Source organism: Capsicum annuum, chromosome 3 (genome assembly GCF_002878395.1).
Source record: "Capsicum annuum cultivar UCD-10X-F1 chromosome 3, UCD10Xv1.1, whole genome shotgun sequence".
Taxonomy (NCBI): domain Eukaryota; kingdom Viridiplantae; phylum Streptophyta; class Magnoliopsida; order Solanales; family Solanaceae; genus Capsicum; species Capsicum annuum.
Genome location: NC_061113.1, coordinates 146,357,577 through 146,429,665, shown reverse-complemented (window position 1 = coordinate 146,429,665; position 72,089 = coordinate 146,357,577). Strand labels below are relative to the sequence as shown.

Below are 72,089 nucleotides of genomic sequence, written 5' to 3'. Positions count from 1 at the left end.
CCCAAAGTGTTTTAGGGATGTGGGGCCTTAAGTGGGAAATATCCAGAGTACCCTCAACTAAAAATTATAGAAAGGCCGTCCTTGGTTACGAGCCGACCCATCAACACGTCACCACATCATACAACTCGTAGTCATGAGTCATATCCTAAACAGTGAGTTAAACAACCATACACTGTCCATCTTACAACTCCATGATCCCACTCGTCACCTGACCATACGATTCATATGGTCTAGTCGTACCCAAGATAGAACTTAAAGGGACTAGACACTGGACAACCTACGACTCAACCGTTCCACTCATAACATGATCTTATAACTTATAGTGAGTTACTCATACTCAGAGCAAAACTTAGCCAATTACACACTGGTTTGGTTACAACTTAGGTCTCTAGACTCGTAACTACACCATACGACTCATGTGATAAGTCGTCAATAAGGCAATGGGCTCAAAGCTTAAGGAATTTTCAAGGACCAAAATCTGGGGCCCTTAGGATCATTCGTCCTCGAATGATGGTACAATAGACCCCAAGCATCTCTAATCCTACCTTTAAGACAGAAAACAAAATACCAAGGAAATTTTCAATCTTCCTTTAAAATAGACAAAAAACAAAGATGTTAAGAATACACACATACCTTAAGCATGAATTTTCAAAATAGGGAATAGGAATGGATACTTGGAGTTTATGTCCTTCTTGGCTTCCCAAGTGGTTTCCTTAAACGTTTGGTTCCTCCATAGAACCTTTACCGAAGCCACGTCCTTCATTCACAACAGACGAACTTGCCGATCTAAGATGCTCACCGGGACTTCCTCATAGGACAAAGAATCTGAAATACCAATGTTATCTAAGGGAACAACTAACAAAGGATAACCCACACATTTTTGCGACATGGAATACCAGATGAATGAAACTCATGCTAGAGGGCAAATCCAACTCATATGCAACATTACCAACCCTTCTTAAAACCAAGTACGGTCCAACATATTGGGGACTGAGCTTCCTCTTATTTACAAACCGCATTACTCCATTCATGGGAGACACCATCAAGAACACCCAATCTTCAACCTCAAATTTCAAGTCTCTTCGCCTTACGTTTACATATGACTTTTGGCAGCTTTGGGCGGTTTCAAGACTATCCCGGATCACCTTCACCTTCTATATAGCTTGGTGAACCAAATTCGGGCCAAACATCTCTGCCTCACCAACCTCAAACCACCCAATAGGAGATCTGAACCTCCTACGGTACTGTAACGCCCCGAAACCTGGTCTCGAGATGCCACACGATGCTCAATACTACGAGTAGCCTCAAGCAACCCTGTAAGCCTGCTATTAAGTCTATAACTCACATTAAGGATAACAGGTCAAGCATCAATACTGAAATATATCATAGCTGTTTGAGATCAACTGAATATATTGTCTGGATAACAAATGCAGAAAGTCTGAAAATAATAGCTAGTAGTCTGACAAGCCTCTACTACTAAGGAACTAGAGAGCCATTGGGACAGACCCCCAACTGACTCGGACTAAACTAAAAACAATAAATCAAATCCTATGAAAGTTGGAAATCTAGATAAATAGGCCCTCTAACCATGAGGACTCACCAACTGTAGGGGTGTAGATAGAGATGTCTGAAATCACTCACGCTGTTGAGACTAAGCACCTGAACCTATATTATGAGAAAATGTAGTGCATAGACATATATGTGGATCAGTACTTTGAGGATGTACTGAGTATATGGGGGTGAATGCACAGTAAATCAATATCTTAACATTATAAAAATCCATAGAATATGTATGTTGTGTGTAATGACTCACATGGTTGGAATAATTGAAAGCTAAAAATCATAGGTCATGAACAATTAAACATACTATATAAAACTGGTGAGCCATCAGCTTTAAAGTCTAAAAGTTGTACTTGTTTACTGTTTTCAAATCATGCAGCAAATTGTAGAAATGACTCATTTTTATCATCTAAAAACTGAAAGCTAAGATCTAATAACTGATGTGCTATTCAAGATAATATCTGAGTAAAATTGTGAGACTTTACACCTAGTTCCTAAAATCTTTTTGGTTATTATTTTCTATTAGGGAGGTTCTTCTAACCAACATAAACAATGTGAACTACCATGGAGTCCAACGTCTTATTCCCCTAAGGAGAAAACCTCACGTTGGGGAGGGGTGTCATACTCTTGCCAAAGAGTATGACCTGAGCTAATTAACAAAATCTATAATTGTCATCCATATAGAAATAGGAATACTGAATCTGTACCTACGTTAGCTCGTAGTTCTTGGAAAGTAGGATGCGCTGAACCCATACTTCCCACTCGGTGCTAAATACTACTCCCTTAATTATATTCTTATTCTGTAGGAAAATCCACTTTAAGAGTCATAATGTTTCATATTGAAAGGTAACTGTGCATCTATTCATTCAAAACTAAATTTAAGCTGTAAAGTGAATTCCATATTTTAGCTCACGATCAAAAAATCAAATCTTTATTCAAAGTTGTCTATAAACGTATCATGGGATGCTAAAAAAACATAATCATTCTTGAAATAGCAATATTCACCTAGGGCTTGATAACCCATGCTTCAAATTAATGTCAAAACATCATAATGTTCATGCTTGATAATGTAAATATTCATAATTCAACTCAAAATCTGAAAAATATAATCATACGCATCAATTTATGAAAGTAGACATGTAATTCAGCATCAAAAACACTTAAAACATCATAATCTTCAAATAGCAATAAATGGGTATGAACCCTAAATCGAAGTTCACGTAAAATCATATAAATTTGTAATTTAAAACTAGTTTTGAGCACAAGGATGGAAGATTTATCCTTGTTCAAAACCCCACATACCTCAATTGATGAACTAGATGAAGAAGCTTGATTTTGGGATCCTATTTGTGCTCTTGAAGATTGATTCTTGGAATTCTTAAATTGGGAACCTTGAATTTTGAACTATTTTGAAAAGAGAATGGTGGAATTTTGGGGATTCTTAAAGTTGAATGTTGAAGCCTAGGGTTTTTAATTGAGAGGGATTTGATGACCAATGAGCATATTTTGCTCAATATTATTATTAATCTTCTGTTTACACAATTTTGGCGGCTTGGTGAAAGACAAAATTTCCCTTGAGATTTAAATCCCGCAACTGGAACACCGATTAAGGCCTCACCGTGATGCGGTGAGTGGGACATTGCGATACGCACCGGATGTGGTGGAATCACGGTGACTCATTGGATTGTGATAATTGCTGTTTTGGGATTCACCGCGATGCGGTACAATCACAGTGACCCTCTGAAAATTGACAAATGTCGATGTGTCCTCCACCGCGATGCGGTGGACTCCTCATCGTGATACTCACCGCGATACGTCCTAATTGCGGTGATCTACTATTTTTCCAATTCGAATGAGATCCAATCCTCGTCCAAAAATTCCAAAACTTACCCGAGACATGCTATTTTAACCTATGAATATAATTTAACTCAAAAATCATTATCTCGAAGCCCGGAGGATCAACTTAGGAATTTTTGAAGTTTAAAAGGAGTCAAAATGACTAAGTCCCTCAACTCTTAACTTTATTTTTTTTCAGATTCTAAGTGCTACAAGTACGTACTAAGGGTTGGACTGAGCTAGAAATATTTGAGGTATTACAATATCTCCCCCTTGGAAATATTCGTCCTCAAATGAGGATAACAAAACTGAGACGCTGAAAACTAAGGCTATAACTGGCATGCACAACTGAAAGCATGACTAAAGTGATTTGCAAATGCAAGAACTAGAGAATGAATGGCTATATAAAGCTGAAACTTGGAATGAAAAGAGGTAATTTGAGGAAACTTGTTAGCTTGAACTGAATCTGAATCTGCAGCAAAAAGATGGGGGTACTTGGTTCACATATCTTCTTCTGCTTCCTAAGTGGCAACGGATTGATTCTGCCAAAGAATCTTGACCAAGGGAACTTCTTTGTTCCTTAGTCTATGAATCTGGCGATCAAGGATTTCGACTGGAATCTCTTCATAGGAGAGGCTATCATGAACATCTGTGCTTTCTAAGAGTACCACAACTGCTGGATTACCAATACACTTATTTAACAAGGACACATGGAACACGGGGTGAGCGGAGGACAAATTTGTAGGTAGCTCAAGCTCATATGCCACCTTCCCAACACGGCTTAATATTCTGAAAGGGCCAATATAGTGGGGACTAAGCTTCCCTTTTTTGCCAAATCTCTTCACCCCTTTCATAGGTGAAACTTTCAAATAAACTAAATCACTAACTTCAAACTCAAGATCTCTTCTCCTCACATCCACATAAGATTTCTGAAGACTCTGAGCTGTTTTCAACCTCTCTCAAATCAACTGGACTTTTTTCGTAGTTTCTAACACCACATCTGTCCCTAACAATGCAGCCTTACCTACTTTGAACCAACCGATAGGTGATATACATCTCCTTCATAAAGAGCCTCAAACGGGGCCATCTGAATGCTACCATGATAACAGTTACTGTAGGCAAATTTAATCAGCGGCAAATGCTCATCCCAATTACCCTTAAATTCAAGAACACATGCCCTCAATATATCTTCTAGAGTCTTAATGGTCCTATCTCTCTGACCATCTGTCGAGGATGAAAAGTTAAACTAGGGTGAACTTAAATACCAAGACCCCTCTGAAAGGCTTTCTAAAGTGAGAGGTAAACTAAGTACCCCTATTTGAAATGATAGACGATGGAACTCCATCCAATCTAACCAACTCTCTAATATACAACTTAGCATAATCTTCAAGTGAGTAGGACATATGAACTGGTAAGAAATAGGTTGATTTAGTCAACCTATCTACTATAACCCAAATCAAATCATGTTGACGTCGCAAATGAGGTAACCCTGTTACGAAATCCATGTTCACCTCTTCCAACTTCCAAGTAGAAATACTGAACTCTTGCAAAGTTCCACCAGGTATTTGGTGCTCCACCTTAACCTGTTGATAAACTGAACACTTAGCTACAAACTCTACAATATCTTTCTTCATACCACTCCACCAAAAGATTTGTCGCAAATCTCGGTACATCTTAGTAGCACCATGGTGAATGGAGTATAACGCACACCATACACTTCAATCATAATCCATTGTCTCTAATCATCAACAAATGACACATACAATCTACTTTAGTATCTCAACACGCCATCTTCCCCTTGGGAGAAAACCTCCACCTTCTGATTTCTAACTGGCACTTTTAACTTAACTAGGATGGGATCCTGATCTTATTTTTCCTTTACCTCTAAGACTAAGGGAGAGTTTGCACTCCTCGACACCCAAACGCTACCCTTAGCCGAATCAACCAAATGAAAACCCAACCTAGCCAATCGATGAACTTTTCGGACTAACTCCTTCTTATCACTCTCCACATGAGAACCACTACCTATAGACAGTCTACTAAGGGCGTTTTCCATAACATTGGCCTTGGTCGGATGATACAAAATACTCATGTCATAATCTTTCAATAATTCTACCCTCCTTCTCTGATAGAGATTCAACTCTTTCTGCGTAAACGCATACTGCAAACTTTTGTGGTTTGTAAACACATCAACATGCACCCTATAAAGGTAGTGCCTCCAAAGTTTCAAAGCAAAGACAACAGTAGCTAACTCAAGATCATGAGTAAGATAGTTTTTTTCGTAAGGCTTAAGCTGTCTGGAGGCATAGGCTATGACCTTACCTCTCTGCATCAAAACATAACCCAAACAAACTTTAGAGGCATCACAATAAACAACGCATCTATCTGTACCATCAGGTGATGCAAAGACTGGGGCTAAAGTGAGTCGAGTCTTCAACTCCTGAAAACTCTTCCCATAAGAATCTGACCACTGAAACTTAACTTTCTTCTGGCTCAGTCTGATCATAGGAGATGCAATGGACAAAAACCCCTCAAAAAATCGTCTGTAATAGCCAGCTAAACCCAAGAAACTTCTGATATCTGATGGAGAAATGGGTCTAGGCAAGTTTTGCACGGCTTCAGTCTTTTAGGGATCAACTCTAATATCATCATTGGAAATAATATGACCAAGGAAAGCTACTGACCTTAGCCAAAATTCACACTTGTTGAATTTGGTAAACAATTGGTGATCTCTAAGAGTTTACAACACGATTCTAAGATAGTATGCATTATCATCCTCACTACAGGAATAGACAAGGATATCATCGATAAAAACTATGACAAATATATCAAGATACTGTTTGAACACATGGTTCATCAAGTCCATGATGGCTGCTTGGGCATTTGTTAGCCTAAAAGACATGACTAGAAATTCAAAATGACCATAACAGGTTCTGAAAGCTGTCTTTGGGATGTCACATTCCCTTACTCGAAGCTGATGATAGCTGATACACATTCGTAAAGAACCATCTTTCTTACGCACAAATAGGATAGAAGCACCCCATGGAGAAATACTGGGCCTTATGAAACCCTTATCTAAGAGTTTTTTGAGTTGCTCTTTCAAATCTTTAAGCTCGGCAGGAGCCATATGATATGGAAAAATGGAGATGGGATGAGTATCATGAAGAAAATCAATTCTAAATTCTATTTTCCTATCGGGAGGTACCCCTGGAAAATCTTCAAGAAACACATCAGGAAATTCATTGATTACAAGAACTGACTGAATTGTGGGAGTCTCAGACTTAGTATCGTTGACTCAAACTAGATGATAGATACATCCTTTAGATATCAATCTTCTAGCCTTAAGATAATTTATGAAATGATTCTTGAGAGACACTGAATTGTCTTCCCACTCAAAGACTGGATCATTAGGAAACTGAAACTTCACCACTCAGGTGCGATAATCTATGGATGCATAATAAGAATGAAGCCAATCCATACCAAGAATAAGGTCAAATCCAACCATGTCTAATTCTATCAAATATGCTAACATGATCTTATAAAGGATAGTAATGGGACACTTTCTATAGATCTATTTGGCAGTAACTGACTTACCCACTAGAGTAGAAACCAAGAAGGGCTCAGGGATCCTTTCAGGACCTATTTAAAAATTAACTGCAACTAGTGGGGTCACATAAGAGAAACTCAACCCAGTGTCCAACAACACATAAATATCAGGATGAAAGACACGAAGCATACCAGTAAAAACATCTGGGGAGCTTTCCTGCTTCTAATGAGATGGTAAAGCATAGAATCAATTCTGGCACTGATCATCACCGGTACTGGATGATGTGCCCTGAGGAGGGGTTGGGCAAGCTATGGGAGCTGGTTTACTAGTAGCCTGAGTCTGGGAACAAACATCCCTACTTACTTGCTTAGTATACGGGCACTTATTGATACCATGGCCTAACTTACCACATCTAAATCAACCCTTCTGACCCAACAAACACTCACCAGGATGATTCTTACCACATCTAGCATATGAAGGATAACTAGGCCTTTCACCCACACTATTTTGAGATCTAGACATAGAAGTTTACCCCACTATTCCTGCTTAGTTCTGGGTGCGGGGGAACTAACTGAAAATAGCGCTAGAAAGGTGGACGACTCTAAAACTGCAAATGATTTCCTCCCATAAATCTTGATTGACTATACTCAAACTGCCCAGTTCTAGCCTTCTTATTTCCTTTATCTCTTCCCTTCAACTTTTCTGCCTTAATCTGTTGGGCATGAGTCATCAATCTAGCACGATCCATATCTCCAATAAGCATGCCAGTCCTACACTCATTGACTACCAATCCAGACACTCCAGTAATAAACTTACTCATACTAGTTCTAGTGTCAGCTATCAACTCAAGAGCATACTTAGATAACTGGTTGATCTTAAGGCAGTACTCCTTCACTGTCATTGAGCCCTGCCTCAAGCTCATAAACTTCTCAATCTTGGATTCCCACAACTCATATAGAACCTATCTAGAAAAGCATCCTAAAACACCTTCCAACTCATGGGAGCTGTATTCTCACCCCTACCTTTCTTCCATATAACAACCCAATCATAAGCAATATCTTTCAACCTATAAGAAGCCAATTCTACACTTTTCTATTCAGTAACATGCATAACTTTGGTGATCTTTTTCACTTCATCAAGATACAACTATGGGTCCTCACCTACCTTTGACCTAAAGAATTTGGGCGGATTCATCCTTATGAAGTCACGAAGTCTGGCTACAGCTAAATCACCTTTTTGCTAATGTGGAATTGTAGCCTAATTATTGGCTTGAACATTACCGATCATAGCTTAGGCTAATGCCTGAAAGGAAGCCAAAAATTTGACATGAGACACATTCTCATTTAAGGGATCAACAGGTTGGGTTGGCTGGTTATCATTCCTACGGGCATTAGCTCTGCGAGGAGGTATATTCTGTCATGAAAAAGCATGAGTCAATAGCAGATAGAGACAACTGTAACATGATGGATTATGAAAAAAAAAGATGATTTTCCTAAAATGTCCCATAGTCTCTTGCTCATAGATGTGGTGCGCTTTACACCCATGATCAAGACTCTACATAACGCGGCTTTTCTGACTCTTTAGGACTCTCTAAACCTTAGGCTCTGATACCAAGTTTGAAATGCCTAAAAACTACGAGTAGCCTCAAGCTAACCCTATAAGCCTGCTACTAAGTCTATAACTCATATTAAGATAAACTGGTCAAGCATCACTACTAAAATATGTCATAGCTATCTGAGATCAACTGAATATACTGTCTAGATAACAAATGTGAAAAGTTTGAAAATAATAGCTAGTAGTCCGACAAGTCTTTACTACTAAGGAACTAGAGAGCCATTGGGACAGACCCCCAACTGACTCATACTAAACTAAAAATAATAAATCAAATCCTATGAAAGCTAGAAATCTAAATAAATAGGCCCTCGAACCATGAGGACTCACCAACTGTAGGGGTGTAGATAGAGATGCCCGAAGTCACTCACGCTGCTGAGACTAAGCACCTGAACCTACATCATGAGACTATGTAACACATAGACATATATATGGATCAGTACTTTGAGTATGTACTGAGTACATGGGAGTGAATGCACAGTAAATCAATATCTTAGCATTATAAAAATTTATAGAATATGTACGTTGTGTGTAATGACTCACATGGTTGGAATTACAGAAAGCTAAAAATCATAAATCATGAATAATTAAATATACTGTATAAAACTGGTGAGCCATCACCTTTAAAGTCTAAAAATTGTATTTGTATACAGTTTTTAAATAATGCAGCTAAGTGTAGAAAGGACTCACTTTTATCATCTAAAAACTGAAAGCTAAAATCTAATAACTGGTGTGCTATGCAAGATAATATTTGAGTTAAATTGTGAACCTTTACACCTAGTTTCTAAAAGCTTTTCTGTTATTATTTTCTGATAGGGAGGTTCTTCTAACCAAACATAAACCATGTGAGCTATCATGGAGTCCAACATTTTGTTTCCCTTAAGGGAAAACCTCATGTTGGGGAGAGGTGTCATACTCTTACCAAGGAGTATAACCTGAGCTAAGTGATCACATCTGTAACTGTCATCGATATAGAAATGGAGATACTAAATCTGTAGCTATGTTGGCTCGTAGTTTTAGAAAAGTAGGATGCCCTAAACCCATACTTTCCACTCGGTGCTAAATACTACTCCCTTTATTATATGCTCATTTTAGTGGAAAATCCACTTTAAGATTCATAATATTTCATATTAAAAGCTAACTGTGTATCCGGTCATTCAAAACTAAATTTAAGTTGTAAAGTGGATTCCATATCTTGGTTGAAGATCAAAAGATCAAATCCTGTCTATAAATGTATCATGGAATGCTAAAAAAAACATAATCATTCTTGAAATAGCAATATTCAACTAAGCTTGATAACCCATGCTTCAAATTCATGTCAAAATATTATAATGTCCATGCTTGATAATGTAAATATTCATAATTCAATGCAAAATATGGAAAATATAATCATACGCATCAATTTACAAAAGTAGACATGTAATTCAACATCAAAAACACTTAAAACATCATAATCTTCAAATAGCAATAAATGGGTATGAACCCTAAATTAAAATTCATGTAAAATCATGTAAATTTGTAATTTAAAATTAGTTTTGAGCACAAGGATGGAAGATTTATCCTTATCAAAACCCCACATACCTCAATTGATGAACTAGATGAAGAAGCTTGGTTTTGAGATCCTATTTGTGCTCTTGAAGATTGATTCTTGGAATTCTTGAATTGGGAACCTTAAATTTTGAACTATTTTGGGAAAAGAATGGTGGAATTTTGGGGATTCTTGAAGTTGAATATTGAAGCCTAAGGTTTTTAATTAAGAGGTATTTGATGAACAATGAGCATATTTTGCTCAATATTATGATTAACCTTCTGTTTACACGGTTTTGGGGGCTTGATGAAAGACAAAATTGCCCTTGGTTTTTAATTCTCGCAACAAGAACGCTAATTAAGGCCTCATTACGACGCAGTGAGTGGGTCACTGTGATGCCCAACGCGATGCAGTGGAATCGTGGTGACTCACTGGATTTTAACAATTGCTGTTTTTGGATTCAACATGACGTTGTGCACTCACAGTGACCATGACAAATGGCGATTTTGCCTCCACTACGATACAGTGGCCTCCTCATCGCGATACTCACCGTGACGCGGTCTAATTGTGGTAAGCTACTATTTTGCCAATTCAAATGAGATCCAATCCTCGTTCAAAAATTTTGAAACTTACCCAAGACATGCTATTTTCACCCCTGAATATAATTTAACTCAAAAATCATTGTCTCGGAGCCCGGAGAGTCAACTTAGAAATATTTGAAGTTTAAAGGGAGTCAAAATTACTAAGTCCCTTAACTCTTAACTTTATTTTTTTCATATTCTAAGTGCTACAAGTACGTACTAAGGGCTAAATTGAGCTAGAAATATTCAGGGTATTATATGTACAATGCCTCAAATAGAGCCATACCAATGCTAGAACGGTAACTATTGTTATAGGCAAATTCAATGAGGGAAAAGTGGTCGAACCAACTACCACCAAAGTCAATTACACAAGCTTGCAGCATATCTTTAAAAGTTTGAATGGTTCTTTTTGCTTGCCCATCCGTATGTGGGTGAAAGGTGGTGTTAAGGCTTACTTTAGTCCCCAAACCATGATGGAAGGAGCACCAAAAATGCGATGAGAACTGAGTACCACAGTTTGAAGTAATCGATACAGGCACACCATGCAATTTTAGGACCTCCTGAAGGAACAACTTTGCATAGTCCTCGACAGAATAATAAGTCCTCACTGTAAGAAGTGAGCAGACTTAGTCATTCTATCCACAATGACTCAAATGGAGTCACACTAATTCCTCGACCGCGGAAGGCCGGTAAGGAAATCCATATTAATTATCTCCCTTTTCCACACCGGTAGTTCAATCTCTTGGATTAGCCCACCGGGCCTCATATACTCTACATTCACTTGTTGTCACACTATGCACTTAGCCAAAAAGTTGGCTATATCCTACTTCACGTTATTCCACCAATAAATCTCCTTGAGGTCATGATACATCTTTGTTGAACCTGGATGAACCGTATACAACGATTCATGGGCCTTGGTAAAGATTATGCCTTGCAACCCATCGATATCAAGAACACACAACCTCCCTTGGTACCTCAAAATACCATCACTACCGATCTCAAAGTCTATCACCTTTTTCTTACCCATATCATCCTTGATCTTCATCAAAAAAGGGTCTAATACTTGTTTATCCTTTATATCAGAACCAAAAGATGATTGTGCCACCTGCTGTGCAAATACCCCACCATCCTTAGAGTCCAAGAAACGAACTCCAAGGTTAGCCAAACATTAAATATCCTTCACCAATTCCTGCTTATCCTTCTCCACATGTGATAAGCTACCCATTGACAACCTGTTAAGAGTATCAACAACCAGGTTAGCTTTATCTTGATAATTGTGCAGGCTCATATCATAATTCTTTAGTAGCTCAAGACACCTTTTTTGCCTAAGATTAAGCTTTTTCTGGGTGATACGTACTGCAAGCTCTTATGATCAGAAAAGATATCAACATGGAACCCATACATGCAGTGATGTCAGCTTTTCAATATGAACACCGCAGCTAACAACTCCAAGTCATGAGTCAGATAGTTCTTCTCATGAATCTTTAACTGTCTAGAGGCATAAGCAACCACCTTGACATGCTGTATTAGTACACAACCAAGTCTCACTCGGGATGCATCATAATAGACGACAAAACCCTCGATGCCTTTAGACAGAGTTAAGATCAGAGCTAAAGTCAACTTATGTTTTGCTTCTCAAAGCTACCCTCGCAAGTATCAGACCATAAGAACTTCACCATCTTCTGAGACAAATTGGCCAATGAGGCAGCAATAGAAGAAAAGCTTTCCACGAACCTCCTATAATAATCAGCTAAACCCAAGAAGCTTCAAATATTAATTGGAGTCGTGGGTCCAGGCCACTTCTTAACCACCGTAGGCTTCTGAGGATCTACCATGATCCCCTCACTAGACACAACATGACCCAGATAAGTCACAACATTCAACCAGAACTCATATTTAGAGAACTTAACATACAACTACTGATCTTTCAAGGTCTGCAACACAAGGCAGAGATGATCGACATGATCCTCCTTACTCTTAGAATACACTAAGATGTCATCAATGAAGACAATTACGAACGAATCTATAAACTGACGAAAGACCCTATTCATCAAGTTCATGAATATCACAGGGGCTTTAGTCAAGCCAAATGACATCACCAAGAACTCAAAATGCCCATACCAGGTGCAAAAACCTGTCTTGGGGATATCCACCTCCCTAATCTTAACTGATGGTACCCAGACCAAAGATCAATCTTAAAGAAGAATTTGGAACCCTAAAGATGATCAAAGAGATAATCAATCCTCAAAAATGGATACTTATTATTTTCCATCACCCTATTCAACTGTCGGTAATTAATGCATACACGTAGGGGACCATCCTTCTTACGTACGAACAAGATAAGTGCACCATACAGAGACACATTAGGATGGATGAAATCATTGTCTAAGAGTTTTTTCAATAGCTCCTTGAGTTCTTTCAACTCAACTGGAGACATTTTATACGGGGGAATAGAAATAGGATGAGTGTCCGAAACAAGGTCAATACCAAAATCAATCTCCCTATCGGGAGGGACACCAGAAAGATTATTAGGAAAGACTTCAGGAAAATCATTTACTACTGGGACAGAATGTAAGAAAAGTCCCTCCGAGTTAGAGTGTTTAACCCGGACAAAATGATTGAAACAACCCTTGGAAATTAATTTTCGGGCTCTAAGATATGATATGAACCTTTCTTTAAGTTCTAGGGAACTTTCCTCCCATTTAATAATTGGCTCATTAGGGAATTCAAACATGACATTATGGGTCCGATAATTTAGAGAAGCATAGCATGAGTGAAACTAATCCATCCCCAATATGACATCGAAATCAATCATGTCTAATTCAAACAAATCCACCAAAGTCTCCCGATCGCCCCCAGATACCACACAACCCTTATAGACTCTTCTAGAAACCACAAAGTCACCTACTAGGGTATAAACAAAAAAAAAGTTTGAAATATACTTGAGATCAAAACAAAAATGCACAACCACAAGTAGGTTATATAAGAAAAAGTGGACCCCAGATCAAGTAAACAGTACACATCATGGGAAAAGAGTTTCAACATACCAATAACAATATTCAGAGAGGCCTCAGAATCCTGACGATTATTAAGAGCATACAGAATAGTTTTGACTAATGTTAGAGCCAGAAGTGGCAGCCTTTGGTGCAAGAGCTAATGAAGAGGCGACAGGAACCTTATTTTCCCCAGAAGTAACTCTAGAAGGATAATCCCGTTGTTTATGTCCGATCTGACCACATATAAAATATCAGTTTCTTCCCTTTACGCACTGACCACAGTGGTGCTGACCACAGAATCTGTAAGAAGGGTAGAATGGTGCTGATTGGGCCCAACTGTCCTGAGATTGGGCACCCTGTGCCCTAGAAGTATCACAACTCTAAAAACATTGACCACTAGATGAGTTTGGGTAAGGAGCACTAGTCGTCGAACAGGAGTTATGACTCCCCCCAACTCTCCTTCTTAGACTATTTTCTACTCTGTTACTGACCTCCACCCTATTCTAAAAATTAGAATTTCTTACTCTGCCTCTCACCAATCTTAGTTTGCTTTTTTTATCCATTTTAACCTATTACATATACATAACCAATCTAGAGACATCCATGTCCTTGTTCAGCAAAGCAGCTTTACTCTCAAGAATCAACTCTCGGGATAATCCAAAAGCAAACTTTCTCATTTTAGCCCTCATGCTAGAAACCATCTCTGGAGCATATCAGGATAACTGGTGAAACTTCAAGGCATACACCTTGACTAACATCTTGCCCTACTTCAGGTTCACAAACCCTTCCACCTTTGCCTCCCTCAGCTCTTGAGGAAAGAAGCAATAAAGAAAAGCTCTAGAAAAGTCCTCCCACGAGGAGGACTCGACATCCATACCTCTGAGTTGCTCCCACTCTTTATGAGCTACATCCTTCAACTAGTAGGCTGTAAACTCCACACCTTTAACCTCAGTAACATGCATCACCCAAAAAATCTTTTCTATTTCATCTATGAAGCCCTGAGGATCCTCCTCAACTTTTGTACCGATAAAAACAAGAGGATGCAACCTTATAAATTGTCCAACACTAGTGGCCTCAGACGGTGGAGTAACAAAATCCACATGCTCAGTCTAAGAGGCGACCAATTGAGTGAACAAATGGATCGATTGGCAAAACTCAACATTAGTAACCTCTCATTGAGGCAACTGAGCATGAGTGTCACCCTCAGGAGTAGGATCAGTGGGGACAGGTGGGACCCTATTAGGAGAGTCAGACCTAGTGACCCTTGACTGGGTCTAGACCCCAGAAATTGGATGAGCTCCATCCATATTGCCCTACGATGGGATTGAAAAAGTTCCACGGACATCAAATTTTCTTGGAGGCATGAGGGATCCAAGACCTTAGACTGTATAGCCCAAAATTAAGACAACAAGAAGGGAAACATTCCTAAAATGCCTCATATCCCCTCTCTTATAAGTGTGGAGCACTACACACCCATAAAAGAGACTCTATTGACACAACATTATGGACACCCAATCAACCATTAACCTAGGCTCTAATGCCATTCTTATCAGGGCCTGAGATGGGGCCCTGGCCACGATGGGTATCTTAAGTCCCATGTGGACCGAAGATCACCTCTTCACCTAATTGACCCAAAACAACATCCCCAAATATTGGATGAATTTCGAGCATATAACAAGATAGCACATAATAAAACAAATGATAATTCATGATATGTCTATACCAACCACCAAAAATAGAATAACCATCCTTCACCAAACAATCATTCAAACCACCCAAGTCCACAGTAATCCAACAAAATCTCTACAAACCAAAGGTCAATAAAATGTTAGGACATGCCCCCAACAATTGCCGAAACCAATATCCAAAAGATAGTCAAAACATAAAAAGGAAACCAAGATATGAATTGGGATCTTTTAAAGGATGGAGCTCACCACTTCAATCTGACTTGCTAGCTGATCTCGAATCAAAGTCACTGAGCAGGCGATGTGGAAGTATGGCCAGTTCCTGAATTATGTGAGGATACAACATCTGAAGACAGTTAGCGATTAGAGCGCTAGCATATAAATTAGGGATAGAGGAACAAAATAATTCCAAAATAACATATCAAAACCAATACAATATTCAATGCATAATATCATATAAAGTACATATACATATAAATAGTAGCACATGCTGGAGTGGGGAGCAAGGCTTAGCATAAAATTCAAAAAACTTAACCTGGGTCGTATAGCATAATTGTCATATAACAAGGCACCTACGGGCTATATGGGCCCAGCTCTCCCTAGCTGGAAGGACCCAGTCATGTTTCCATGCGAACCAGAGAATATCCATATCCGTATATGCCTTTATGAGGGACTCAAATCTCCTAACATAGTTAAGGTGACTTAAGCACCAATGTTACAATATGGGGGGCTTGAACCTCCTATTTATATATTCACTATGGGATACTCAAACCTCCTGGTCATTTAGACACCCACATCGGCTAGCACGATTTCCAGTGTTAGTCCTTCAAACCTCCACTTTTACGGCCCGGCTACACACCCCACTCTTAAGCCCAATGTAAAACATTTAACATACATCAGCATTTATAACCCATTATGCATATAGGCACCCTGTTGATATCATCATACCAACTCCACTTGCAAGTATACATTATACCATAACAATAATTTCATCATTTGGGACTCAAACCCATTGTCCAAATATGGACATCAAGTTAATTTAACATTTAGGCCTCGAACCCATTTAGGCAACCAAACCCCAAGGTTACAATTTAAATAAATCTATGACCATAAAGGCCTTTACAAAGTCCTTCATCAATCATTATTATAGTTATGCCAAAGACTTCAAAAACACAATTCAATTTGTGACAATATCATTCTCATTAACAATTTCACAAACAGGTTGAGGGCATGCCATTATAAAAATCAAAATCATCAAATCCGGGGTTCAGCCATGACCCCTCAATTAAATCACCTTCCCATGTGCACATATATGCAGAATCGTGATTAAAATATTCATAATCACAATTTAAACCATAGAAAACAATATTCTCTTTTTTGTGAAACATAGAAAAAAATATTCAATAATATCCATTCAAACCCCTCAACCTTGGTTTCAAAACTACCATTAATGATTCAAGAACAATGCTTTAAACATATGCTTTTAGTAAACTAACAATGAGGGAAGAGTCACATGTCTGAATTACGAAGATTCACAAAGAGAAATTAACTCTTGAACCCTTACATGGCCACTTTGGAGAAACCCTAGCCAATTTTTCTTGAGAGGATTTTGAGAGAGTAAAGAGGATGTTTTGATCTGTAAAGTCTAGAATAAATGCCCCAAAGTGTTTTAGGGATGTGGGGCCATAAGGGTTTTAAGTGGGAAATGTCTAAAGTACCCCCAACTAAAAACTGTAGAAAGGTTGTCCTTGGTTACGAGTTGACCCATCAACTCATCACTACATCATATGACTCATAGCCCTGAGTCATATCCTAAGCAGTGAGTTGGACACCCATACACTGTTTATCTTATGACTCCATGATCCCACTCGTGACTAGACCATACGACCCGTATGGTCTAATCATACCCAAGAAAGAACCCAAAGGGATTAGACACTGGACAACCTACGACTCAACGTTTTCACTCATAACATAATCTTACGACTCGTAGTGAGTCACTCATACTCAAAGCAAAACTTAGCCAATTACACACTAGTTTGGTTATGACTTGGGTCCCTAGACCTGTAACCACACCATATGACTCGTATAATGAGTCATCAACAGGGAAACGGGCTCAAAGCTCAAGAAATTTTCAAGAACCAAAATCCGAGGCGTTTTAATAACACCTACAAAGAAAGTACTAAAAGTAGGCCAATAAGGATGTGTTTCTTCTTCTCATATTTGCAATTATTTTCAAGTTTATCCCTTGATAACAACTTTCTGCTACTTACTAATTTCCAATGAATTGTGTAATGAATAAACATGTTAATGCTGCAATTCCCAATCCAAATATTAAACCTCCAGGGATGTAACAATACTTTCTATCTACCCTCAAATCTCTCTTTTGTAATAGAACAAAATTTATATGAAAGTGTTTGACCATTTTATTTTAAAACTTATGTCATTAGAAATAAGTCATCACAAACTACAAGAAATCAGACCATTTCTAATGAAAAGTCTATCGAAAATCATTATGATAAATACTTTTCTGATGGAATGTCTATCAAAAATTAATTGATTTCTTATAGTGAGTAGTGCATCAACACCAAATGAAGATCATTGTTTTCAATTTATAGGAAAGAAAATAGAACAACTCTTATACTTAATAGGATCCTAGGTCATTCAATCAGTACAACACTATGATAAGACTACTAATTCAAACTATGATAACAAATGTCTGAAAGCATGATCGTACCTCTGATTTCACAAGTGATTAGCCTTTTTCTTCTCAAATAACCATAAGAATGTTGCCTAAACTCTAAATAAGTAATTTTTTAGTCATAGTGCATCAAATTTCAGTACACAAAGCTCATCAATGATAAGGTACCGAGTCATTTTCCTCTGCAGATCAAGCTTTCCAACCATGCATAAAGTAGACAACTCTAATGACTGAATAAGTGAGAGCCAAAAGTTCAACAGTGTTCCAAATGAACTGATTGATTATTTCTACCATCAATCATAATGTCTTTCCAATATAGAGGATATATATTATTGATTATAATGAATAGAGTAACATGTGGGATCTAAGTAATAAGCACACTTGTTACTAGGGGTAGGCATAATGCTTCAAATTACTAAACATGCATCTTTATAAAAGCAAAGATATTTTTTTACAAGATTGTGAGACACCCATTAGGTCTTAATTCTACCAAATATATTTTGTGGTGTTTAACATATATTCATATCAAGTATTAAGACATGATGTCTTACCCCAATTTGCTTATTGATTTTGCAGTAAAATTGCTCGAGTTACTTGCATATGTAAAAATCGACTAGTCAAATAGGGGATTTAGAAGAAACGAAGGTACCTGGTGTTGGAAGTGATTTCTTTTGAGTAGAAAACCTTGCATCTAGTGAGATTTTGGTAGCGAGGGGTTTGAATACTCAAACATCAGCTACCTCAGATCTGAAAAATTCCCTATAGATGATTAGAAGAATCACCCATAGTAACAAAATACTCAAACAATAACTTTCTAGATTCTATCTTCTGGCTGGGATGGTGGTATTAGCTTCTTAAGGAGCTCAACCCATTGAACTAAAAATGAGAAGAGTAAGATTAAGGTTTTGAGATTTAGCTTGGATGATAGAGACAGTGATGAAGAAGACCAAAGCACCATAAAGACAACATAGACATATTTATCGACGACAAGAAGTTTAGAAAATTGGGAGGAAGCAAGAAGCTCAGAAGACTAGAGCAAATGAAAAGGCAACAATGAAATAACCTTACTTTCCAGAATGATCTAATGATACGTAGTTAGATATTTGTTTTGTTGGATGGATCCAAGTCAGGTCACAAATGCTAGATTTCCTTAGGTATATGCTCTTCTCAAAATTCAGTCCTTATTCCTATACTCAAATTACCCAAAAGTTGCATGAATTAAAAAATACAAATTAGTGTAGCTATGAATATATGAGACATAAAAATTATTTCTATAATATTTGCAAATAATTCACACTAAAAATTTGCAATACGGAGTGTATCAAAATTATTTCTACAAGATTTTATAATAATTCACAGTAAAAAAATTGTTGTAAGGAGCTAAACAAATTATCCAAATAAAATACTGATGAAGAGTATCCCAAAATACAAAAATCATTTTAAGAACCCTTGCACAATATATATGGATAGTATATACTGGATAAAACCTATCACTCTGGTGCAATAATCTCTAGGCATTGCCATTATCAGAATATTATAATCGAATGTGAGTAGGGAAAAAATACAAATGACTTGAGGCACAATAATATCCTATTATCTAAGTTGGTTACATCTGGGCTACAATTTATCTTCTAAAGCTAATCCCAAAATATAAAAAAAGGCAATGGTATTATAAGCAATCAGAGAAAAGGACAAGAAAAGATGCCTCAGATACCAATAGAATGTTATTTACAAGTTGCAACCTATAACAGATTAATATTGAGAAACTTCAACTCTAAAAAAAAACACAGCAGAGAAGTAAATGAAATACTCAAGGGGATAACAACAATACGATAGTATCAGTTCATAATGCTTTTCATAGAAATTCATCTAGTGAAAAAAATAGTGGTAGATTACCTCCCGATGAAGTAACAGAAAACATGTAGAAAGAATGATACTCTCTGAAGATTAGACAATTTGACAACACGAGATATTTTGAGTAATATGCTCTGAAAAAAGATCTTGAATTTCTTTCTTTTTGGTTAAACTAGACCTTCACTAACTACCAAAATGACTACAACCTCCATACAAGATATATTATAACCATGTAGTAATTTTTCCCAAAAACAAAGAGAAAGATGCCCTCTGAATACTTGAAAAATGGATAAAATTCTATCCAAACTTGAGTTATTATTTTTGATAGTTTTTGCATTAGAAATAACTCAAGAACATAATTAAACTACAATAGAGTACTCACTACATAAGTGTGGATAAAGGTACAAGGACAACAGATAATCTCGAGGTTTACATCCATACAAACAATTATCAACAACCAACTGACACGCTTTAAGTACAGTTGTACAAAAATATAAGACTTATTACCTTCAAGACTTGCTCAACTAATCTATTACCGTCAGTTGGAGCTCTCCCGCTCATGTAAGCAAGATATCACGTAGAGTTGCCTAGTGCTTTCTATTTTACCAGGCTTACTCTCTCCGCTAATCAATACTGATTGACTTACTCAAATATTGATTTTAAGCCTGTATCCATAGTAAATAATTAATGATAATTTACAATAGAGTTTTTAGTTCATAAAAATAGAGAAGAATAAACATATATATTGCAATTGTAATAACATAAAGGTGAGGACTTAACTCCCTACAAGTTGCACCTTTACATTAGGCATCGTATGGGTGTCATATAAGTGTGGTAGCCTTCTAAAAGGATTGAAAGTAATTAATATGTTCTCAAAATATATATATGAAATTATCATTTATTAGGTTACTTGACTACGATCACCTGAAACACTCTGGAGTTTTTGCCCTTGAACATTTCTTGAACTTTGATCTCACTACCTTGGCAACGACTCATCCTAGGAATTGTAAGGTGATGTTACGGGACCTAGGGACTCAAGTCATAACCAAATCAGTAAGTTTGTGGCTAGATTCTGCTCTGGGTATGAGTGGCTCACTAAGATCTGTAAAGATATGTTATGAGTCGTTAGGTGTAATTGTACGATATCCAGTGTAAGTCCCAATTTGAATTCTATGTTGATTATGAGTGGATCCTACGAGTTGTAGGGTCCCATTATGATTCTCGTGGCTGAGTCGTAAGGTTAATAGTGTAGGGTGTCTTGGTGGTACTTCCTTGGTTATGACTCATGGTGACTAGTCGTAAGGAGTGATTATGAGTCAATGGTTGACTCGTAGCCAAAAATAGCACTTTTCCAGCTTTTAAGTTAAGGGCATTCTGAACATTTCCCTTATTACCCAAATTAAAACCCATGTCTTATAACCCTTTTAGGATATCATTATCCCTCATAAACACATCAAAGTAACTTCTCAATACTCTCAACTTCCTCAAGGTCAAGAAGTCTTTGGGTTTTCAAGAGGTTGATCACTTAGGGCTTTCTAGGGTGATTTCTCTCCGCACATCTTACTATTTCAGGTAGGTTACTCTTTTCTTATTGTTAATTTGTAAGAAATCATATGTTTTGAAGTATTTTTTTCATGATATATAATGTTGGTTTCAAAACATAGGTTGGGTTTTTTGAATGATTATGAATTAAATAATGTTTCTCATGGTTTACATATGATTTTCATGCTTTAATTATGGTTTTGAACTTGTGCGTGCATGGGTACGGTGAATGAACTAGGGAATTGTGATTTTCCCAAACTTGTAACTTTTGAAGTGGTTATGATCCCAGCCTCATAGTGTGAAATTGGTTTTGAGTTATGAGAAAGGTAGGAATATGTAAAATTGAATTAGTCTTCAACTATTGCATGAAATAAAGAGATATTTGAAACACAATCGTTTGATTTAATGAATAAAGGGAATTGGTGGCCCCCACCGTATATTAATAAACAAAGGGAGTTATTTTTCCCAAGTTAACGGATAATTATTTGGGCATGTTGTTATTACCTTGTAATTATAGTTGGTATGACGATACCAATGATGTATGCTTTAATGTGAAATGTGGTTCATGAATGGGATTATGTGATAAATATTTTAATTGGGCTCTAATAAAGGTTGTGTAGCTGAGTCATAAAAGTGGAGGCCTGGGTGACCGACACTGGAAACCATATTTTCCGATGTGGGGGTTAAAGTGGCAAAGGAGGTTTGAGTCCCCCTCATTATTGTTTCATGACTAGGGAGGTTTAAGTCTCCCGTAAATCATTACATAATAGGGTTCTTAAGTTACCTTATTATATGTTAAGAGGTTCGCGTCTCCTGTGTGCATATCTATGAGATTATTCTCTAGTTTGTGCGGCTACATGCACTAGGACCTGACCAGGGGGTGAGAGTTGGGACCCATATAGCCCGTAGGTACTATTATATGGTGGTTGAGCTACACAATTCAGGCTAAGGTTTTAAAGTGCATGCTAAACCTTATTCCCAATCCCGGCATGAAATATATATATATATATATATATATATATATATATTTGCATATGGTTATGTGCAATGGTTAACTTGGTTTGAATTGATGGCATTTTTTAATCTTTATCCCTGAGTTACATGCTAGCGTTCAACCCTGCTAACCATCTCCTGATGCTATATCCCCATGGTGTGTCCTTAAGGAATTTATTTCCCTCAAATACCCAAAGTTAATGGAATATCCTTCCAGGATAAAGTTATTTACTTCAGAAAATAGTGGTACCTCAAATTTTTTGAACAACAAACTCACTCAACAGATTGAAGATCACACTATTTTAAAAGAAGAAGAAGAAGATGTTTTTCAACTCAAAATTAACTGATGAAAATTTTAGGTATTTATATCCTAAAGGTGGTACTTTAGAAAGGAAGCAATGGTTCACGAAACAATATACTATTTACAAAATGACACCTACTTTTACTACATTTACATCCCACCAATGCTTCATCTGCTCGCGCAGGTAGCGTTTGGCATAAAATAGAATGTTTTAGCTTGGCCTGCACTTGACCTACATTTGACCTACTCCATACTTGCGCTAAACCTGTGCACACAGGTCGTTATACAGTACCTTGAAGGGTCACGTCCCTTCGATGTGCATTGTGACTATGTTTGCAAATAGAGAAATATTTTCTATTGAATTTTTGGATTAAAAAATTTACTTATTTTCAAGTTTCAAATAAATTTTTTCCATAAAATTATTCTCTAGATTGATCATTTGACAAATCCAAATTCAAAATCGAAGTCGAGTCGAGTGAGCGACAATAATGATGGCGCAAGGCATGTCTTGTTCTTACCTCTCTATCCACATAAATAAATGCTTCTCAATATAAGCATAAGAAAGTTTCTTTCTCCCACCAATGTGGGAGATTTTTACTTCCTTAATGTGAAAACTCACTTTACTTTTCCTCCATTTGTTCCCTCTATTTTCTATTCACATATTCACTTAGAACCCATTAATTCTCCACATGAATGGGGAATGGATATTTTAAAAAAAAAATTATGGAAAAGTATGTGGATCTACAAACAAAGACTAATTGCATCTGGATAAGTAGGTTTTCCTTTGAACTTTTCGTAATTAACTTACATCGGATGCATTCGGTCAATCGCTAGATGTGATATCTTTGAACCGTCGAACTTTAATGTACACTTAGGCAACACAACTCATAACTAACCTTTTACCATTTATGGTTCTCACAGTTTTATTTATTTCAGTCATGAACACGATGGTTTCATGAGAGCTTAGAGAATAGGCATTTACTATCATTCTCCTTGGAACGGTTTCCACTTTACCCCTATATAGGTGGTTCCTAAATGTTTAATCCTTTAGATTAAACTATTTGATCAAACCTGCCAAACTTAGAAACCTTTAAGAATCTTCAAACCATAAGTTTTATCCTTGTTCCTGAGCATTGTCTTCATCATGAGAATGGGTTGAGTCTATTGACAATGTTGAACTATTAGTCACAACTTTGTTTGATCTCCTTGAATCTATCTCTTGGGATCTCAGTCTTCTAGGTAGAGTTACCTCTGTGATGACTTGTCCTAGGTTATAAACCTATTCCCTTCAATGATCTCTCAACTCCCTCACTAGGTAGACCTTAAGTGGATCTGACACATTATCCTTTGACTTCACATAGTCAATCGTGATGATTCCACTAAAGTGTAGTTCTCTTACAGTATTATGTCTCCGTCTTATATGACGAGATTTACCGTTATACATCATGTTGTTGGCCCTACTTATTATTGCTTGACTATCACATTGTATACATAGTGGTACTAAAGGTTTGGACCAATAAGGAATATCTTCTAAGAAATTATGAAGCCATTCATCTTCTTCACTGAATTTATCTAATGCAATAATTTAGATTCCATTGTAGAGCGAGCAATACATATCTATTTGGATGATTTTTAAGAGCCTACTCCTCCACCTAAAGTAAATACATATCCACTCGTGAATTTTACTTTATTCAATTCGGTGATCCAATTTGCATCACAGTAAACTTCAATTGCTGTTGGATATTTTTTATAATGCAAAGTATCGTATTGAGTATATTTTAGATACCCCAGAACTCTTTTCAATGTCATCCAATGAGTTTGATTGAAACTACTCATGTACCGACTCAATTTACTAATAGTGCATCCTATGTATGAATGCGTATAATTCATGATATACATCAAACTTTTCAACACTCTTGCGTAGTCCAACTATGAGTCACTTTCACCTTCATCCTTTTAAAGTTCAAAGTTCATGTCTAATAGAGTCTTGACAATATTGAAATCCATATACTTGAACTTCTCAAGTATCTTTTCAATGTAATGAGACTATGACAATGCCAATCCTTGTAGAGTTATATGAATTCGTATCCCTAAGATCGCATCCTCAACTCCAAGATCTTTCATATAAAATTTGCTCTTAAGCATTTAATTCATAGCATTTATGTTAGAAATGTCCCTACTTATGATCAACATATCATCCGCATATAAACAAATAATGACTTTATTATTTGGAGTGTTTTTAATGTGTTATCATATTCATTTATCTTGAAGCCATTTTCCAACATAGTTTGATCAAACTTTTCATACCATTGTTTGGTTGCTTGTTTTAGTCTATAGAATGACTTAACAAGTTTGCACATTTTTCTTTTTTTACCAGGAACCACAGAACCCTTGGGTTGGTCCATGTAAATTTCTTCCTCTAATTCTTCATTTAAGAATATTGTTTTCACATCCATTTGATGGATTTCAAGACCATATACCACTGCTAATGCAACCAACATTCAAATAAATATAATCCTTGTTATTGGCAAGCATGTGATGAAACAATTAAGACCTTTTTTTTTACTAAAGGCTTTCACAATAAGTCTTAACTTGTATTTGTCAATAGTACCATCAGCCTTTATTTTTCTTTTTAAGAGAATCTAATGATTTATTTCCTAAAGGAAGATCAACCATCTCCCAAGTATAGTTTCTCATGAATGAATCAATCTCACTGTTGCCTGCCTCTTTCCAAAAGGATGAGTTCGAAGATGACATAACTTCTTTAAATATTTGAGGCACATTTTTAAGAAGAAATGCTACAAAATCTGATATAAAGGAAGTCAACATTCTTTGATGTGTACTATGCCTTAGATTCTCATCATTAAGTACATTCTCTGTTGGTTCATCTCGGAGTCATTTACACCTTTCACTAGGTAGCTCATATCCAATTATATATGGATAAAAGTGTTCAAGAAACTCAACATGATCTGATTCAATTATCTTATTTCATAAATATCTGGATGTTTGAATTTAAGAACCAAAAAATGACATGTTTTACTTCTTGTAGCATATCTGATAAACGCACAATCCACAGTCTTGGACCCTATTTTTACCCTTTTAGACATAGGAACTTGGAATTTGGATAGACACCCCCACACTTCAAAATATGTCAAGTTGGGTTTCCTTCATTTCTATTTTTCATATGGAATAGAATGTGTCTTACTATGGGCACTCTATTAAGTATTCAATTGTTGTAAGGATAGCTTCCCCCCCTAAGTTTTGTGGTAAACCTGAACATATAAGTAAGGGATTTATCATTTTCTTTAATGTTTGATTTTTTTTTCTCAATTCCATTTGATTTAAGTGAATATGGGGAAGTAGTGTGATGGATAATTTCATTTTCTAAACATATCTCCGCAAAAGGAGATTCATACTCGCCACCTCTATCATTTCTTATCATTTTGATATTTTTATCCAATTGATTTTCAACTTCAGTTTTATATTACCTAAATATGTATATTGCTTCATCCTTACCATTTAGCAAATAAACATAATAATATCTAGTGCAATCGTGAATAAAAGTTATGAAATACTTTTCCCACCACAAGATAATGTTGACTTTATATCACAAATGTCTGTATGGATTAAGTCTAAGGGAATGGAATTCCTTTCAACAATTTTATATGGATGCGTAGCATACTTGGATTCCACACATGTTTGACACTTTAATTTATTGCACTCAGAGTTAGGCAAAACTTCTAAATTAATCATTTTTCGTAAGGTTTTGTAATTAACATGTCCTAACCATTCATGCAACAATTTATTTGACTCAAGTAAGTAATAAGAAATAGAAATTTTATTGATTTCAACATTTATTACATTAATCTTAAAAAAAACCTTGGTGAGGTAACCTTTACCTACATACACTTCTCCTTTACTAATTACAACTTGTCAGAAACAAATACATATTTGAATCCATTTTTAGTTAAAAATGAAGTAGAAACTAAGTTCTTTTGCAACTCCGGAACATGTAGCACGTTGTTGAGTGTCACCGCCTTGCCTGATGTTATCTTCAAACAAACCTTGCTTGTTTCTTCAACGTTTGTTGTAGTAGAATTAGCCATAAATATCTTCTCATTAACTTGATCCAAAGCGTACAATGTAAATAATTCCTTGTTAGCACATATGTGATGGATGGCACCTGAATTAATCTACCACTCTCTAGTATTTCCAACTAAGTTGTACTCCGAAAGCATAGCACATATATCATCCACATCATCATTGAATTCCGCTATGTTGTCTTGATCCTTTTGCTAGCCCTTCTTGGGAGCCCGAAAATCTGCCGACTTATGGCTAACTTTGCCACAGTTAAAGCAATTTCCTTTGAATTTCTTCTTAGGAGGATTGCTTTGTTGTCCCGATATTTTTTTTTATTTTCTTTCATTTATTAGGGGCATCCTCCCAATATTCGCTCCGCTTATTGCATAATCCCCCTAGATCGTTTTTCAGCTGCTTTGTTGTCCTCTTCAATCTATAACCTCAAAATGAGGTTTTCAACAGACATTTCCTTTCGCTTGTGCTTCAAGTAGTTTTTGAAGTCTTTCCATAAAGGTGGTAACTTTTTAATTATAACAGCTACTTGGAAAGCATCGTTCACAACTAACCCTACATCAAAGGTTATGTGATTATTAAGAACAAAATTAAGATATTCAATAAAGTTATTTACTAAGTTTATACCTTCCACTAGGAAATCATGATAACTTGCATTTTTTGAACTTAAGTGATGACAATTTTACTGTCTACCACCTTAAAGTCCAGAAATCTTGCAGCAATGAATTTCTTCATTCCCGTATCCTCTATTTTGTATTTCCTTTCCAAAGCATCCCATATTTTTTTAGAGGCTTTCATATTGCTAGACAGATTATACAGGTCATCTGGTAAGCCACCCAATATGTAGTTCTTATTCAAGAAATTGAGTGTTTTTAAGCTTCAATTACAATAAAGCATGCCTTTTTTCGTGTTTCTTTCATCAACTCTGGAATGATTTCTCTAATGAAAATTTGTAGACTTAGTGTAGTCAAATAAAAGAACATATTTCGTTGCCATCTTTTAAAATACACACCCAAAACTTTTTGGATTTCTTCGTCGCTGCTATGGAGGGTGCAGCATTTGAACAGCTTGAAATAACAATAGTTTTTGGTGCGACATTTGTCATTCCATTATTAACTTGCTTTCAACAGTCATTTTTGTTGTTCAAAGTGACAACCAATTTAATATGTATGAATACTAACTATAAATTTAAAACTTTAAACAAAAACTTATTTCTAGTTTAACGATGAAGTTTTTGTGTTCTTCTATTCGTCAATCGGATGAACTTTAACTCGTGATGAAGTTTTTATATCTTCAAATCATAATTAAATTCAAACAAAGTAGAAAACAAAAGGCTTTAATATCCAAAAACCCAAAAATACAGATTATTTAAATTTCTTAAGATTGTTATTTTTCAGGTTTAGTGAATCTATATTTAACAATATGAATTTCAACACTAACTTCAAGAACTACAAATAATTTATAACAACTTCAACCACAAGTTCAAATAATATATGAACTATCAAAATGAAGTTTCTACAATTTTCTGGAAAAATAGTAAAATCAACTTAAAGAAAGAAAGATAAAGACAGAAAATGAAAGAATTAGGTCCACCGAATTCATGGTGTGTCTTTAAGGAATTTATTCTCCTCAAATATCTGAGGTTAATGGAATACCTCATCCTAGGATAAAATGATTCACTTCAGAAAATAGTGGTACCTCAAATTTTTGGAACAACAAACTCACTCGACAGTTTGAAGATAACACTCGATCTTTTAGAAAAGAAGATGTTTTTCAACTCAAATTTCATGACTTTACCTGAGGAAGAGTTCAGGTATTTATATTAAAAAGGTGGTGCTTCAGAAAGGAAAAAATGGTTCAAGAAATAATGCACTATTTTTTAAAATGACACCTACTATGCTGCATTTACATATGCAGGAACTGTTTGGCACAAATCAGAATATTCTGGCTTGGCCTGCAATCGACCTACGCCAGACCTCCATGTTCAAGTTGTTATTTCATTCTGAAACAGTACCTCAAAGGGTCACGTCCCTTTGAGGGGCGTTGTGACTGCGTCTGCAAATGGAGAAATATTTTCTATTGGATTTTCGAATTAAAAACTTCACTTATTTGAAGTTTTGAATAAATTTTATTCAAAAAATTAATCTCTCGGTCATTTGTCAATTCTAAATCTAAATTTGAAGCCAAGTTATGTGAGCGACGATGATGATGGTGTGAGACATGTCTTGTTCTTGTCTTACTAACCACATGAAGGAATGCTTCTCAACATAAGCATAAGAAATTTTCTTTCTCCCATCAATGTCAGAGAGCTTTACATCCTTAAAGTGAAAGCTCACTATACTTTTTCCTCTATTTGTTCTCTCCATTTTTCATTCCCATATTCACTTACAACATAACAATAGGAACCCGCATAATTTCATCTAACTTTTTAAAAATTTGTCGATAGATGATTATATTTCATTTTAGTAGATAAATAAGAAATTTAATTGGGTATTAGCTAAACAAGGATAAACATACAATATTCATAACAATATAAATCTTAGCGATACAAATTAAGCATCAAACACATTAAACACTACATACTACATCTCTAAGTTAAAAAAAAAGTAATAGAAGCATTATACCGAAGAAGTCTAACTACAAACTTTGTTATGGGCAATGAGAAACGAGTAAACAAATTAGGATCTTTCGCAACTGAAAGAGAAAATGAGGTGATTATCAATCATAAACCCAATCATACGGATCAGAATTCAAAAGACTGAAAGAAACATAATTTTTTCCATCTGCACCTACTGCCACACGTGCCACAAGGTGGAGTATATTCCAAAGTAAGTTTTTCATATGAGAATTGATCAAATGATTTTGAAACGAACATAAAATAAAAGAATGTAAAATTTTGTTAGTTCACTGTTATATCCCCGTCAATTTAATGGTAGGAGTAAATCTCTATAACAATGAGGCACAACTATTCACACTATCCCAAAAATTTAAATTTGCCAGCAAAAGTTAACTCGAATTTGTAAATAAAATAGATTAAGAAAAATATATAGAACAAAAAAAATTATATCCAGTACCTCAAATTCATGTATCAAGGTGACATGCAAAGATAGAAACCTCCGAAATTTGATCTGAAGAAGAGCTTGTACTTCTAAAGTTAAGACAATAATTATATGACTATGTCAATGTTCTAAAAAACTATTCAATTATCAAATTTTAAAATACTTTAAAATCACAACGAAAAAAAAAAGAAGCAAAAGTAATAAGTAAAGTTAAGCTACCAATTTTAAAATTTCTCAATTTCAAAAATCAGTTCTTCATTCAAACTTTGTATGATTGAGCATATCTTACAGAAATTATAAGTGAAGCTATAGTAATTATTCATCACCACCACCAGAGAAACCATTTTGGACAACTCTTAAGATCTAAAACTTCCTTGCTAAAAGTAACTCGCTAAGATCATTCATCCTTCCTCAGCTATTGAAGAAGTTGATCAGAGCAAGAAGAGACAATGAAGACATTGACAGTGGTATCTGGAGTTACATATAAAAGTTGAAGTCATCGATAAATGTCAAAATCAGAGCAAAGCAGAGTCAGGAGCATTATTTTCTCAACGAGAGATGCTAAATCGATGTCGTATCACGCTGCTGATGAACTAAACCATGTAGATGTTTGGCGGAGAAGAAAGAAGCTGAAGTGATTTCTAGAGATAGTTTCCTATTTGAGCATTACTATGTGATTGTAGTTTCCTATTTGAGCATTACTATGTGATCGTATTTGATTAGTGTTATTTGGATGGTGTGTTAAGTTGATTTTGGGCCTTTTTGGGCCTGTTTTGTTGATCAAGTGACTATTTCTTTCATTTTGGGCCATATTGATAAAGTGTATTGTTTGGATAATTTTATATAATTTTTAGTCCCGTCTCAATTTATGTAGCATAATTGATATTTTAAATTTTAAAAACAACTAAAAATTTATATAAATTGTATGAAGTAAAAATTAATCCATATATATGATAATTTAGATACTTAGCGTGATGAACAATGACTTATTTGAGATCAATGTCAATTAGAAGACATTAAATATATTCAATAAAACTATATGAAGCACATAAATTGTTTCAACGCGGAACAACTAAGTAAATTTTAATTTTTAAATATCATGAAATTCCATTGCAAATTGTTAGTTGTTTTATTAATGTTTAAAATTAAATATATAGTTTTATTTTTTTAATGTGATACACACGTGAAATGCATGTACCTTTAACTAGTATATATAAATATACAAATTATATATATACATAGGTTTTGTCAAAGCTAGCGGGTGAATGTGCACCCCCTACTCTCAAAGATAGGTATGCTTCTAAGGCATTCACAATTATAAAATAATAACATTTACAATAGTACTATTATAAATGTATTACCATATATAATGAATGTCTATTTATAAAAAAGTTAGAAACCCCAACTTTTGGGACACAGTTAATTTTTTCCTATAAATAAAGAGGGGTTTTTCTTTATTGTAATTGACCCCTCAAGAAATACTTAAGAGAAATAAGAATTACTCTCTCTTCTCTCTCCATTCTTCTTGTTCGTACTTTATATTTCATAACACGTTATCAGCATGAGTCTCTAAATATTAGAGTGAAATTGATTTTATTCTTCATAAAAGCAACATACTGTTGGTGCACAATTAATCCCGTGGAGAGAACCTGAGGTCGAGAAAGGGAACTTGGAAAGTGGGACAAAGATTGAGGCTAAACATCCAAAAGTAAAAGCTAAATTCAAGATGTTAAGGTTAACACTTTTTTATTTATATTTTAATTGTTCAAGCTAGTCGTCAAAGTGAAACTCTGGACTATCACAAGGTAAGTAATTAAGGCCTTTTTCTTATTCTTAATTTTATACTTTCATCATCAAGTACCTACTAGACTACGTGGTAATGTTGCAAGAAGTAGTAGATCTGTTTACACTTCAACAAAGTTATGATGACCAAAAAGTGACCATCAAAAGTGGCTCTATTGGATATATCTTTTGGTTATTAAGTTTGCCAATCACAAGAAATCGAAGATATCATTGACCCATTATATTATTAATTGAGGGTAAGATGGTGGATTCAAGTTTCACAGCACCAAAGAGTAAAACATTAGATTAAAGTCTCGGTGCACCATAATGATTGAATATTGCATTTAAATTTCATGGCACTAAAAGGGTAAGACATCGAGTTAGAGTCCAGATGCACCATGATGATAAGATGTTGAGTTTAAATCTCATTGATTTATGCTTAAGACATTTTTATATAGATAAGACATTGAGTTTGAATCTCAATGCACCATATTGATGATATTATGATGGCTAAGGCAAAATAATATTTTTTAGTGAAAAGTCATGAGACATGTCCCATCGAATATGCTCCATTCTCTGAAGTGAATGTGGTAGCAATGCATAATATGTCTGAAAGAAGACAAGTCATTGAATATACGAACATATACGTGGATGGATAATATGATAATAATCATCAAAAGTAATAATATTTTCACACATTTGTTAAGATTATAAGATATGTTAGAGAAAAACTTTCTACATTATATGTATGTCTTGATTTGCTTCTGAAGTAGAAATATCATGAAAGAGGTTATAAGCTAAAAAAATTTGATAGACTTAGGTACAATTATATTCAATTCCTAAGAAAAGAGAATTTTGATTGTTATAAGTACAAATCCATATCCTAAGGTGAATGTGATAATGTTTAGTAAAGTTTATCAATACAAATGTGCACTTAATTGTGATGGTATCACAACTCACCTCCGAAATAGGCAGAGTAATTGAGAAGAGTTATTTTAAAATCTACTTCTGAAGTAGTAAATCTAAAATTTATTCATATAATAGTAAATCTGAAATCTACTAAAGCAAAAGAACACATGTTGTGGCAAACTTGGAGTTTACTACTACAAATAAGTTCATAAGTTGACTTGAACGATTGCGACATTTTAAAGATATCCATATTGTGTATTAGGTATATGTTGAAGAATTAGAAGATTCTCCTAGAATTATTTATGTTGTTTGTTCTCATGATAAGCTGGTTGGACCAACTAATGTTGAGATTTGATCCCTTAAAATCTAGAAAGTATAAAAGGTGAACATAGGTTTCTTCACCTATCATGTGATATGTTAAAAAGATGCATCAATAAGATAATCCCATGTATATTTATTGTCAACTTGCAGTTTGACATTCATAGAGTTGCTTGCTCAATAAAATTGAGTAAAGAATTTCTAGATTGTGTAATCAAGACAATTCATCTTGATAATGCTAGTTTGGCGTTAAATGCCTTCAATAAATAGCTAAATCATTGCTAATGAGAACAAAAATTCATCTGTTGATTTGAAATATGATATATTTTATACAAAAGTACTTGTATGCAGCAATCAATAAATTATGATTAATTCTCCCACAAAGTTGGATTCTCTAAAGTAAATTGAGATGTACGTTAGCTTTTCTAACATAAGGGGGAGATAATAAACAACTAAGAAATATATTGTGAATTATCATCAATATGATCCTCATTCAAAAGATAATTTAAGTTCAAATGCTAAGAGCATTTATTGACCAAAAAATTGATATTGCATTTAGCTGTAAATACTCCAATTGGATATCCCTGAAGGACAAAGTCTACTACATATATGAAGCATGGTAGATCAATTGATTCTAAAAGCAATAATTCTTGAAAAAGAAAAAGGAGCAAATAATCATAATAAAGAGGCAATGTGCTCTTAAAGAGCCTACGATATAATACTTCATAAAATCTTATGAGAGGTTCAGGTACCTGAAGACAATGAAGTGATGAGATCTTAAAATGTTATGTCATATTGTGAACTGATACAAAATGATGTATCATCGATAATATCTTTGACACAATATTAGGGTAATATTGTAAAAGATTACGAGGATCTGAACTCTATATTTATTTAAGCATGTGGGTGTATAAATATTTATCAAGTGATATGAAAGGATGGATCTTGATAAGTATAAAACTTATTTGATTTGTAGTCCAAAGATTTGAAGATATCACACATGAAATGGTGAATGTTGTCACTTGATAAAATTTATATGAAATTTATTTTTACGGATTCAAAATGTTTAAAGCATATAAAAGTTTCTGAGAAACTTATTTACTATCCTTATATTTGACGCGACCCGACTCGAGACATTCTCGTAATGGGCGTCCCAAGTCCGACTAGAATCGGAGACCACCCCCATTACCCAACCCAACCTCCAGCCACCTGCCCTGAGTTGGCTGAATTTCGAACATATAACAAGATAATGTAACATTCCAGATTTCAGACTTTGGGATAGGTCTATTACCGAGATCGACTCAACCGAGTTCGACCATCCCATACCAACCGTCCAACCATACCAAACCAAACCAAAATCATAAATCCGACCATAACCAAATAAGTTTCATTAATAATTAAATAATCTCAAAATAAAATACGATGGAAAAGTGAGAAATTTTATCCAATGATGTCATCCTCAATACTAAGGCTGACACCAATACCGATCCCGCCCATGTCAACCCATAGTAGTTCCACAAAAGCCTCTAACCAAAAGAATACGAAAATCCGGTTGGGACATGCCCCCAACCATAGCCAAAACCAATATCCATAAATAATCCAAAGTATGAAATAACATCCATGAAATGTAGCCTTTCGGAAAGATAGAAGCTTACCACTTCAATCCAAAGCTGACCCCCGAATGTCCGAATTCTAAGCAGGAGGAGTAGAATGGTTGATTCCTGTATCGCATAGGGATACAACCACCCGAAGATGGGTTAGCGGGTGAATGCTAACATGAACTCAAGATAAGGATAAAATAATGTCATTTAAGAAAACCAAGTAAAACCATCCACAACCCATACTTAAAAGGGAACCTAGTTTAGCATGCATTTAAAATCTTTAACCTAGGAATGTGAAGCGTAACTATCCTAGAACCACCCGCGGGTTATATGGGTCCAGTGTAACCCCTTGAACGGGCCCTGATGAGTGTAACAACATGAACCGAAGATACTATAAGAATCGGGGATTCCTATGTACCCTTCACTCTCCAAGATACATATGTACAGTGTACTTAGAGGATATCTCGTATACCTCAAAGTACCATAAAAGGGTCGTCATGCGCTACCCTATGTCGGCAAACATGAATTTCTAGTGTTCGTTTATTGAACTCCCACCTTCACGGTTAGCTTTCACACCTCGTCATTATTGCCTAATTAAAATAATTTTTGAACTAAACCATTATTCCATTATTATTAACCAAGGCTATTAGTAGTGGTATCATCATACCGACTATAACTTGCAAGTATTGTCCTTAGCCAAACCTTTTAGTGGTTAAGGGATTCCAATGTACCCATAGACCCTGCTATCCAATTAACTTGGGGGATTCCATGTACCTCACAAGTATCCATTACTATATTAACTTGGGGGATTCCCTTGTACCCCACAAGTATGTTTATTGAGCCAAATCATTTCCAAAACCATTTAAACCATTCATATTATTTAGGGTTCCATTACCAAGTTTAAACCATGCATAAGTTCCGTTGAAAACCCAATATTATGGTAAAACATTATTGTAGGCATTTTATCAAACAAATTGGGGGCATAGTATTTCCAAAATCAAAGTCAATTACCAAACAACTATTCTCGTGCAACTAATTATCTAAAACCACTATTTATGCATATAAAAGCATAATTAAAACATGAGAAAAACCATAACCAAGTATTTATAACAAAACTCCCAAATCATACAACATTCAAATAATGAAAACATTATATAAAATCCATGCCTTTAGTTGAAACTAACAATGAGGGAAGAGAACATGCCTTAAAACTAAGATGATGATGGAGAGAAATCACCAAGACAAGCCCCTATTTACTCATTAGGATGAAACCCTAGCTTCATTTGCCCAAGAGCTCTAGAGAGGATTTAAGAGTGTTTTCTAAGTGTTTAAGAATAGAATAGTAGGGCAAATAACCTCCCAAGTGCAATATAACTCATGAGAACTTATTAGGATTAGTGGAAAAATGTCCAGATTGCTCTCACTTAAACTGCACTTAATTCCCGTCATAGGGTACGACTAACCCTTACGAATCGTACCTATCCTGTACGAGTGGTACCCACCCCTCGTACCCTAGTCTCCCTCCTTGGACCCAACGATGTCCAAGGTACGACACACCCAAAAACCAAGTCATATACAAGTGTACGAGTAGTACCCATAAGCTGTACCCCTGACAGAATAGAATTTCAGGAGGTTTGAACATTGACCATCATACGAGTCCATGGTACGATTCGTACCTGGCTTACGACTCATGGTGAGCCACTCGTACTCAGATACAACTTAAGTTACCAAGTCTAAGGTTAAGTGAAGTAATCAAACAACCCGTATCCACCGATATAACTCGTACCACCCAAATCGTACCCATTCCAGTAACTACATCCATCCCATCAACCAACACTGGTCAGCATACGACTGGACCATACCACCCGTACCCAAGTGTACAACTTGTTCCCCTAAGTCGTATCTTGCCTAGAAAACCAGAAATCAAGAAAATTTGCTAAGGTCCAGAAACCAGGGTGTTTCAATCTTGCATAAATTTATAACTTGAAAATTATTGAAATTTTTGGAGAGTTTTCAAAAGTAATAGATTATTTGTTGAAATAAGAAATATACCAAATTGGATTGGTTATATATCTTAGTGCAATTAGTGTACTAATATATTTTGCAAACAGTACAAGGCTTGGTATAGCCTTTTTGGTCAATTTGTTAGCAAGGAATAGTTTTGCTCCTTGTAAGAGACATCGGAATGGGATCAAACACATGAGCTTATTTTATTTTAAAGATTGTAGCCCCGATCTTATTGGTTATGCTGATGTTGGATATTTATTTGACCCATATAAAGCTCGGTCTCAAATAAGTTATGTGTTCATATGTGGAGGTACTGTCATATCTTGGAGATCTACAAAGCAGACTATCGTGGCCACTTCATTGAACCACACTGAGATAATAGTTATTCATGAAATAAGCTAAGAATGTGTGCGGTTGAGGCCTATAATTCATCTCATTTGAGAAAAATATAATTTGAGACATGACAAACTATCCATAATTTTATATGAAGATAATACAACATACATATCACAACTTAAGGGAGAATTCATAAAAGGAGATAGAATGAAACAAATTTCTCCAAAACTTTTCTATACACATGAGCTCCAAAGGAATTGTGATATTAACGTGCAACAGATTCGTTCAAGTAACAATGTGTCTGATTTATTCACCAAGTCTCTTCCAACTGCAACTTTCAAGAAGATGGTGCACAAGATCGGGATGCAAAGGTTCAAGGATGTTCTCATTAGGAGGAATTAATATGTGTTGTATTCTTCTTTCCTTACGAGGTTTTGTTCCATTGAGTTTTCCTTGTAAGGTTTTTAATGAGGCAGCCTATATACATATTATTAGAGATGTATACTCTTTTTCCTTCACTAGATTTTTTTCCACTAAATTTTTTTACTAAGGCTTTAATGAGACACATTATCTACCAGTTAGACATTCAAGAAAAATATTATAAATGCATTACCATATTATATTGAATGTCTATTTATGAAAAGGTTATAGTCCCCCTTTTTAAACCAAAATTAGTTTTCCCATAAATAAAGGAGATTTTCTTCATTGTAATTCACCTTAAGAAATCAAAAATAAAAACTATTCTCTTCTTCCTCCGTTCTTGTTATTCTTGTTTTACATTTCATAACAATTACTCAATTATAATAAAGCAAACTATGCTGTATTTGATAAAATTAAGCCTCAAACTAATGATATTTCTAAAAGTCTATCCAATTGCAGTAGCACGTGTTGATAAGAAAAGCCCTTTATTTTATTTCATTTCCTCGTAAAAGCTAGAAAAGCCCTTTCTTTTATTTCATTTCCTCGTAAAAGCTAACCAATATTGAAGAATAAACACCTCCAGATGAAACAAGAATGAGGTACTCCACGTTCCATTTTATTTATTTTAAATTTTTTAATTTATTTTCTCATTTTATTTATTATTTTTTATAAATCAAAATTTTTCTATATTTTATCTTTTATATTAATAATTTTTTTATTTAAATCAAAATATAAATATTATTTAATAAGAGTATTGTAATAAACTAATTATGTTAGTATTAATTATCTTTGTTAATAAATTTGTAGGTTAAATTGGAACAAGTAAAATGGGATGGATGGAGGGGTATTATGCTAAATGAATAGATGCTACGTGGCCTCCTATCTTTCACGAGACTAAGAAAATTGTTTTCCTTTTCATCTTTGTTAATTATGATCACACATCATTCACTGATCAGAGAATTGTGAATTCAGTAAAATGGCAGTAGTTACGGTGTTGAAGGGCGTCTCTAATGGGCGTTTGTCACTACTCCCTCACTCTCAGGTTTGCTTCTACTATTACCTCTTTTACCATCTCCCTATTTTGAATCTTAGAATTAAATTTCAATTATTTTGCAGTTGACTATTGTTAGACCAAGAAATATTGGTTATCCAAATCGTCGTCGCAATGTTTTGCGAATTTTCGCTCGTTATTCACAGGCACAGGATCTATTTACTTCTAGTCTTCAAGGTGCTTCACTTTCTATTTTCATAAGCTGTTTATCTTTTTTATGAAGAGTAAAAGCAAACCGTAATTATAATCAGTCTTCTTTTTTTCTTTAATAACGGCGTGCCCGGGCCAATTTGTGCACACCTCGACTAGTTACACTGCATATGTGCTATCTCCTAGCACCAAAGCTAGGACAAATCACCTAGTGTTTCTGTTTTCATCGGGATTTGAACCTGAGATTCCATGCTTCTTAACCACTTCATTGACCACTCATTAGTCAAACATTAGCAGAATTACAACGTTTTCTTTATGGTATTGGCAATTGAAGATAGTTGCACGATGAAGCTCATTCTTTTAATAGGTTACGAAGATAGGGGAGCATTTGGAATATGCTTTGCATTTGAAGTATTCTGAAATACTTGGTAATTTTTGTCATTGTTGAGCTTAACTCAAATTATTTTTTATTCGGTAGATCGTCTAGAGAACTTGCCCAAACTTGTGGAGGATATTGTCCAAACATCTCTAAACACAGGTCCGCGTGGAGCCTTAAGGTTAGCTCAGGGTGTCCAAGCGTTTGTTGGAGTAGGCACTGAGTGGCTGCAAGATGTATCTAAGGTAACAGCTTCTAAGTCCTAATATTATGCTGATTGTCAATAAAAAAAGTAGGCACTAAGTGGCTGCAAGATGTATCTAAGGTAACAGCTTCTAAGTCCTAATATCATGCACTGATTGTCAATAAAAACATTTTTTATAAGTAACTAATAAGAGAATTTTATGGTGTGCCTTTTGTTTTATCAACATATTTAAAGTGGTGATTCACAGATTGATTATTGAATGTATGTTGTTTCCCAAGTTCCATTAAGGTTCATGATGTTCCGAACTAATTACTTTCATGATGTTCTGAACTAAATTACTTTTAAATGGATAAAATCATAAGATGTACTTTTGTAAGTGTGGTAAAATCATAAACCAGTTTGGGGGGTTGTCATTTCTATTGCAAAGCTTCTTTAGTGAAATTCGTGGAGCTTTCAAGACCACATTAATTTAGAATCCACAACAATGCTCAACTTTTATTGTAGCAATTTTTAAGAAAAGCTTCCCATTTCAAGATTTTGATTACTTCGCGTTGGATTTATCCTACTAGTCAGAGGACATCCAAATGTTATTTGCTGAACTTTCTGGGGATTGTTTAGACTTACCAGATATCCGTTGCTTAGCTAAAGCACTCTACTCCACAACAAAAAGGGAAAAAAGCTGTTTTGGTTGTTCTCTTTGACTTTTCTTTTCCAATAATCTAATTCACTAACTTTGTTCATAGCTTTAGACTCTTAACAGGTGTCGTTTTCTTTAATTTAATTATATTTTACTTTTTAGACGGCAAACTCAACCACAGGACTACCAACTCAGCTGCATCTTGGGCTATTATCTCCCCTATATTTGAGGAAATTGTTTGAACGCATGGGTGCAACTTATATTAAATTAGGTCAGGTAAGCTCAAAGCAATATCACCTTACTTGCTGTCATGATCTTTCATTTACATGCCAATGACATGTGGCTTATTACTTTATTGCCATACAATTTGCAGTTTATTGCATCCACACCCACGTTGTTTCCACCAGAGTATGTTCAAGAATTCCAGTACTGTTTTGACAGGGCTCCTGCAGTTCCATTTGAAGAGATCCAAACAATCTTGCGTGAGGAACTAGGCAGACCAATTGATACCGTGTTTGAATATATTGATCCCACACCAGTTGCCTCTGCATCAATTGCTCAGGTTCATGAGTTTTTTTCCTTTGTCTTGCGTTTCATGACAATTGATGATTCTGTTCTTCCAAGTGTTTTATTATCTGATCTCTTAAATGGCTCAAATATGTTAAATTTCCAGGTGCATGGTGCAAAAATAAGAGACACAGGAGAGGATGTTGTGATAAAGGTTTTGAAACCTGGAATAGAAGATATTTTGGTAGCAGATCTGAACTTTATTTACATTGCAGCACGTATCCTGGAGTTTTTGAGTCCTGATCTAAGCCGTGCATCTCTGGTAAAATGCATATAATTTTTTTAACAATTTACTGTGACTGCTGATATGACTATAATTTTCCTCTAGAATTTTTACTCTAATTATCTTTTGAGGAATGATTAAAATTTATCCTCAAATTCTTACGGAAAAGCACCCCCTGCCTCTTCATCAACAAAAGGAAAGAGCAGTGGTTCTTGACACTTATACTACCTTATGGCACAGCTTCTTAAACTAAAACAATGGGCATCTCTAACATCATAACTGAAATTTTAACCTGTTCAATGTAAATTCTTTCTCATTGATCAGATTATATGTCGTCAGATTGCAATGTTATATAGATTTTGCCAATAGATAGAACCTAGTCTCTGGTGCATCTATTTAAGTCGTGCTATTGTTCAAATCATACTTTTTCTTGTATCTTTAATTTTTATTTATTGCCGCTCTGTTTCAATTTTGGTGACTAGTTCTTGTGAACCTGTTGCGACTGGAGTATGTTTCCATGTAAACAGCATTTTTGCTTTTGTCTATCTCTCACCCTTCCTCACTGCCGCGTCCCAAAATAACAGCTTCAAGTTTTTGTTTCCGTATATGCAACTTTGATATAGGTTGCTATTGTCAAAGATATACGACAATCAATGCTAGAAGAAGTTGACTTCAACAAGGAGGCTACAAATGTTGAGACATTTAGGAGGTATTTAGAAGCCATGGGACTTACTAGGCAGGCCACTGCTCCAAAAGTCTACCGTCAATATAGCACTAAGCGTGTACTGACTATGGAGAGGCTATATGGAGTACCTTTGACGGACCTAGACTCTATTAAGTCACTGGTTTCTAATCCTGAGACGAGTCTTATTACTGCCCTAAATGTTTGGTAAGATTTCTGATCTTGTTTTTAGTCTGTTTTGGCTTTTATGTTCAGTTTACTCTGACCAGTAGAGTTCGATTTGTTTGGCCCATATGCAGGTTTGGCAGTCTGGTCGCCTGTGAATCATTCCATGCTGATGTACATGCTGGAAATTTGTGGCAACTACGTGATGGGCGTATTGGGTTCCTTGACTTTGGTACCACACATCTTTTCTCCTTCCATCCTTCTCCTGGGCATTTTTTGGCTACTAAGTAGGCCAAAAGTTTGTGTGGGCAGTGGATAATTGGTGTCAGCCACTTCATATTTTTAGGTGGTTTTTGATAATATATATATAATTCTCTCTTTTTTGTCTGAGCCCAGGGCCAGAATTTCAATCATTTAAGAGAGAAAGTGTAGGAGAATATTTGTCAAAGGCTTTAAGGATAATGCACAAGAAATGGAACTTATGACCTAGTGGATATTTTGCATAGTAAAAGGCATAATTGGTTAAAATTGTCATGTGGAAAGATACTCATTTTTGTAAAGACGTTTATCTGAATCCTCCCTCTGTCCCAATTTATGTGGCGTTGTTTGACTGTTCATGGAGGTTAAGAAAGTAAGACCTTAGAAACTTGTGCTCTAACACAAACCATAGACATTTGTGTCGTTATAAGTCATCTCAGTAACGCAAAAATGAGAAGGTTAAAGTTAAATTGCTTCTAAAATGGGAAAGTATTGACATTCTATCTGGAATAGATTAAAAAGGAAAGTATGCTGCATAAATTAGACGTCAGGTGTATTAGTTACCTACCTGATTTTTTTTCTGTAGGAGCTAGTAGCTATAAATGAGATGCAGTCTTAGGATCATGAACTTTGCTGCAAATAGTTTAACTTGGATGGCAAAGCAATGTCTAACTCATTTGCTGGTTGAGAAACTGCCGAGTGCTGGCTGGTGTTGTGTCCAAATGCACACACAAGTGTACGTGGTCGTGCAAGTAATAAAGTGGCTCTGGCGAGCCTAATATCTATCCCAAAGGGACTTGACGTTTAACAGACAACCAATTCAAGTATTACTATTGAAGTTAAACGAGTGCGATTGTTACCAAAGAGAGTTTAAGTTTTATTATGCTAAAAGTAAAAAATGAACAATAAAGGAGATTAAAAGTGTTGTAAACATTACATAGGAGGATTCTAGGGTCAAGGCATCTTGAACAATCATGCAAAGCTAAACAATCGTGTTGGTTAAGTTATTTATCTTGGTTGTTGATCACGGGGTTAATATCATGATTATGGTCTTTCGAGCCTCAAATCGTCTATTTAAGTTAGCCTCACAACTACATCGTTGAGTGAGGATGTGGGAACTAATTCAAATGCATTTATATTTCATCCCGTATTAGAGCCAAACGGGACAAACTAGGTATATTCATCTAAAAGACAAGAACCCATTCCTTATGTTCCACGTTCTAATCTAATGTTACTTCTTTCGGGCTCACAAAAGAAATATAGATGTATTCTAAAGGTTGCGAATCAATGAATAGTAAGTGTAAGAATATAAGAACAATCAAATATGATAATTAATGTTAACCAACTTGAGTTTATGCTAAGCAATCATGTTCGTAGCCTCAACCGTAGAAAGAGGGTGTTTCGACACTTACATACAAAGAATCACCATTAATGAATTCACAAGTAAAACTACAAGAAAACTAAAAGTTAAAGGAAGAAAAACTCTAACGTAGAGCCCTTGTTGCCTTCTCCTCTCTCCAAACATGTGTTGTTCCAAAGATGTCTTGTAAATGTGGCTAAGTACTCCTTATATAGCCCTTTAGGTCGTCCATAAGATGCCCCATACAAAATATAAGCATTGACCACTTTGCCCTCAACTTAAACCAAGCAAAAGACCCAAGTTTTAGTCGTGGATTGCATTGCATGGCCCATAGCACGACCAAACCAGTGTGCCCTCGCTCTAAAGGGTGCGGCCCATGGATGCCTCCACAAGGTGAGGTTTCATCCAATTTTTGCTCTCTTCTTCTCTTCTAATTGTTCCTTATTTCCCCACTCCTTGTGGCTTGTGTGTAGGCTTCATTTAGCTCCCATAGCTGCTCCAATGGTCTCCTACAACATCTCATAACAAACATTAGTCCATACAACATAATAAAGCTCATCAAAGTACAATAGAACAAGCATAGCGTAGGCTAGCTTAACTAGTTTTCTCCTTTGAACTCTATTTGATTCTTTCGACTCTTGAATTGTTTCAAATGCACTTAAACACTCTAAACATGCAACTTAGCACACAAATATACACTTTATACTTCATTAAGCACATCAAGTTATTCTCAAAACTAAGCTAAACGCGCGTAAATAATGACACTTAGGTGTATAAATATGCCTAAGATCAACTGATCATCATGCGTTCTTTTTCTTATTTAAGGGTTTAGAAAACTGTGTTCTGTCTCTTTCCTGATCAAACTATAATAGATTATTTAGCACTAGTTTCTCAATGAGAAATGTTATTAACAGCTAGCTTGATTTACTTAACCCCTTCTATTGATCTTGTACTCTCTACATTACGTTTTTCCATAGTTGGGGTATGGGCATGCTAATTTAAGTTAAATATCGAAAATGGGCATGCCAATTGAGTTAGAACTTCCCTATTAACATCTTTTGCAATCAATAGAAGTACAAAAAAAAAAATAAAGATTTTCCATGCAGGAATTGTTGGTCGTATATCTCCAAAGACATGGGCTGCTATGGAAGTATTTCTGCAATCTATAGCAATTGAAGATTATGAGTCGATGGCATCTGCCCTAATTGACATGGGTGCTACCGGAAAGGATGTGGACTCGAAGAGTTTTGCGAGGGACTTGGAGAAAATATTTTTGTCAATTCAGGTAAAATATAAGATCCAGCATAAGTTCTGTAGATTCTGATTAAAGTTTTAGATGCTGCTGTTGATTTCTCCGCTCTTCAGGTTCCTGTGTATACTTGTCCTTGGGTTGGGGTAGGCTAGTCAATCTTTTTTGGCTACATGTGGTTCTTCAAGCAAAGAGCTGTATTTTAAAAGGCTGCAAGACTGGAACATGTTATATTTCTCCATCATTAACTGGCAAATAGGACATAAGTGAGAAAGTAGCAATGAATCAAATCGAGGTGGTTTTGAATTCTATCATGTCAACCTTGTCCTGAATCTAGTCAACTGTAAATTCGAAGACTGAAGTTTCTGATACGACGGATGTTTTATTTTAGAACTCCCTTTGTTGGAAATCCTAGACAAGTAAAAAGATAAGAGAGAAGCCCTTCTGGGAAATACTCCCTCCATTCCAAAATAAATGAATTCTTGAGTTATTTTTCAATGTCCAAAATAAATGAATTGTTTATTCTTCGAGAGACATGTTGAAAATTTCTTTCAATTTTACCCTTTCATTTAATGAGGTTCTTAAGTACTTCACATTTTCTAGGAGGGTAATTTAAGAACAATTAAAAGGGTAATAGTGAAAAGTAACCTACAATTTATGTCCTAAAGATTTTTTTAAAGGGATGTGTCATACCCCAACAATTCAATTATTTTGGAATGTGGGGACTAGTAATTAGTTATTACAGAGTACTTATTACTTATTAGTCTTGGATGGTAAGTCATTGATATTGTCTTCATTATGGGCCGCTCTCCTAGAAAATTTTGATTTCATCGGACTAGGTGAGCTTCAACTAATCATTTTCTGACCCATAGATTGTTATTTCTACACAGGATTTAGATACAGAAATCATTGTTGCTGCTGCCAGGGACACAAATACCAATGCTACCACCGTTGCTGCCAATGTAGCATTCGATGAGAGACAGATGAATGCACTATATCTGGACGTGGTAAAGCAGTTTTAGCTGTAGTATTAATCTATAGCTGTGGCTTTGTGCTGCAAAATTATGGCGTAACCAAAGTCAAGACACCCTATCATTTTCCTGTTTGGTCTTAAGTTTGCACGATTAATAAAAACAAGGCTATTTGCCTAGAACACCACGTACTCTTCTACTTTTCTTCTTCCTCTGGTACTCAAGATGTCCTAATATTAGGCTTAATTATGTGAAATGGAGAGTATATTAGATCTCCAGTGCCGAATGTCGAATAAATGCAGCAAAAAGAGTTGCATTTTGTGCTCTAGAAATATTTTATCATACAAAATGCTGAACTAGTACATAGACTTGAAATACAGATGTTTATAACTTTTTTCACTTTGGTCTAAGATGCAGAATGTTTATGATACTGGCATCTTATTTGTATTCCTTAGTCCCCTCCATTCATAAAGGGACGCAGTTTTTGCTTGTACATATTCATGCATTTTCTAGATGCACATGTGGAATTAGATACTTACAGATCAAAGAAATAAAATAAAATGCTGTTATATCTCTCCTTGTTGACTTTGTAACCTCTATTTTCTGATCCATGTTCTTCAATGCTTGGCAGGTCAGAGTTGGTGAATCTTACGGATTGAAATTTCCTCGTGAGTTTGCCCTTCTAATGAAGCAACTTCTCTATTTTGACCGCTACACCAGATTGTTAGCTCCAAATATGAACATGTATCGAGATCGGAGGATTAAGCTCGTTTCTAATCAAAGACAAAGGAACATATACCAATGATGATTGTAAGTCACAAGAAGAGAATGCTGGCCTTCCTGAGTTTTTCTAATATACTGTAACCTATCAAAAGACAATATTTTCAAAAATACTGTATATAATACCAAACTTCATATCAACTATAGACAACACAGAAAGGGGAAAAGAAATTGTATCTGTTCTGATGTATGATGTTGGTTGATGTGTATCCCATATTTGTGGCAAGAGAAATTTGAAATAAAACTTTGAACTCTTATTCATTCTTTGCTCTAATAATGTCTTTGGTTCACAACGGAAACTTGGTACATTTACCATACGATCATCAACTAGGATATGCCTGATGGCTAACTAATTGACGGGATGTAATTAAAGCCGTAACCAATATTATCCAAACCCATTCCAAGTAATAGTAGTAAAACTTTGACCTGTTGGCCCTTCATTTTTCTAGCGATAAGAATGTTGTAACCGTCGTTTTGTAAGACCATAATGAAATCACAATTTTTCCTCTTCTAGGCAAACATGATCCTCTGGTTTTTTTCCCGAACATGATTGGTCTTTCAAAGATGCTTTGCGTTGCTTCGTTTTTTGGTTCCTTCTTCCATGGTGCTACTCTCTGGGTGACGGGGGTTGTATAATGGGTTTAATTAAACCCATCATTTTCGGAACGGAGCATAGAAATATATGTGCAAAATCATAAAATCTGAACCCAAACTATTGAAATATAAGAATCGAAAGAAAATTACAGCAAAAAAAAGACAAAAAATTGAAAAGAATTTTCTTCTCCTTTTTCTTGAATGAATAATAACTTTGTACAATGACCTGTACATATAAGTAAAGAGTTGACTTAAAGACTCCTAAATAAGGTACAAAATAACTAAGGGTATACACTTCTAAATAAGGTAGGAAATACTACTTAATGATATACAAAAGATTTACCTAGGGTATACAAAAGAAATAAAATAATATGTACAATGATTTGTAGAAGTTGGGACGAAATCAGCATGTTAAGGCAGGCCCAAGCCAAGTAGTCCATCATCGAATAATGTTGAGGCTAGCCCAAGTCATGTACTGCAACAGATGAATAATGAAACAGGTGGACAAACCCAGTCCAATGAACAAAAATAATATTATCTCAATACACCCCTCAAGGTGGAGGGGACCAACGGACACCCAACTTGCCCAAAACACTGTGATGAAGAGGACCGATGAGTGATTTTGTAAATAAATCAGCTAATTGAGAGGAATATGGAATAAATGAAAATGAAATAAGCCCATCTAAAAACTTTTGTCGAACGAAATGACAATGAATCTCAACATGCTTTGTTCTCTCGTGGAACATGGGGTTCTTAGCAATATGTATTGCCGCATGACTATCTGAATAGAGAGGCACAGGCAAAGATATTGGAATAGAGAGATCTTGAAAGAGATGAACCAATCATGTGAGCTCGCAATATGCGCCTCATAAAACGATATTTAGCCTCTGTGGAGCTAAGAGAAATAGAGGTTTGCTTCATTGACTTCCAAGAGATTAGAGAACCCCCAAGTGATATATAAAATTCACCAATGAATTTTTTTAAATTTGGACAAGTTTCTCAATTCGAGTCACAAAAGGCAAGCAACTAAAAAAAAAAGACATTAAGAAAAAGGATCAAACCTGATTCCTTCGATAAGTAATAAAGAACACGTAATGCGGCAGTGAGATAAGGTAGACGAGGATCTTGCATGAATTGTCTAAGATGTTGAACAGTGAAGACAAGATTTGGCCTTGTGTGAGTAAAGTAATTAAACTTACCAAGGCGATATCTATATACAGTTGGATTAGGAATAACATTCGCATCACTTAAACTTAGATTTATTGTAGAATTGAGAGGGGATAAATTAGGTGACATATGTGTGACATCAAATTCTTTTAGGAGTTCAACTGTGAACTTTCATTATGAAAGTATGATGTCCTGAGGTTCCCTCAATACCTCCATGCCTAAAAAATGTAAATCTCCCAAATCTTTGATTCTAAACTCCTCATATTGAAATAATTTCAATGTGTGCAACTCTACATCATCATTACCGGCCAAGATAGCGTCATCGACATATACTGCTATTATTGAAATGGATGAGTCAGATGAGTGAATCCTTTAAAATTAAGAGCAGTTGTGAGCCTTGAGTACCATTGCCTAGAGTCTTGACGAAGTCCATAAATAGATTTTTTAAGCTTGCAAACATAAGATGGTGATGATGGAACTGTCCCATCAGGGAACTTCATGTAGGCTTCCTCATGGAGATCTCCATATAAAATGCATTATTAACATTCAATGGATAGATCTCTTAACCTCTTTTGACAGTTGTAGCTTAAAGACATCGAATAGTAGTTATTTTGATAACTAGAGAAAAAGTCTCATTAAAATCAATATTGTTCTTTTGTATGTCTCCCCTGATCACTAACCTAACTTTTAACCTTTCAATGATGCCCCCACTATGTACATTGACTTTGTAAACTCACTCACAAGATAAAGCTTTTTTGTTTCTAGAGGGGGTGGGGGTAGCTGGACCACGTCCCAAGTATTGTTCTATGCAAGAGCATGGAGTTCTTTGTCGATGGCTTCTTTCTAATCCTTATGCAATACAACTTAATTATAATTGATAGGTTCTAAAATATTAGACAAGGAATTCAACATATGTTGATTATTGAAAGATAGATTTGTGATAGAAACAGAGACTAGGTATATATGAGATGAGAAACAAGAAGAGTTAACATTAGCCAGGTACATAGAGTTGCAAATATAATCTTCTAGATGACTAGGAACTTTGTGTTCCCGAGTTAATCTCTTGAGTGAGGAAATATTATCTGAGAGAGAAACAGAAGGATATATCGGATCCATGACAGCAGAATGAACATGAGGTTGTACCTGATTCATAACATTATAAGGAGCAGAAAATTGTACCTGATCCACAGTAGTGGATGCAGGAGGAAAAGTAGAAGTGATACATGATGGAGATGACATTCTTTGATCAGTGTTAACATTATCATCAAAATCATTAACTAGGATTGATGTATGGACTGAAAAGTAGGAGTCATTAGATTTATAAAAAACAAAGGGAAAGACATTTTCATGAAATATAACATCTCTAGAAATGATGATTTTCTAAGTATCAAGAACTAATATTTTATAACCTTTCTTCTCATGTGGATATTGCGAAAAAGCACATGCAGTAGCCTTTGGTGCCAACTTATACCTTTGAGAGGATAGAGTGGAGACAAAAAATAAGTATCCAAAGCATTTGAGATTAGAATAGCTAGGCGTGGTCTTAAAAATGACTTTAAAGGGTGTTTTATTGTTAATAATTTTTAAGGAAATCTATTGATTAGATAAGTTGCATCCAAAAGATATTCACTCCAATGTTGAATGGGCAGATATGACTGGTACAAAAGAGCCCTAGATATTTCTAACAAATGTCTATGTTTTCTTTCCACCACATCATTTTATTGTGGAGTACATATACATGAATTTGATGTTGTATCCCTTTAGAAACAAAATATTTTGACTGTATTGTGTCATTTCCTAACTCAAGAACATTGTCAAATCTTACTACGTTCTCCTTGATTTTAAATTATCTTTCAACTATAGTTAAGAAAGATTTGAGGATTGTAAATGCATTTAATTTATTGCTTAACAAAAAGGTTTATGTTCCTCTACTAAAATCAACCACAATGATAAAAAAGATTTTATACCCATCATATATTGGTTCTTTATATGGTCCCCAACTATCAATATATACGAACTTAAAAGTACCTCTTGTTGAGATGTTACTAGTAGAAAGGGATAGCTTGACTTGCTTACCATAAAACAAATTAGACAAGGAGTATCAAAATTTTGACTAGAAGAAATGAAATAAAAAGGAACATTTCTCATATTACTCAAAGGCATATGCCCCAATCTAAAATGTCATAATTTTTTTTATTTTTTTTTAAAATCAAACAAAGCAAAACATGAACTAGAAGAACAAGAATTAAAATTGAAAATCCTATTATTAGAAACTGAATTGAAACCTAAACTAGGACTTGTGATTTTCTTGATTAGGGCATGTGAAATAAGACCGGACTGGCTTGATTTGAGTATGTTGAGCCCTCCTTTTTATCTACTAATTTTTAGTGGGCGCCTCAGATAAGGCACTAAAACATGAAACAATAAGTAAGAGTAAATAACACACAATTATTGAGTTATTTACACAATTTCTATATAGACAAGAGATTGAACTTGAAATAAGGTATATATAAAACATTGTGTAACATAAGATTTGATAATGCATAAGTTGATTCTAAATGGGTTATTTTGACTTTGCATGAACTAGGAAAACTCACTAGGAGAGATTTCGGTAAAGCTTTAAGATTTAACAAAATTGATTTATTGTGAGTCATATGTTGAGTACCTCCACCATCTAATATCCAAGAATTACTATTAATGTTAACTAGGTATGCATAGAAATTGAAAAACTTAGCCTTACCTGCAAAGCTCATGCTGGTAGAAACTTCAGGAGTATTTTCATCTTGTTTTGCAGTCTTGAGTTGTCGAAGAAGCTTCAACAATTGTCTAGCATTTTTCTGCGTCAAGGATCTGATGTTTGAACCATTACTGTCTACCTATTCCTTAGCAATGTTGAAACTGTTGTTGACTTGAGCAGTTTCTTGATATTTTCTTTACTTTGAGAACTTAAAATCAATAGAAAACCCATGAATTTTGTAGCATTTGTCCATTGTATGACTTGTTTTCTTACAGTAACTATAAATTAAATTATTTTTTTAGAATTAAACCACAATTTTGTGCCTTATAATCATTAAATTTTCTTCCTTCTGATTGGTTAGAGGCAAGAAAAGATGATGAATCACTATGGTAGACTGTTGGAACATGAATTTTTCTTTGTTTTTCATCTTGAATTATGAGCAAATAAGTCTGCCCAATAAAAAGTAAAGGAGAAGACAACAATATATTGCTTCTCACACCTATAAAAGCATCATTCAATCTCATGAAGAACTACAACAATATTTCATCTTGATGTATCAATCGTTCCTTATTCTTAGCACCATACTCACAGGTACATGGACAATAGAAAATATATTTAAGGCATTCAATTTATCCCATAAGCATTTCAGTTTAGTAAAATTAGTTGAAACACTTGTGTTTACCTGAGTGGTTTCATTTAACTATTTTTGAAGTTGAAATAACTTGGCTCCACTTGTCTGACCAAATATTTACTCAAGGTCCTTCCACAGATCCTTTGCACTGCTAGAATATAGCATGCTTCCTGCAATTTTCATCGTGAAGGAGTTGAGTAGCCAAGACAGCACCATGTCATTGCACCTGTTTCAAGCACTATGCATATTGAAATCTGAGGAAGGAGGAACCAATGATCCATCAGCAAATTTCAATTAATTTTTGGCTAAAAGAGATATTATTATTGACCTTCTCCAACCGTCATAATCTTTGCCATAAAAAATAGTAAAAATGAGATTCATCTTCGAAAAATCTGAGGGATGGAGATAGTAAAGGTGACTTTGATCAAATACTTTAATTATAGAAGATTTGACAATTGGAACAACTCCATCGACCAGTGTGGTCTCTACTACTTCATCAAAGAGTTGTGCATTATTGATCATGATAAGAAAATAAAAATTGAATACAAGGTGATTGAAATCAAGAAACGAAGTTGAAAATTGCGACAAGGTGATTGGAATCAACCTTGATCTGATACCATGTAAGAATTGAAAGAAAATTATGGAGAATATAAGCAAATTACCAAAAAGAAAAACAAAAAGAATTCTGAAAAATTTTCTTCTCCTTTTTCTTGAATGGATAATAGCTTTGTATAATGACCTATATATATAAGTAAAGAACTGACTTAAAGACTCCTAAGGTATAAAATAACTAAGAGATACACTTCTAAATAAGGTAGGAAATACTACTTAATAAGGATACAGAAAAGATTTACCTAGGGTATATAAAAGGAAAAAAATAATATGTACAATAGTTTGATGAAGTTGGGACAAAATCAACATATTAAGGCAGACTCAAGTCATGTAGTCTATCATCGAATAATATTGCCCAAGTCATTTACTGATGATACGAGCTAAATGTCTATCATAGCCTTTGATGACATCATGCGACGCCAACTCATGAAGAATTCGATGATGGTCATATTGAGGAGAACAGAGCATGCATGAAGAGACCATTTTGGACATTCCATGAGACAAAGACATATGTAGAAGGTGGATTGGGAGTTTTTCTTGATGCCCAAGAGCTACAAGTGTTGTTGAAATACTAACCACCCCCATGGTTTGGAGCATTGAAGATACGACCATGGAATAGTGTCTTAACACTCCAAGACCACCCCTTTAATAAGGTTTTCTTGGTCATTTTAAGTCCCTCTATGACACTCCATGGGCGCCCATTCATTAAGGGTGTGTAGGTCATTTTACTTTCAATTTGTAATAACTATAAGTAGGTAACTTAGTTCATTTCTCTTCCTTAGTTTATGAATGATAAATATTTAAAACATTGAAAGTTCTTTCTTTGAGAGTGTATCACCTTAGCTGTAGGGCTTGGAAAATCCAAGTATCCCAACCGTAACTAGGGCATCCAAATGTGGTTATCAATTGTGTTGCAATCATTGGGTTGAAACGTTAGTGCTAGAGGAGGTAACGTCCCTCTTGTGACTACGTAGAAGTTAGGTGATTATCGTGTGTAGGTGTTAAGGGTCCTTAGATTTGATATATCTTAGGGTTATTAGGATTTATACCTTCATTTGTCTATCTATCTATCCTTTTAATCTATTACAAATCGTGTGTTTGTGCTTGTCTCCTTGTTTCCTTTTTATGTTGTTTGTTCATCTCGTGAGTGGACTATTTTGTGTTGTGATTGTGGGATTTTTAGTTCCATTTTAGACCTTTTGGTATCATTTGGTATCACAACTAAGGATGGTTTTGCTCTCACAAGACCAATCTTACGCTTGGTTGTTGAAAAATAAAAATAAAAGTAGAAGTTGTTCTTGTGTTCTTGGCCGAGAAGTATTCTTGTTGTTGTTGTCTTGGCCAAAGTTTGAGTCTAGATCTAGGTATTCTTTACTTATTTTGACTGCTCCTTGTGTTAGCTTTCATCTTCACTGTAATGCCCCAAATCTAGCACCCGAAATGCTACACGGTGCTCATGACCCCGAAAGACCACAAGCTAACCCATGACTGATATTTGTACCTGTATACTGCATAAAATACTTTATAATGAGGAAACATGAACTGATAGGTCATAAGGTTCAATACTGAACATAATCTGAATAATATAACATCTGTGTGGGGTAATAGAATACCCAAAACAAAACTGAAAAATACTGAAGTCTGAAACATGATAGTTTAGAAAGCCTCTAACTGACTGAATTGTCTGAGTAAGGAGTTGATGGGACATTTTCCCAACTAACTCCAACTAATAGATTAATTACTAAGATAATGGGGAAATAAGCATGTCCTCGAAAGATGAGGACTCACTTCTAACTTGTCTGTGAATATCTGGAATCTACTGTTACTCTGGAGCTCGTGTCTCTGAACCTATGGTATAAGACACCACAGCGCAAATGCATCTATACTTTAAATGTACTGGTCTGCATGTGAGGTAGGCTGAATGCATGGGGTTTATATGCATGAAAAATAATAATAACTGACTAACTATCATGCGTTTGAGAATACATGCATGAGACATAACAACTGAAACTAATACTATGATAATATGATTACTGAATCTGAATATAATTAATAACATGAGTGACTATATCTGAAAGTCCTAAATTTGATGGAACTATCTGAGTTTCGTTCTGTATCTGAGTCGACTGTATCTGACAGTCCTGAATTCTGAAGAACTATCTGAGTTCTTTTACTGAGATTGATACCGAGACTATGGGAGGTAGCCATCTAACCGACATGCCCCAAATGATGCATTATAGCTGAATTTGGGTCCAATCTATGCGCTGATTGGAAGGGTGTCAATACCGTGCCACTGGTAAGGACAACATGTGAGTGACCCTAATATAATAAGTAACTCTAGTGAGAATGGTGGGAACCCTCATATAGCAGGATACGCCACCTCATCTACCCTCATATAGCAGGCTATGATGTCTCAACCTATGCTGGCTACATTTTTCTGGAACGCAAGGATTGCTTCTAAGAATCACACCCTTTCCCATCCTTGGGTTCACTCAGTGGTAATTTCTACTCCCATTTGAATAGACGCTGAACATAATTTACTGAACTGAACATGGACTGAGTTACTGAATTTCGTTGACTAATGGAATATGACTGATATCTGATAACTGACTAAGTTCATGAGATCATGGAGATTGCCTGAGTCATAAGACTATCTGAAGTTTAAGGATTCATAGCTTGACTGAGAGTATCGTGGAAACATGACATGGCTCTAGGCACACAACTAATATTTTGGGTACAAGTACCCCCAGGACTCAATGGAAGGAAAACTAACCAAGCATAACTTACTTGAACATATGACTAACATTATAATCCATAATACATTTACAGAAGCATTCCATCAAAACATGTGATAGGCATAGCTTGTACATACATGGGGATTTCATGATATCATACTAGTTGGGCATTGTTTCTTCATCTAGGCATTTAATCAAACACATGATAGGCATAGTACGTGTAGACAACATTATACAATAATTAATCATCATGATTCATCTCTAATTTTATCATCTAGGGTTTATTCATAGGTTCACATGAATATATATCTGTACAAATCAATTCCACATAAAATTGATCACCCAACATAGATTTGAATTCAATTGATCATTCTCAATATAAACAAAACAAACCCAACATGAAATTCATAAAGAAATCCATAAACTTAAACTTAAAAAAGAGAGTCTTGGGCTTCGTGGATGGAAGGAGTCCATGAATGAACACTACACATACCTTAGTTCATGATTTCGTGAAGACTGACGAAGGAAATTCTTGATTCTGAATTTTCTATGAAAAGCCCTAGGTTGTTCTTGAGAGGATTTTGAGAGACACTAGTATATTTTGGGTGAAAAGTGGCTGAATCACGTGTTAAAGGGCTTAAATAGGGGTGGGAATTTGACCCTATTAACCCTGGATGAGTCATTTAATTTCAGTAAAAATTTCCCGAAATGAACCCCTGGAGACACGACGCTATCGAGCCATGTCACTGGAATTTAACAATTGGAAAACTGAGGGATGGCGTGATGCGGAGCTATTGCGTTGCCCCTTCTTTTGCGACCTGAAACTTTGACGCGATGCGGTGAAAATCGCGCTAAGACACTGAAAAAGGACAATTCTGAATTTGGGCCCCGGCGCGACGTGCCATAATCGCGAACCCCTACTGGAATTTTCCAAATGCTATTTCCTTTTGTGGCGCAGCGCGCCACTGACTAATATGGCGCTGTTTTACGATGGGAATTAAAATAGTCATAACTTCTAATCCGATTATCATATTTGGGCAAATCTTATGTCGATAAAAAGTTTATTGAATTTCCCACATGACAAAGAGAGAAAATCTTTAAAATTTCTCATGGAATAACCATCATTCGATTTAGAAGCTAATACTAGACATTCTTGAGATGAAATTAGCTAGGAAAAGTACGGGGTATTACATTCACTAACACCTTGAGTCTAGATCCAAGTGAGTTTGAACGATTGTTATTGGTATTGTTGTTGCAGTTTTAAAACCTGAACATTGTTGGTATTGTTGTTGTGAATCCGAAATCTTGAAGGTGTTGGCTTAAGCTTGTGTTGTTGATATTATGTTGTGAGTTATAATCTTGAAAAGGTGTTCTTTGATTCTTGGAGGTTCACGTGAGGTTTGGTTTTCAAACTTCATTTAAGGTTCTTGTTGTTCTAGATAAATTTTCATGTCTAGTTGCAAGAAGACTCTTCAATAGTGTTGTTTTGATTCAAAAACCAAGTGGAATGAAGTGAAGTCTTTGTTAGTCTTGAAAAACATCCCAAAGACCTACCAAAAGGGAAGGGGGACAAAAAGATATACCAAAAGACTAGTTTCCAAAAGAGAGAAAGACCACTTTCCTAGGTGTACAAAAGAGGAAAAGTCTACCAACCCTCCAAAAAGATGTCTTGCCTAAAAGGTGTAAGACAAGTCAAACCTTTTTGAAAAAGGAAAAGAGCCCTAATCTTATTGTTTTCTTCTCCTAGGGCGGCCATACCACTTCAAGAACCGAAATTCAAACCAAAATTTCAAAGTTGAGAAAAATAAGAACCTTTCAAAAACCGCAACCAATCCTAGACTGCCACATTACCAAATTCCGTACAATACTAAAAATTTTAGCTCAAAATTTTGGATTCTTAGTTTCTTATTGTTGATTCTTAGTTTTGTTTGTTGACTCTAATAACTAATTGACAAGCTAGTACTCCTCCGCTAGATTGTAAGTTAGTTTTGTGTTCATTCATTTATGTTTAACGTTTGTTGTGTACATTTTATCTTTTGAAATCATTGTTAGTTCTTGGATCAAGTATGACAAAATTTGGTTGAGTTTCAAACCAAAATCTATTTCGAACGAGAGTAGACTCACCCCTCAACTCATCACAAACTACAAACCGACTTATAATACTTATGAAACCAAGTGTGAGACGATCAAAGTGTGTGAGAGTGTAGTGAGGATATTGTTGAACTAATTGTTGGTGTTTGTTGCTTTGTTTGTTGTTGTCTTTTCTTTTACATACCATGGTTTCCAATATTTCAATGCCAATTTTGATCGCTCAATGACCATTGTGATAGCTTCAATGCCAATTGTGGAGATATCAAACGACACATTGAAAAGATACGCCAATTGATACCAAAAAATTTTCCATAAAATTCAATTCCTCTTGTCTATACACTTGTGATGAAAACTTCCCAAAGAAAGAAGTGGACTGTTCGGACACACGTCGAGGTAAAGGTCGTAGCTCATGTGAGTTACAAGGTAAAAATGCTATTCCCTATACTTCTACGAACTTAAAATGTTATGATATGTCTAGCATTATCCAAATGGATGTAGTTGCAGGTTTTCCTAGGGTATAGGTGCTTGAGTCTTCCTTTTGTAATACTCTTTGTATTGTTAGGTTGCATGAGGACCAAACTCTTGTTGTAAGTATGCAAGCACTAGTTGATCCTTTAGATGTCGAAATTAATTTTTCTCGTGAGAATAATTTATGTCCATCTAATGCTAGCACTTATAACTTGACTAAGGTTCCATTACCAAGTGACAAGAGTATTCATACACTAGTTGACCCTTGTGAAAGCCAAGGTGAGTCAACGTTGATATGTAAGTTGCCAACAACTGGTGATGGTGTGCAAAATGATCAATCGGGTGACGATGATCTTGATTTGCTTGAATGTTTAGAAAACTCGAGTTGTGATTGTCCTTGTGAAAACGGTTTTAATTATGGTCCCTTAGCTTTCCGTGATGGTTATATATGTGAGGACTACTCTAGTGAAAGAGAAGGTGGTGTGTGTTTAGAAATTCCATCGACTTCTTCTCTATTATTTCTTATGTTGGGCACTCTCCTAGTAGAGATTTTGAAACTAGTAGTAAGTGAATGCATAAGAATCCTATATTTGAAGATGACTTGTGGAACAACTTTCTCAACCCTTTTTTTGCTTATGACATTTCCAACGGTGATAAAGAGGGTATGCTTAACTTTGAAGATGGAACCCTAGGGGAGAGTGAGACTGGCCAAGACCTAAGTCCTTGGTTACGTCTTTCATTTAACCCTGGTAACTTCTTGGGGTGTAAAGGATAGATAGCTGTTGGTCGGTTCACTTGTTTGAGTGACATTGCTATATGTGTTGCGTGGACTTTACTTTCAATTAAGGCACCCCCCCTTGATGGTGATTCCCTTCGCCAACTCCTTTGTAATATTTTTACTAAGTTTCTCGTGAGTAAAACAAAGGATATGTAGTTATATCTCAAGTGTGTACCACCTTGGCATGATGATGTTGTTTGTTATACTAACCCTAACCCTCATGCCATGAGGATTTTATGCTTGTTTGTCCTTTCTTTGTTCTTGCAAGGTGTAGAGTCGAGGTTGAATCCTTTTTAAGAAGGGGAGGATGATATGAGCCAAATGACCATCATAGCCTTCGATGACATCATCGAGACCAACTCATGAAGAATTTGATGGTGGTCAAATTGAGGAGAAGAGAGCATGCATGGAGAGACCATTTTGGACGGGAGCTTATCTTGATGCCCGAGATCTAAAAGTGTTGTTGAAATACCAACCACCTCTATGGTTTGGAGCATTGAAGAGACGACCATGGACTAGTGTCTTAACACTCCAATACCGCCTCTTCAATAAGGTTGTCTTGGTCATTTTAAGTCCCTCCATGACACTCTATAGGCGCCCATTCATTAAGGGTGTGTAGGTCACTTTACTTTTAATTTGTAATAACTATAAGTAGGTAACTTAGTTCATTTCTCTTCCTTAGTTTATGAATGATGAATATTTGAAACATTGAAAGTTCTCTCTTTGAGAGTGTATCACCTTAGTTGTAGGTCTTGAAAATCCAAGTATCCTAACCGTAACTAGGGCATCCAAGTGTGGATATCACTTGTGTTGCAATCGTTGGCTTGAAACATTGGTGCTAGAGGAGGTAACATCCCTCTTGTGTCAACGTAGGAGTTAGGTGATTATCGTGTGTAGGTGTTAAGGGTCCTTAGATTAGATATATCTTAGGGTTCTTAGGATTTATCCCTTCATTTGTCTATCTATCTATCCTTTTAATATATTGCAAATCGTGTGTTTGTGCTTGTCTCTTTGTTTCCGTTTTGTGTTGTTTGTTCATCTCATGAGTGGACTATTTTGTGTTGTGATTGTGGGCTATTTTGTGCCATTGTTGGACATTTGGTATCAACTGTAGTAGGCAAATAATGAAACGAATGGACAAATCCAATCCAATGAGCAATATACAGTATTATCTCAACAAGAACACTAGGCTCAGCTGTAAAAATGATAAAGGTTGAACCCATTTGATTTAAATCTCGGATTCACCTTTGCTTCCAAAGACATTTAACAATGAAATACTTTTTAATAATGAAGATCCTTGTCCAAGTAATTATTCCATGTAGATATAGCTTAAAAGGTTGTGTATTCTTTCTTTCTAAGAAAAATAAATTAAAAATGAAAAGCTTATAAGTTTCCAATGCTTGTGTTACCATAAGGTCCTAAATCCAACTCCAATTTGGCAGACAATCCTAACTATGAACTATCAAAACTGACTGCGATCAGTTACTAATTATAGATGAGACAAACAGCAAGTCTTAATGAGTCCATTCGTAGTTAAAAAGGAATAAGGTGAGAAGACAGGAAAGAATTACATAAAAACGATCATAAAATAGAAAAAGAAGTATAGAAGAAAGGCTTGAGGAATATGTCTTTTATTTTACTCATACATACAAGCCGTTTGGGAGCAGCTGAGCGTTGTCCTACCAGCTTGCCTCCCAAGGGCTACTTTTGTCATTACACAGTACATTATATTAGTCATATATACAACATTGTACCCGCATTAGTTTCTAAACTAAATTACTCATATATACAAGATTATACATGTGTTAGTTTCTGAAGATGCTCTCAAATCAGAACATAAAATTCTTCTCTCTTTCAATTTGATTGCTGAAAAAAGGCCGTTTCAATTTACTGATCTTCTTGATTGTTGAGATCCTTCTTCTCCTTAGGTGTGTTCATAGTTGTTACTTTTAGTCTGCTTTGTGATTTGTTTTGTACAGGGCTAAACTATTGTTGTAATTTTGCCTTTCAATTTTTTTCCTCAATCTTGTAATAATCTTCACTTTTTTCTTGTATGTTCTTTCGATTGGTTTGACGATTTGTAATGTTTAGTATTTTTACTTTCAGTTTTTTCTTCGTCTGAGCGTTTTCCTTCGATTTTGAGATTTGTTTGATTTGAACACTTTATGGTGGGAAGATTAAGCCACTTGTCGGTTTGTAAGAACTGTAAATTCGAAATCTAGTCAAATATTAATTTGTATGAAAAATTTGGAGTTTAGTGGAAGTAATAGCTGAAACAAGGTGCGAAAATAATGCAGGAAAGGTGATTGTCGAAATGCTTAATTTGCTTCCTAATTTACAGAAAGCTTTTTCTTTACTTTCTGATGCTCAAACCAATTCCATCCCTCAAGGTAATTCTTGATAATTTATTTTATTTTTTTGCTCAATTTATGTTTTGCTGACTTTTTTTCGAATTGTCTAGAAGTGGGGTTCTAGCAAAAGTTGGAATTTATGGAGTTTATGTATCACCTGCAAGTGGATTTGTAGCATAAGTTGGAACTTTCTTGAATTTGAGTGGAACTTATGGATTTTTCAAGCTTTATCCTTTTGCTTATCTGTGCTGAATTTGCATTTGTGTGTCTTTGTTTGAATTATCTGCAATGGATTTCATGAATTTTATCCTTTTGTTTATTTTTGCTGACTTTTGTTCTAGCAAAAGTTGGAACGTTTGTGGAATTAATGGACTACCCATTTCCATTTTTGAGGTCACGGGTTCAAGCGGGGAAACAACATCTTACAGAAATGCAAGGTGCGTACAATAGGCCCTTGTGGTCCAGATTTTCCGAGGACCCGTGCATAGCGGGAGTTTTAGTGCATTGGGTTGCCCCCCTTGTGGTCCAGACTTTCCGGGGACCCGTGCATAGTGGGAGTTTTAGTGCATTGGGTTGCCCTTTTAGTTATTTTAGTGGCTTGTACCCTGTACTATGATGTTAACATTTGAGAGACTCTTTTGCATCACACGTAAGTGGGTTTATAGCAAAAGTTGGGAACTTTCTTGAATTTGAGAGATACTTCCCATTTCCATTTTTTGAGTTATTATTTAACATTAAAAATTCTAAATTCTTTAGTCCTTCGCTTGAGCAATAGCACTAATATAGCCTATTTTTTTATCTACAATGGGACACTCACAACCATAATACAAATAAACCTAACATGATAGGTACAGAGCACTATCTTTAGGCGTATCCTCAGTGTTTCATGCTTTGAACAGACAAGGTTGCATGAGAATAATTCCATCTCACCTAATAATATGTTGAAGCAAAATCAAGTCTTCTAAAGAAACACACACCCTGATAAATTTTACAGTCATATTTTCATATTTCTCATGTTCCTCCTTAATCCGAAAAATTGAGGTATGGGGAAGACACAATGTACGTAGACCTTAGAGGTAGAGAGGTTGTTTTTGATAGACCTACTCAAGAAAAAATTGTCCATAGTAATGCAGAAAAAAAAGTAAAAAAAGTAAAGAAAGTACAAGAGATATCAGATATTAACAAGACAACAGATAGTAACTGGATAGTAACTATAACTAAATAGAATGATAGTCGACGTACTACGACTTCTTTTTTAAATCATTTGTGTTACTTCATTTTTATAATTATGGATAATATTACAATGAGGATCACCATATGTAATTTTCTTCACTGCTTGAGCAAATGAGCAAATGTTATATGGTCATGGCATGGTCCTACGACTCCTTATATTTATATTAAAAGATGTGCTCATAAAAATATATATATTGTTCACAATGTAGATGCCAACAAATAAAAAATCTGCAGCACCAGTTTACTCCTCTCAAAAAAGAAAGTACCGCTCAGCAGAATGAGCTTCTAAAATCAAACTCATGTGAGCGAGATATAGACAATTGTCACAGGAAAGAAAAGAGTTCCTTCTATTGCAGCGACGCTCAAAAAATCTTAAATCAGTTAGCCCATGTCTCTTGACTGTATCCACCAACGAAGCATTACATTCTTAGATAGGTATTGAAAGAAATAGAGAGACGGTTTTAACAATACGAGAACCCCTTTTTTGTTGTGGAAAAAGGTTCGATACCTTTAAATATTATGATGTTTATGATTTTGCTTGCATATTCACTGTTAATGTTAAGTGTACTTTTCATCTTACCACAGCTGATATATGTCATGGTAACAACCCAGTGACATCCTCTGGCAAAGGAAAGAATATAACTAACCACTTCTCTGCATTTGAAATTGGTTCGTTTCTTCCCTTTAAAATATTATTTCAAATTTTATTTACAAAAGATATATCTCATATTAACTAAATAAATATTTATTAGGTTCAACGTCAACCATCTTCACTGAACAGCTTGATGTTCGCTTACCTAGACAAATAGCTCCGACAATACAAGACATGTCTTCTATTACCAAAAAAGGTTAGACACACCCAAAGGTGTAACATAAGTATTATATTGCCCTTACTTTGATTTGCACGTATATTTTCTATTTTAAATATGATTTTACTTCTATATCAGGTGATCTATTCTGTGCAAACAATCTAGCAGCGACATCTGGCTGTGATAAAGAAAGGAATGTAGTTGGCAACTTCACCATATTTGAAACTAGTTCATACTCGCTGAAATGTTCTTCCAACCTTATTTTGGAAACAATACATATCATATTGACTGAACTGATTACTCATTAGGTTCAACCTCAAATGCCTCCACTAGACGACATGATCCAGCAATATTATCTGTCACCAAAAAAGGTTTATCTTCCTTTGATATTTTGCTGGCATTTGCAATCATTCTATGGCAATCATGTGATTAATTACTGCACTTGATACACCCAGGTTGTATATTAAAAATAGTGGGTTGTTGGAATTTTAAACAGCTACCCAATAATCCAAGCATTTTGAAAGTTGTACAAAACTGTAAATACTGTCGAGCAAAAAGATTTGAATATGAACCACCAGAATTTTGTTGTAGCACTGGTTCAGTTAGGCTTACATCACATGAAATGCCAAATGAATTGTTGAATCTTTACTTAGGCAATACTGAAGAATCTGAACATTTTTGTACTTATGTTAGACTCTATAATAATATGTTTGCATTCACTTCACTTGGAGTGAAATGTGATAAGAGTACTAACCAAAAGAAATCATGGTATTTATATATTCAAAGTACAAGGACAAATGTATCATTTTATAAACGACCTAATTTCATCAAATGAACAACCAAGAAATCTACAAATATATTTTTCGATGATGATAACATAGAGATATTGAATTGAATGGCTTCATCGACTATACTTAAACAAACAATTGTTGAGAAGTTAATGGACATTTTAAGAAAAAATCCTTATTGTATTTTCCTGAAATCTCTATTACATATCCTTGAATTATCAAATTTTTATATCGCATTGAGTTCTGGAGCTGGTTTAGATCAGCGTGTATATAATCTTCCAAGTGTATCTAAAGTAGCAGCGTTATGGCTAGACGAAGAAACAAATAATAACAATTTTGCACCACATATTCGCATTAATACTGATAGTAACAAGAGTCAATTAGTTAATTATTATTATGGTTGTTATGATCCTTTGCAATATCTTATTTTATTTTGATATGGTCAAAATGAATAGCATTGTGGTATTCAAAAAGTTAATACTCTCCAAAAATAAATTGCCAAAAAGAAAGAAAGCTTACTATGAAAATGAACTCCTTCCAAGTGTTTATCCAATATGTGTTTAGTTGATAGACTACTTAATATGGAAGCTGATGTTCTACAAAAAGGGTAAGAAAAGCAAAATATTATTTCTTGTTGTGAATACTATTGTTACATACTGCAGATACGAGACGATAATGAAAATGAACTTTTGCATACAGGTAGATTATTTCAACAATACTCAGTTGATTAATTCATAGAAGTCGAAACTCAAAGGTTAGATTTTGCATCCTTTAATCAAGATTTATTTAGAATTGATATGCTACAAGGACTTCTCGATATCTTAAGACTTGGTGAAAGAGAAGCTTCTAAGATGGGAAAAAAAAGATATCTCCCTGTAATTTTTATAGGTGGTCCGAGAGATATGCATCATCGTTATAGGAATGCTATTGCATTAGTTCAACATTTTGGAAAACCTGATATATTTCTTAATATGACATGTAATCCCTCTTGGTCAGAAATAAAAGAACATTTGTTGTCAACAGATGAAGCTCAAAATAGGCCTGATTTAATTAGTCGCGTGTTCAAAGCAAAAGTAGAAGAAATGAAGACTCATATACTAAAATGAAATATTTTTGGAAAAGCTCCAGCTATTATGTACACTATAGAATTTCAAAAATGATGTTTTCCCCATGCTTATTTTCTTATTATACTTGTTGATAATTATAAATTACTAACACTTGAAGCATATGACAAATTTATTTGTGCTGAGCTACCCGATCCTAATGTAAATCCGTACTTATATACGCTTGTTATTAAACGTATGATGCATGACCCTTGTGGTCATTTGAATCCTCCAAATTCATGTATGAAAAAAAAGGAAAGTGCAAATTTAAATACCCTAAAAACTTTCCTAATAAAACAACAAAAGGGAACAATTCATACCCAATTTATAGAAGACGAAATACAGGTAAACCTGTAAAAGTCAGGAAACAATATCTGAATAATTCATGGGTTGTTCCTTACAATTCTTATCTACTATGCAAATATAATTGTCATATAAATGTCGAAGTTTGCTCTGATATTAAAGTCATCAAATATATATACAAATACATCTGTAAAGGACATGATAAAATTTTATTTCATGTGCACGAGAATAATACAAATATTAAAGTAGGTGAGATAAAAGAATATCAATCTGCTAGATGGGTTTCACCGCCAGAAGCTATGTGGCGTTTATTCGCTTTTGTTATTAGTGAAATGACTCCTAGTGTTTATCACCTACAATTACATCTTGATTGTCAACAATTTGTCTCTTTCAATAAAACCGATGATATTAATAGTATAGTAAAAAATCCTATGATTAACAAAACAATGTTGACAGAATTTTCTTGATGAACGCAACAAATAAAAATGCTAAAGAACTTAATTTATTGTACAAAGATTTTCCACAACACTTTGTATGGCCATCTAGCTATAAAATATGGACCAAACAAATACGTGGTAAAGTTATTGGTCGCGTTATAACGTCTCATCCAACGTAAGGAGAAAGATATTATCTTTAGATTATTACTAATGAATGTAAAAGCACTAAAATCATATGATGACCTTCTTACAGTAAATGGTGTGCGTTGTAAGACATTCAGAGAATCTACGGAAAAAAAGGCTTGTTACATTGTGATAATAACTTGATTGAATATATGTTGGAGGTTGCCTGTTATCAGATGCCTCATAGTTTGCGACGTTTATTTGCTACGATATTTGTATATTGTAACCCTGACAATCCAAATAAATAATGGGAACAATTTAAAGAATCAATGTCCAAAGACTTTAAACACTTACAAAATTTTACAAAAAGAGATATCCACTTTGCTATTTTAAAACATATCAATGATATATTACATTCTATGGGACGTGATATTAATGAGTTCAACCTTGTTCCATAAATTATTACATCTTCAAGACTAACAAACAAAGAAAAAGAATTATATTTTGAAAGAAACATTATTGTGAGTGATGAAGAACTATTATTACACCAAAATTAAATTCAGAACAAAAAAAAAAGCATATGACATAATCCTTCAAAGAGTATCCACTAATAAATCAGGAGATTTTTTTATTGATGGTCCCGGTGAAAGTGGTAAAACATTCTTGTATTGTGCCTTATTAGCAACTATGAGATCTAAAGGATTTATAGGATTAGTAATATCAATTTCTGGTGTTGCTGCTTTGATCTTTTCAGGAGGACGAACAGCTCACTCTCGCTTTAAGTTTTAATTAATATTGATGAAAAATTCTCTTGTAATATCAGCAAAGAAAGTTCATTAGCATCTTTGATTCGCAACGCAAAATTGATTGTGTGGGATAAAGTATCAATGGCGAAAAATATATGATTGAAGCATTTGATTCTCTTTTGAAAGATATAATGAATTCAAATCTGTTATTAGGTGAAAAAGTTGTCGTGTTTGGTGGAGATTTTAGACAAACTCTCCCTGTTGTTCAAAGTGACAAAAAAGAAACTTTATTTGAGAATGCATATTGGATTCAGAAATATGAAATTATCTTGAGAAACTTCGATTATCAGAAAATATGTGCGCTAAAACCGATCCCTATTTTTGCTAATATTTGATGCGCATAGGAAATGGACAAGAAAACACTAACATGAAAGGTAAAATAATTATCCCAAACTATTACATTGTTCCATATACCACTGAAAAAGAATCATTAGATTTTATTTTCAAAATAATATATCCTAATTTTAACAGGTCTTTTGAAGATTCAACTTTTCTAACTTCCCGTGTTATCTTGACAACAAAAAATGACTTTGTTGATGAGTTAAATGATAGACTTATAACTCAATTTCCTAATGATTCAAAAACATTTGTTGCAATTGATGGAACTATTGAGCAAAATGATCAAAGCGAGTTTGAGGATTTCTTACATTCATTGAACCCTCCTGGTCTACCTCCCTACAAATTAACCTTAAAAGAGAATTGCTCTATTATCTTATTGAGAAATTTAAATCCTTGTGAAGGTTTATACGATAGTACACGATTGATATGTTGTGATTTTAAGAGTCGCATTGTAAGTGCTAAAATTTTCAGTGGTGATTTTAAGAATACATATGTATTTATTCCAAGAATATCGTTGTTATCTTCGGATGATGAAAAATTACCCATTTCCTTTAAAAGAACAAAATTTTCAATACAACTGTGTTTTGCTATGACAATAAATAAAGTTCAAGGACAGACATTAGACTATGTTGGAATTTATTTACGTGAGCCTGTCTTTTCACATGTCCAATTATACGTAGCTTTATCAAGAGCGAAAATTTCAAATTGCATTAAAAATATTAATTCGACCACCTACTGCTGATAACTAAGGGTGTACATAGGCCGGGTTGGTTCGGCTTTTATTAAAAAAAAAAACAAATCAATCATGTCGGTTTATTAAAACTATAAACCAAATCAAACCAACATAAAATTTGTTTTTTCGGTTTAGGTTTTAGTCGGTTTTTTCGGGTTTTTTGGTTTTTCTTATAATGTTTAGTTTTTACAATTATATTGTGATCGAAGACTAGATCAAATATGTTTTCACTCATGTGTTATGAAAAACTATAATTATGAAAAAATGAGGTGCGAAAAACTCTCTTGAAACTTAAAAGTGAGATGAAGAGTGAAAAGTTTAGGTTTTAAATTTATATTGGGTTTTGGATCATTTAATTAACAATTAATGAACAAATATTATGTGGTTTAATTCGGGTTTGGTTTGACTTTTTTTTTGTCAACACCAAACCAAACCAAGAATGGTCGGTTTTTTTTTTTCTAACGTCAAACCAATCAAACCAACCGTAAGTCGTTTTTTTTTTTCGGTTTGATTTGGTTCGTCAGTTCGATTTGACTTGACGGTTTGGTCTATACACCCTTATTGATAACGATGATGATCAATCTACTTATAATAGTATATGATGAAATCATTTCTAAAGCTCTTCTTTAACTTAATATATATTTATGTTTTCTTGATGTTTTTGCTAGCACTGTTTGACACTATTTGCTCATCATATTGGCAAAGAACAACTCCTTTTGCATCTTCGTCAGCTCTTCTCATATTTGATTCTTCTTTCTTTTCACATTCAATTATGCCTAAAACTTTAGCCAAACACCTCATTTTTTTTTTTGAATAAACTCTTGTGACTTCCCCCAAAAACATGGCAAAACAGTCTACGAATCTGATATAAAAAAATCTTAGAATTGATTCAATTGTATTCAAAACGCTTGACTGTTCACGAAGTTGTTTCCTAAGGATGAAGCTGCCAAATAGTTTGGAGAAGTGATTCCATAATTATCTAATTTGCTTTTGAGATTGCCTTAATTGATAGAAAGTAGAAACTCATTATGAGAATGTTGATGATGAAGTTTTGAATAAATTTAGAATCAGCATTCGCTTGTTCGAATCACAAGACTGGCATTATCTTTCTTAGTCAGTAGAAGCAGTTTAAAATTTTTGTTTGTCAAAACACCCTTTTACTTTACTTTCCGCCGTTTTTACTTCTGTAATCATCTCATATAAAAATTGTAACTTCGTACACCGTTTTAGAACATTTTACATGCTTAATGTCTGTTTTCTTCAAACATTCTTTTATTGAGTTTGTATGAGTGTTACGAGAATGTTTAAGTGATGGTAATTGTTTGAAAGTTCTTTACAGAAAAATGAGATATCAAAGTTGAATCTAAATTATAAAACTGCTATAAATCGCATAATTTCCTTGCTTCCATCTGATTTACATGTATATAGGGGATATGTTCCTTAAATTTTATTCTTTCAAACATGAATGACTCCTTATTGTATTCAATTGTTTTATCATTTAAGGTTCATTTTCCACGATTACACAGTGATTAGTGCGTGCACAAAGATCACAAAGTTCATTCAAATCAAATCTGTTATTTCAGTCTTTTCGAATTTTTGTTTTGCTTTGTCTAATACATTTTAACATTCTGGAGAGTTCCTTTTCTTTTTTTTGACGACAAATTTTTGGTTACAGAATTGAATTTAGAATTTGGAGATGTTAGAGAAGTTTCTGATCTTCACTAGACGGGGTTTGATCCTCTGGACATGTAAAGATCTTGAAAATGCTCTTAGAGGTTCTCCGATTGATACATTGATTCGTTCGTGTCTTTTGGAGGAATGCTCAAGTGTTGCATCATACAATTATGATATCCCTGGAGCTGCATACACTCTTAAATGGACGTTCCACAACAAATTGGGACCTGTTTTCGGCTTCTTCATCCAAACATTTTATTGGGAAGCAGCTATTGATGTGTATCATTGTCATACATGGCAGATTTTGTCGACATGTTTCAGGTAAAACCTCCCGTGATATTCGAAAGTGTTACATCTTAATACTAATTGTTTAAGGATATTATAGGTTGGGCAACTGGAAAATAATACATCAACAACCACTACTCAATGAAGACAAATTAGGGACGCTCTAAAATTAGAGTTTTCTGAAACCCTGTACCTAGCTATGCGGTTATGATAATTATCTCATGCGATCATCTCCTTTTTATTCCTCTAAATGTGCTATTGGCACCTTTTGTGGAATATAATTATTTTTGAATCTTTCTAATTTTGTATGTTCACAAATCATTTTAGCATTTGCTTGACTGCTATACATACCAGATTCGCCAACATCCAATTTGTAATAGAAAAGTGTTATTCAATTCTTATGATCTCTTTTATCATGTGATGTATTTAAATTTCCACATTTTTATGACATAATTTATCGTCGTCTACTATATTATCTTTTGACTTTATTCAACATGGTATTGTGGAACGAACTTGAAGAATAATGGTTCTCGCTTTTATTAATTACACTGAAGGATATGAATTCACTGATCAAATTTGATGAGCAAGTCCTATGGGGCATTCAGACATTAAGATGAAAGTATCAGCTATAGGCTGCTCTTACATATTTTGTGTGCTTATATTCATATTTTTTACTTTTTATCTTAATTGTCTTATTCATAGCATGTTTGGTCAAATTGAAGTTGTCGATGTATTCAGCCATTGAGGCATAATAGTAGTAATTGTTATTTCTGTATGTTGTTAATTCCCTTTTATGGGCAGTTCTTTGTTTATGTGTAGTTAAGGATGGAATTTTCAATGTTGTGTTTTGTATTTGTGAAGGCGAAAGTTGTACCGGATGAGTATAATGAAAGGACGTATTGTGAATATGGAATGGATGTTTCTACAGACTATGGATTGGGCGCATTTGGGCTTCTTCTGATTAGCCAAACGTTGGTTAACAGTATTACTAAGTGCTTGTGTTTTGGAAGAGGAATGATGGGTGGTAGTTCTACTACTCATGCCATTTTCTTCTTTGTCTTCTCCTGGTTAGAATATGCTTACTTTTTTCTCTTTTACTTACGTTCTTAGTCTGTTTGTAGTGCATTTACCCCTAGAGGTTATGAAATATTCACGTGATTTAGGCAGTAAAATTGTATTTGTTTACTGGGCTTAATTCTCAGTGGTTGTATTCGATGGATGATGGAGCACTATTTGTTAAGGTATTGTTGTTGCTTAGTGACTTTGCATATACCTATGTGTTTCTCTACTTATTGAATAGTAACGAAACGCCTATATTGCAAATGTTTGACCTGTTTTCACTCTTTCTATATTAGAATATGAAGCTTTGGGAGCTCTTCTTTGTTGCATGTTTTATTTGTGTTCTTTTTCTTCAGGAACTTATGTTTCTTGTGCTTACCATTATTATTTCGGTGGCTTTTAGCCTTGAGCTTTTCCAATGAAGTCAAATTAAATGCTCATTAGACGCTGAAATAGCAATATCCATTAGGAAGTTGTATATCAGTGTATGCAATTTCTTCTCTTCTTGGATCAGATTGAAAAGTTGGAGGTTAAGATTGATACTTCTGTAGTTATAAACTACTGAAGCGATCATACGTTGTTGAAACTTAATCTTGCCATAGAGTGACCATAATTGGGTGTTAAGTATTCTAGAGTTTCATTAGTGACCTTACTCTTCCCGTCTGATTGTACCATTTTGATGAAGTTTTGTACCTCTTTATTAGTCACCGTAATCTTTCTGTCTGTTTACACCATTTTGGTGAAGCTCTGTACCCTTTCTATCATAGTTCAGATTCTTTTCTTTCGAGACAAAATGGTGCCACTAGATAATTCTATCTACACATTGTGCAGGTAGTAGTTGAACATCACTCGGTAAAAAGGAAATGAAATCTGCAACTCAATCTTGTACACACAAAGTTGAATAACCAATCAAAACATAATAACAAATGATACGAAGAAAGTGATCAGTCTTTCCGCAAAGGCAGCAAATGGATGGTAAGGCATTGAAATCGAACTAGCAGAAACTGAAATTAGTGTTCTGAATGAAAATGGTATCGATTGAGTGTTTAGACCTCGATATCGCTGAGTTACGAGATTTTTTGCTGTCTAGGAAGTGCTTCATGTTCATGTTTATACATCTATGTAATATCATCACCAAATATGCCAAGTAATTATTTCAGGTAGAGCTTGATAAGCAAGTTTCAATAAATGCTTTGTGCGCTAACATATGGAATTCAGCTACATGCAGCTTTAACGCAAAACGTGAGAATGATGCTGCTGAAGCACGCAGCTTGTGGATGACATGCCTACTTTAGCAGCTTCAATTGTGATAAGTTAATAATATTTAATTAAATCTATTATTACTACTATATATAAGCGCGAGTGGGGCGGCTGGAAGCAGGCAGCTGGCGATCGACATGCCTGCTTTTAGCTGCATGCTTGCTCCGTAATTTTATTATATCATATTTAATTAATTATTATATGACATTTATGTATTAAAAAATTAGTAATATTTAATAAAAAATAAAATAGATATTTATAAAGTAAAATGGACATTTATGACATGGCTGTTTCAGCTGGTTCAACTGTAATTTTACTATATCACCTATAATTAATTATTATGAGTCATCTAAGTATTTAAAAATTGATAATCTTGATGTTTTAAATTAATTTGACATCTTATGTGAGGCCCGCTTAAAAAAAAATTACAAGTATTTTTTATAGCAATTTTGTTATATCACTTTTAAGTAATTATGAGTCATTCAAGACGTGCTGGTTTCGCTATTTCAAGTGTGATATTTCGTTACTTTCGAAATTATATCAGTGTCGCTTAAATTGAAATAGAAAAAATATATTATAAATTACAATAATTAAAAACTTAAATTACTTTTAAAGTCAAAATTCACTATCAATACCACAAAAGTTTGAACAAGAAGAGTATTATAAATTACAATAGCAAACAGTTTAAAGTAATAAATTACAACGTCGAAAAAGTATTATAGATTACAATAGTTATCGCTGTCATATTAATTAGGATAAAAGAATATTACTTGAAAATTACGTTGAAAGTCGTATAAATCACGTGCATGCGTTCAGCTGCCTGCTTGCTATGTGATTTTACTATAGCACCCTTAATTAATTATTATATGACATTTACTCATTAAAAAATAAATAATATTTAATAAAAATAAAATAGGCATTTATAAAGTAAAATAGACATTTGTGACATGACTGTTTCAGCTGCTTCAACTGTAATTTTACTCTATCACCTATAATTAATTATTATGAGTTATCTAAGTATTTAAAAATTGATAATCTTGATG

At 34.8% G+C, this 72,089-nt stretch overlaps 1 protein-coding gene and 1 long non-coding RNA gene across 2 annotated transcripts; both read left to right on the top strand.

Moving 5' to 3' along the window:
- The first annotated feature begins 37,552 nt into the window (after positions 1–37,552).
- Positions 37,553–46,191, top strand: LOC107863476 (uncharacterized aarF domain-containing protein kinase At5g05200, chloroplastic). Its single transcript, XM_016709404.2, has 12 exons — positions 37,553–37,855; positions 38,064–38,298; positions 38,373–38,484; positions 38,936–39,078; positions 39,838–39,951; positions 40,049–40,237; positions 40,349–40,504; positions 41,089–41,354; positions 41,447–41,544; positions 44,037–44,215; positions 45,070–45,186; positions 45,782–46,191. The coding sequence occupies exons 2-12, from the start codon at positions 38,233–38,235 to the stop codon at positions 45,953–45,955; spliced, it is 1,614 nt and encodes a 537-aa protein (XP_016564890.1). The 5' UTR covers positions 37,553–37,855; positions 38,064–38,232; the 3' UTR covers positions 45,956–46,191.
- Positions 46,192–59,538: 13,347 nt separating this feature from the next.
- Positions 59,539–62,151, top strand: LOC107865195. Its single transcript, XR_007053081.1, has 3 exons — positions 59,539–59,671; positions 61,913–61,996; positions 62,080–62,151. It is a non-coding gene; the product is annotated as an uncharacterized LOC107865195 (long non-coding RNA).
- The last annotated feature ends 9,938 nt before the right edge of the window (positions 62,152–72,089 follow it).

Bases quoted from the DNA above. Each gene is read 5' to 3' on its own strand.
- LOC107863476 (XM_016709404.2), top strand. From the start codon at position 38,233: ATGGCAGTAGTTACGGTGTTGAAGGGCGTCTCTAATGGGCGTTTGTCA. The intron at 38,485-38,935 runs GTGCTTCACTTT...TTTATTCGGTAG, and splicing joins ATTTACTTCTAGTCTTCAAG to ATCGTCTAGAGAACTTGCCC. The intron at 44,216-45,069 runs GTAAAATATAAG...ATTTCTACACAG, and splicing joins AAATATTTTTGTCAATTCAG to GATTTAGATACAGAAATCAT.